This window comes from Chiloscyllium punctatum, chromosome 17 (assembly GCF_047496795.1).
Source record: "Chiloscyllium punctatum isolate Juve2018m chromosome 17, sChiPun1.3, whole genome shotgun sequence".
Lineage (NCBI taxonomy): Eukaryota > Metazoa > Chordata > Chondrichthyes > Orectolobiformes > Hemiscylliidae > Chiloscyllium > Chiloscyllium punctatum.
Genome location: NC_092755.1, coordinates 7,040,118 through 7,112,206, shown reverse-complemented (window position 1 = coordinate 7,112,206; position 72,089 = coordinate 7,040,118). Strand labels below are relative to the sequence as shown.

At 41.7% G+C, this 72,089-nt stretch overlaps 1 long non-coding RNA gene and 2 gene segments (V, D, J or C); all 3 read right to left on the bottom strand.

The window, feature by feature from the left end:
• Positions 1–11,651: 11,651 nt before the first annotated feature.
• LOC140487724 (Ig heavy chain C region, membrane-bound form-like) lies at positions 11,652–32,358 on the bottom strand. The segment is given in 8 exon segments: positions 11,652–11,954; positions 12,094–12,221; positions 15,035–15,364; positions 15,819–16,127; positions 18,066–18,371; positions 20,199–20,504; positions 31,151–31,241; positions 32,340–32,358. Coding segments are annotated over 7 exon segments (1,407 nt in total).
• LOC140487725 (Ig heavy chain V region-like) lies at positions 32,346–32,975 on the bottom strand. The segment is given in 2 exon segments: positions 32,346–32,723; positions 32,852–32,975. Coding segments are annotated over 2 exon segments (426 nt in total).
• A 7,399-nt stretch (positions 32,976–40,374) lies between these two features.
• On the bottom strand, positions 40,375–71,478 carry LOC140487726 (uncharacterized). Of its 5 annotated transcripts, XR_011962902.1 has the most exons (5): positions 70,400–71,478; positions 56,530–56,651; positions 50,908–51,050; positions 44,342–44,386; positions 40,375–40,653 (listed from the first exon to the last, which is right to left on the bottom strand). It is a non-coding gene; the product is annotated as an uncharacterized lncRNA (long non-coding RNA). The 5 variants fall into 5 exon arrangements; XR_011962903.1 differs by lacking the exon at positions 50,908–51,050; XR_011962904.1 differs by lacking the exons at positions 50,908–51,050; positions 56,530–56,651.
• Between the last annotated feature and the right edge of the window lie 611 nt (positions 71,479–72,089).

Sequence of the window (72,089 nt, the reverse complement as noted above, 5' to 3'; positions counted from 1 at the left end):
AAGCCACTTATTATTTTGAACGAACGTGAGGAGATTATACTTGGTGTCCCGGCCAATATTTATTGCTCAATCCCGATGAGCAGATGATCCAGTCATCATCTCCTTCCTGGTTTTCTCATGGCACACAAATTAAATATCACTTTTCTGACATGTGACTACATGATCAAAAGTACTTCGGTTGTTGTATAGAATATCTCTGATTGAAAATTGATTTGTCAGAACCTGGATGTATTGTTACTCAACTTTGCTGTTCATTTTTTTATTCTCTTCACTCCATGCTGTAAGAAAAAACTCCTTTCCAACTTCCACCAAAGGAGAATGAGACAAAGCTCAGTGCTGTAATATTGCACTTTGTACTAACATCTGGATGAAACTAAAATACCATTCAATGGAAATATAAAACGAATTGAACCAGTTTTAAATGTTTAAAACAAATTATATATTTCACCAAAGGAGTGTATTGAAATATTTCAATAGTTCTCGTTGTGTCAAGTACCAGCAAACAGTGGAGTCTGTTCCAATCTATTTTATCTTGTCGAAAGAATAGGCTGAGGAAAAGAGCAGTGCATTATGGGCTCCTTCAATTTGAGAATGAGGAAAGGAGTACAGTGTGGATCAGTGATTAACAGCAGGAACAGTACTCTCCAGGTTAGAATAGATGTGCAGTGGAATATACTAAAATGATAGAATGAGAGAAGCTGAAGTGGGATATTGTCAGCTGAATGTTTTATAAGTCTGTTCAAATCGGGTCAGTCAGGATCTTATTAAATGGTGGAGCAGGCTCGAAGGGCCAAGTGACCTATCCTCGTTCATTGTTCATACCTCGAAACAATAATGTTAGTTACTCAAGTGGAAGTATTAAACACACATTTTAAACTGTTACATGGACACGTGCTGATATTTCCAACTATGACTCCCTGGGTTTGATAACATGTAGTTGACAGTGGCCCCAGGGGTTCTGCATTTGTTTCAGAGATCTGGAAAGAGATGTTTAGGATAGTCTGAGATTGCATTAAGATGTTATATAAATGCACAACTTTTCTACTTGTCTTCCTGCGAGGGTAGAGAGGGTTTTGCTCTTCATCAAACCTGTGCATCATTTGGCTTCAATCTGCTTTTCTTTTTTGCATTATTGTGTGGAGTTTATTCTCTGAAGTCAATAGCCTGGGTTTTGCCCAAAGTTTAAGAGGATTTTACTCATATTGGTGAGTTTCTGTATCCCATGAGGTAGATTCATTGCAATCAGTAATGGGAAATATAGCAGATCAAATAAAATGTTGTTAACTGTAATTAGGTCATTTAACAGGGATAACTATGTGCTGTTCTATGCCCCTCAGGATTTAGAAGCCTTTTCAATGGGGCCACTACTGATTTACCCAAGGCACTATACTAGTGAACTCACTAAGACTGAAACCTTTATAATCTGGGACAATGATGAAATACACACTGACTGGAACTGCAACTTATCAGAAAGACGAGGGAACAGGGAGAGATTGGGGCCGAAGCTCAGAACACAGAGTCACTGTAAACCCAAGCACCCATTGACACAACTTCTCGAGATGAGTTATGATGTGGTTCTGCACTATTCCGGTCTGATCTCTGATCAGAACCAATGCTTCTCTGTCAAAGTTATGTGGTTTGTGGAAACAAATAATGTCTGCTAGGAGGCAACTACAAAGCTCTCCTGCAATAATGTGACACACAATCAAGTGAAATTTGGAGTATCCCCTTTTGGGGCTTCTTGCATCCTTTCAAGTGGCAGCTGAATTTGTTGATCAGGTATCAGTTACCATCGAATTGGATGAAATCTTGTTAGTGGTTCATTTATTTACATTTCCCTATCTCTGAGGTTTGCCCCATTTCTTTATTAAAGAGCCAATGGGTGTGAGATCTCTTTAGTGCTGTCCATAGGAGAGCCGTGCTCCTGCCACTGTGCAACTTCATATTGATATCTGCCTTTAAAAACAATCTGAATCTATGGTCACATACTGGTGTCGGAACTGAATAGGGCTCATAATAGAATGACCAACTCGACAACTGCTACAAACCAATGTGGGCTAGATTTTCCAACTGTCATTATCACAAGGGTGCTTTTGGTGCCACATTCACTATTCAGAATAGCAATTGGTTTTTCTGCTCGTGCAGAATTTCTCTCTATTACTTTAAGTAATATTGTAATGATTGTGGTTTGTTTCTATTTATTTCTGTTCCTCAATGACTTTGAAATTCTTACTGTAAAAAGATCAAAGGCAAAGTAATGCCATTCTTCTCTCTCCAGAAGTACATTGTTGCTGGTTTTCCTCTGAGGCCAGTGCAGAACTCTACCAGTTCATTGTAGGCCTGATACATTATAGTTAAGTTTCACCTCTGCCAGCTGGTACAACATGGAAATTTGAGTATTGATGAAAATAAAGATTTTTTTTAATTTAAGTCTTTATTATTGTACTTATCAGGACACGCTCAAGAATACCAATGGGAAGGGAGAAGAAATTTAATCTGTCTGGGTAATGAGTGCTGATTGGTAAAGGCCTGGAGAATGGACCAGCTGATGATTGGCAGTTTACTGCCAATGCTTGTTGTGATTCGACTAAATTGGTGATGGCCATTCTCTGATTCATTTGGCAGGGCAATACCTTAACCACTCAGGCAACCTGCCAATTGAAAACTGAACAAAGTTTAGCTGTTAACTGTCCGTCACCATCTGACCCGCCCATTTCCATTGGGGACATCTCAATCAATCATTGTGCACTTTCCAAAGCTGCAGATCTCTTTTCCTGTTCAGTGTAAACTGTTGTTTCCCTTTACATCAAAATCCTTGCAGCTATGCTGATGCATGCAAGACAACAAAAAAATAGTATGTCCTATTTTACAGCAATACCCAATTTCTGTATTTGCAAACAACTGTTTGAAAATGGGAACCTTTTGCTAATGGAGGATCCAACATCCAGCTGATATGATTAAAATGGAGGAGAAAGTGAGGACTGCAGATGCTGGAAATCAGAGCTGAAAATGTGTTGCTGGAAAAGCGCAGCAGGTCAGGCAGCATCCAAGGAACAGGAGAATCGACGTTTCGGGCATAAGCCCTTCTGAAGAAGGGCTTATGCCCGAAACGTCGATTCCCATGATTAAAATGGAATCTAGTTTTCGAATTTGAAATAATTTAACCCCCTGACAAGCCCACTTTGTACATGCAGATCCTCTTTGAATATTGTATCAGTCTGGCTGTTGAAAGACAGCTTTGGAAAGTTGTTTGATTATGTTAACTTCATTTAATGAATTGCTGAACCGGTGGAAAATACATTCGATTGCATTTACAAAACTAAGATATCTTGTGAAATCAGGAGATGTGCACAATGCAAATGAACATCCCATTTACTGCTGGCCTGGACAAGACTGGTAAATTTAAACTGGCGCTTATAGAGAAAAGACTGAGAACTTAACTGGCTCATTATCATCTAATGTATTGAGTTTAAACTTATGTCTGTCTGTAAATTCTTCAAGGCCTTGATCCACGCTGCCTCTTGTACCCCTAATATACACACTCTGTTCTTTTGGTTCTCTGATTGCTTTATATCTTTTTGTCCACGAGTATGGTCAAGTCCCCTTAATTAGCTGGACTTTACTGATAAACTTCCTCAGATGCCCCCTTTACTCATTCTCTCTTTGAAAGCTTACTTAAAAGGCAGTTTCATGTTTCTGGTCATTGGTCCAAACTCTACTGATACATGCCAACAACCTTCTCCTGTTTGGCTTTCGGTGCATCCTTTTCCAGTTTGGAAGGTCGAACTCAAATGCTGAATATAGGGTTAAAGACAGGATTCTTGGCAGGGTGGATGAACAGAGGGATCTGGGTGTGCAAGTACATAGATCCCTCAAAGTTGCCACGCAAATGGATAGGTTTGTTAAGAAAGCATATGATGTTTAGACTTTCATTTACAGGGAAATTGAGTTTGAGATCCGCGAGGTTTTGCTACAGCTCTACATGTCCCTGGTGAGACCACGATTGGAATATTGTGTCCAGTTCTGGTCACCCTCCTATAAGAAGTATATAGAGGCTTTGGAGAGATTGCAAAGAAGGCTTACCAGGATGCTGCCTGGACTGGAGGGCTTGCCTTATGAAGAAAGGTTGAATAAGCTCAGACTTTTCTCTCTGGAGAGAAGGAGGAAGTGAGGAGACCTGATTGAGGTGTCCAAAATAATGAGAGGAATAGATAAAATCAAAGCTAGAGAGTTTTCCGCATGGCAGGATTGACAGGTACGAGGGGATCATAGTTTTAAGATATTAGGAGAAAGGTGTAGAGGAGACGTTAGAGTAGGTTCTTTACACAGAGAGGTGTGAATGCATGGAATACATTGCCAGCGGTGGTGGCGGAAGCAGAGTCATTAGGGACATTTAAGTGACTGCTGGACATGCACATGGTTAGCAGGGAGTTGAGGGATGTGTAGGTTGTTATTATATTTTACATTAGGATTAAAACTCGGCACACTGTCGTGGGTCTGAGGGCCTGTTCTGCGCTGTACTTTTCTATGGTCTACGTGAAAGCATCTCATAAATGTGAGTAATAATGTCCACTTTTGGCAGATTTAATTGATTCTAATTGGAATGTATCTGCCAAACCTTTAGCAAAACTGAATCAGCAAACAGCTTCAAACTGTGCGCACATCCATCACATCACATTGCTGTTCCTCATTAACTCTTCAAATACACTGCTCCATTCCAAATAGCGGACCATCCCGTTCCCATTCAGAGAAATTTGTTTCTGATGGATGGAAGCGGTTGCTTCTGTACTTCTGCCATTTTTATTGAACTCATCTCAAGCTACACTTTAGAATTTGACAGTCAGGCCAAGACTGTTTGTGTTAAGCTTTATCAATTTTGACCAGTTTTCCAGCTCTTCATGTTCTTGAATATTGGAATGGGACTGGGGTCTATCAGGCCTCAAGGGACAGGCAGCAAGGTCATTAGGTGGATAGTAGGGTGGAAGATGACAAGGGAAGGAAGGAGTTTCTGTGGCTCTCATATTTCCACCTCCGTAGTGTTTTATTGATCCCAAATTCGGGAAAGGATGGCTACTCAGGTGGTCAATGTAGAGTCTGTTCCCGCCAGTGCTGGCAGTTTATTAGCAGTAGGTGGGTCCTCCATTGCGTGGGAGACCTCCTCCTGCATCCTAGAGACACGCCTGCAGGATGTCCCTCCTAATGAAGTACCTCATGGCTCACAACAGGGTATCCAATCTGCATACTGGAACAGTCTCCTGTCCATGGTAGCGATTATTACGGGAACTGGAAATCAGAGTATGTGAGTGAAAGAAGCCATGAGGGCTAGAGTGTTCACAACATTCCCAGGACCAGGTTGGCAGGTCCTACTGAAGCCATTAATAAGTCATTAAGATCCCCCAATTGGTGCATGGACAATGGGTTACTCCTACTCCTAGTAAGAGTATTGTGATTAATGCTTTTTAGTGCTATTAAGCAAATAGTGAAGTGTGGCCATGTGATAAAATCATTTACATTCACTGCTGAATACTCGGGACTTTTTGTGAGAAACTTTATAATTTTTCTAGCTGTTCTGAATACACTTTTTATTTCATACAATGGTGATTTTCTACATAGGGTTACAGAGGAAAAACAGACCATTTGGCACAATCAGTCCATGCCAGTGCTTCTGTTCCACTCAAGGTGTTTCACACCTTTCCTCATCTAAATCGCCCATTGTAATTCTCTATTCCCAACCCTTCCAAGTGCTCGCCTAGTTTCCTTGAAATACATCTAAACTATTGATTTCAACTATTCCGTCTGGTCACACATTCCCCATTCTCATCATTCTTTCAGTGAAGAGGTTTCTTTTGAATTCCCTTTTGGATTTCTTGAGGTACCGCCTTATATTGACAGCCTCTAGTTATGTTCTACCCCAAAGTGAAATGTTTTCTCTGTACCTTCTCTTTTCAAAACCTTTTATGATTTTAGAACTGTCAGCCTTCTTTTCAAGAGAGAAGTGAACAGCACAACAATTCTTCCTTGATATGCACAGCCAGAAAGTTGTGTAGCATTTTTATAAATCTTCTCTTCACTCTTTCTCATACATTCTATAATATGTCAACTCGACCTGCAAGCAATACTCTTAATTATAGTCAACCAAATTTTTACAGGGACCCTACTTTCAAATCTATCCCTTTCGGGATAAAGCTTAGAGCTTTGTTTGCATTTTTATGGCCTTTGGTACCTGTGGTGAAATTGTTGATGACTGATGTAATTGTCTGAAATCCCTTTGTTTATCTCCCTCACTTAGACGTGCATCTTTGAATAAGTGACCTGCACATTATTCCGACCAAGATGGAACACCTTACGTTTCTCTGTGTGGATCTTCATTTGCTAATTTTTTGAACATACCCTAAATTAATTAATGATCGCTTGCAACTTCTTGTAGTCTTCAGAATTGGCTACATTTCAACATTCCTTTCCAATTTGGTGTCATTGAATTGCTCATTTTTTTTGTTGTCGTAATTAGATACAATATTTAATTTGCAGTTTTACTTTATTTTGTTTTGAATTTTTAGAGAGGTGCAGTAATCCACACGGTAACTATAACAACTAAATGTAGAATGACAGATAGATGAAAATTATTACAAACACAGGGTTAATTAATAGACTCTATTAACTGCAAGGTCAAAACAGGGAATTATTTTTTACATGAATGATATGGTGAGATTATCCATAGTGGAATAACTTTTTGTCCATTTTTTTGTTGCAGTTTATTTCCTCAGGTCTTTCTGTGCTACTGGTACGAAATTGAAAAGGCACCCATCCTCCATTTTAAGCTAAATGATAATTTTTAAAAAAAGCATTTATATAAAATGTAACATGATTTATGAAGCCATCCCTCTAGGCTTATACATATTCACAGCCATGTAGAGTTATATAGGGAGAGGCTGAATAGGCTGGGGCTGATTTCTCTGGAGCGTTGGAGGCTGAGGCGTGACTTGAAAAGGTTTATAAAATCATCAGAGGCATGGATACGGTGAATAGACAAGGTCTTTTCCCTGAGTTGGGTGGAGTCTCACCTAAACCTATACTCGTGAGTATAGGTTTAGAGTGAGAGGGGAAAAAGTTGAAAGTACCTAAGGAGTAACATGTTCATGCAGAGGATGGTGTGTATAGAATGAACTGCCAGAGGAAGCGGTGGAGGCTGGTGCAATTTCAACATATAAAAGGCATCTGAGTGTGTATACAAATAGGAAGGGTTTAGAGGGAAATGGGCCAAGTACTAGGAAATGGGACTAGATTAGTTTAGAATATCTGGTCAGCATGGGCAAGTGAGAATGAAAGGCCTGTTTCCAAGTTGTAAATCTCTATGACTCTATGGTCTACCCCTTTGCTCTTAATGTACTAGTCGAATCTCTTTGGATTATCTTGAACATTATCTCCCAAGACTATCTCATTTTCCTTTCTTGCCCTCCTCCTTTCCCTCTTTAGAATGTCCCTGCACCTCTTGGACTCTTCGAGATTCACTTGATCCCATTTATCTATATCTAATATATGATTCATTCTTAATCTGAACCAGAGCCTCAATATCTTTATTCCTCCAGTGTTCCCTCCTCTTACCAGCCTTATCTTCACACTAACAGGAACATCACGCCTCCGAACTCTCGTTATCTCATTTCTGAAAGCTTCACTCTTGCCGGCCGTCCCTTGAGCTGTAAACAGTCTACTCCAATCAACCCTTGAAAGTTTTTGTCTCATACTATCAAAATTTGCTCTCGTCCAATTAAGAACTTTAACTTATATATAATGCCAATCCTTTCTGTAGATATTTTACAACTAATCGAATTATGACCCCGGCCCCAAAAAGCTCCCCTACTAACCATTCAGTCCCTTGCCCTGCCTTGTATCACAAGAGTAGGTCAGGTTTGATCCTTCTGTGATAGTTACATCTGCATATTAATGAAGAAAATTGACTTTAGCACTTACCAAATTCCTCACCATCCAAGCTCTTAAGACCATGGCAGTCCCACTGTATGTTTGGAAGTTTAAAATCCTATTATTCTTCAATATAAGTAAGATCTTTCAACATATTTGTTACTCAATTTCCCTCTGACTACTGGGGGGACTATTACAATTGCATCAAAGTAATCATGCCCTTCTTATTTATGAGTTCCATCCACATAGCTTCACTGGACCATCCCTCAGAAATCCCTTGTGTTCGAACAGCACTTATATTTCACCACAAGAAAAATTGACTCCAATCTCCTTCTAGCTCTTCCTATTTCTGCCGAACCTTTGATGGTGGGATGGGCTTTGAACATAAATTATTCAGTTTACTGGTGATGGTTCGTAGTTGAAAATAAAGATACCATGGGTGACTTGGGTGATGGGAAATAAAAGGTTACATTGTGTGGAAGGAAAATTCTGGATATAAACAAGAATTTTACAAACCGATCTCCATTCTGTCTGCCCAGGTCTTGCCTACACCGCTGTACCTCCAGAGGACTTTCCTTTTATTTTGATGAGTTCAAGTTAATCTCAGCCGCTGTTTTGTACTTGTCAACTATTTGTTAACGGGGGTTTGCCGTTTCAGAATGTAGGTTACCTTATTGTGTACGTTCTCAGAGTTCAGTGTTTGGGGTCCTTGTTGGTTCACCCTGTGCTTTGGTATACAATGCAAAATTACAGAAAAATATTAATAGCAATTTAAGGTAAAATGTTAGGATATTGGAAGAACAGCTAAGAGCATCAAGTTTGACAGAGGGTTGTGGGACAGGACATGGAAAGCAGCAGGGTTTCCAAAACTTCTCATCTCTGCCTTCCCTGATCGAAATCAACCTGCGATTTATCATTTTTGAGGATTGTTATTCATTAACATCGGTGTGTCAGATAGGTCTCAGTCTTAGGGAGGTGTGACGTGCTTCTTTGTTTTGTGATGAACTCAGAGGAACATACAATAGTAAGGGTGTAAACCCAAAGGGGTGAAGGAGCAGAGGATCCTCTGTGTGTATGTGCACAAATTAGGGAATGTACCATGACACATGGACAGAAGAACAAATAATCCCTACTTCACCAGTAACGCTGTAGAGAACAAACACAAAGCAATTGTATTAAATTCAAATAAAACAGTCTCTTGTCTCACCTGGAATGTTGCATCTTGTTTCTGGTGCCACGTTTTTGAAAAGATGCGAAGTTATGAGATTGAGTGCGTGACTGATTCACAACACTATTCCCGGGATGATACACCTCACCAACTCTGAGAAATTGGGACTGTTCTCCTCTGCTGATAGTTTCCAGACTCTGTGAACAGTTGCTCTGATTGGTTCTCAATTCCGTCTTGCGTCACATAGATCCCAATTGCTGAATATTTCAAGTACTCATGAGCTCTGCCTGATCAACATCGACCTCTGATTTATTATTTGGGAGGGTTGCTGTTCAGTAATATCCCTGTCTCAGATAGATCTCAGTCTCATTCCCTGGGATTTGACAGGTGTGGTGTGTCAAATAGACCCCAGGAATTGTGCTCCATGAGATTTAGGTGTGAGAAAAACTCCAGTCCTGAGAATCCGCCCTTGGATTGTGCGCGTGTTGTGTCTGAATACCTGACTGAACGTTGACATTTTTGGCTGATGAATGTTTCGTTGGGCAAATAGGTGGCGATTTCTGCATTACTAACCCAGGCTGTCCCCACATTGGGAGTACTTTTAGTTTAGACAGTGTAGAGTAAAGTTTCAAACTCCTTTGCCTGCCTTTTACAGGCTTCTATAAAAAGCTCCTCATTTGTATCATTAGATGACCCGAGGTCGTGACCCTTTGTGCAGAAGAGGAAATGTTCTCTAATCATTCGGCCTCTGGAGTGTTCCATCAGGCATATGGTGTGATAGATGTATTTACATTAGTGGGCTGCATGGTAGCGCAGCATTAAACTAAATGACTGGATGAAACACAACCAAACAGAACAAGTGAAAGCATTTGGCTGGGAAAGGAGTAGGATGTGGGAAAATGTATTATTACTGACTGGTCTTGAAGAAAGAATTAAGTAAACACAAGGTTGGTGCATATTCATTCGAGATTTATTAACAATTTCAGAAAGTATTTTTATCCAAAAAGTTGATGTAAAAGCGAACAGAAGTGAATATAATGGCTGGATACCACATTGAGATGAGAACACATGCGCTGTGAGCTGGGAGTTTTCTGTACATCAGTAACAGTCACAAGAAAGGGAATACAAAGGCTCATCAGAAAGGGTTACATCAGTAACAGTCACAAGAAAGGGAATACAAAGGCTCATCAGAAAGGGTTACATCAGTAACAGTCACAAGAAAGGGAGTACAAAGGCTCATCAGAAAGGGTTACATCAGTAACAGTCACAAGAAAGGAAATACAAAGGCTCATCAGAAAGGGTTACATCAGTAACAGTCACAAGAAAGGGAGTACTAAGGCTCATCAGAAAGGGTTACATCAGTAACAGTCACAAGAAAGGGAGTACTAAGGCTCATCAGAAAGGGTTACATTAGTAACAGTCACAAGAAAGGGAATACAAAGGCTCATCAGAAAGGGTTACATCAGTAACAGTCACAAGAAAGGGAATACAAAGGCTCATCAGAAAGGGTTACATCAGTAACAGTCACAAGAAAGGGAGTACAAAGGCTCATCAGAAAGGGTTACATCAGTAACAGTCACAAGAATGGGAATACAAAGGCTCATCAGAAAGGGTTACATCAGTAACAGTCACAAGAAAGGGAGTACAAAGGCTCATCAGAAAGGGTTACATCAGTAACAGTCACAAGAAAGGGAGTACTAAGGCCCATCAGAAAGGGTTACATCAGTAACAGTCACAAGAAAGGGAGTACAAAGGCCCATCAGAAAGGGTTACATCAGTAACAGTCACAAGAAAGGGAGTACTAAGGCTCATCAGAAAGGGTTACATCAGTAACAGTCACAAGAAAGGGAATACAAAGGCCCATCAGAAAGGGTTACATCAGTAACAGTCACAAGAAAGGGAGTACTAAGGCTCATCAGAAAGGGTTACATCAGTAACAGTCACAAGAAAGGGAGTACAAAGGCCCATCAGAAAGGGTTACATCAGTAACAGTCACAAGAAAGGGAATACAAAGGCTCATCAGAAAGGGTTACATCAGTAACAGTCACAAGAAAGGGAGTACAAAGGCTCATCAGAAAGGGTTACATTCGTAACAGTCACAAGAAAGGGAGTACAAAGGCTCATCAGAAAGGGTTACATCAGTAACAGTCACAAGAAAGGGAGTACAAAGGCTCATCAGAAAGGGTTACATCAGTAACAGTCACAAGAAAGGGAGTACTAAGGCCCATCAGAAAGGGTTACATCAGTAACAGTCACAAGAAAGGGAATACAAAGGCCCATCAGAAAGGGTTACATCAGTAACAGTCACAAGAAAGGGAGTACTAAGGCTCATCAGAAAGGGTTACATCAGTAACAGTCACAAGAAAGGGAGTACTAAGGCTCATCAGAAAGGGTTACATCAGTAACAGTCACAAGAAAGGGAATACAAAGGCTCATCAGAAAGGGTTACATCAGTAACAGTCACAAGAAAGGAAATACAAAGGCCCATCAGAAAGGGTTACATCAGTAACAGTCACAAGAAAGGGAGTACAAAGGCTCATCAGAAAGGGTTACATCAGTAACAGTCACAAGAAAGGGAGTACAAAGGCTCATCAGAAAGGGTAGGTAACCATTCTGAGTAAGGAACTAATAAAAGCAAAACAAATGGGCTTCAAACAACTGGGAAGCTACGAATTCTTCCAACCACAACCATCTCAAAGATATCAAAGTAAAAAGGAAAATCCATCAATAATTGTCTCAGTTACACGCTGATAAACTGAAGTAATCTCACTGTTAGAGTCAGCAACAGGACAGATTGTAGATTGGGAATTCAGAGACCTTGATAAGCAGATCAGGAAAATCAAGGGGGTCCACAATTCATTCACTTAACCTGGAAAAGAGAGATAAAGCAATGACACAGATATTTATGATCAGGGACTTTCAGACTTAATGTTTATTCAATGGCACACTTAGAGATTTCACAAAACATATTGGGCTGCTTGGCGTGAGAAAGATGTGATTATTCTCACCTTCACCAGAGTGACGGCAGCGCTGTAGAAAATACTCAGGAAGAACAAGGTGATGAACGTGGAAGCAGTTGTCCAGATGTTGCTGTTATCGTCCTCATAGTCTTCAATCCAAGTGCGATCTATTGAATCTATGAATATAAAGCCGAGAGAACACATTTAGATTGTTTATTGATCCAGATCGATCTATCTGCATCCAATTCATGTAATTAGAGACCATTTCATCTTCATAAAGCAGTCAGGTATTTCTCAAATGTGACTCTTATCTGTATCTATTAGTGCATTATTGACTCTCAGCAAGAAATTACAAATACTAACTGCACATGTTCTTTCTTCATTGTCCATGTCAGAACGTTTTAAATTATTTTTCTTTCAATCTATTATTTAAGGATATTATTATTTGAGGAATGCTGATAACTAATGATTATTTTAATTGAATCATTATATTTTAAATATAGGCTGTGACAGCACTTTAGTTGAAAATTGTGGCCATCACTGAATAAAAGTTCAAATGTGATTCTCATCTTTATGTATTGGTGACCAATTGCTTGGCAAATCATGAATATAAGTGACATCACAGTCAGGACATTGCTTCATATTTTTGTTTGTAGGATCTGTACATTGAGGAATAAGTGTTTGTACATGTGTCCCTTAATTTATTTGATCTACTGCTTGGTGTGTTTGGTTTTCCTTCAATGTTTGTGTATGTGGTTATGAGAGTCTCTTACTTCACTCTTGCCCATGTTGGAGTCTGTGCGTGAATAAACATATTCCTGTTCTTTTACTGCTGGTGTGCTCATGTGTTTGTGTACCTAAATTTTGGTCTTTTCACATTGTGTCAGCATCATCATGCTAATATGCCACTTCGTTGCTGCCTATGCTTATCTTGTAATTTATTTGTGAGTGTTCACTTTTCATTAGTGCTATCTAAAATGTGTGGTTATGTGTCTGTTTCAGATCCTACCTACATTAGGTTATTTTCATGTTCATGCTTAATAAATGTTAGCATGCAATGTTATGTTTTGATGGATGTTTATCTTTATATGATGATGTTTGCTTGTGTGACAATCTTTCCCAAACCATCTCCTGAGAAGCTTGTTTGTGTTACTGTTTGTGGATGCTTGCTGATGCTTGTGCCCATTATCCTTATTTAATAAACACCCCTCTATTTGTTGATCTATGCACTTGTGTGTCTGCATGTGAGACTCTGAATTTGTGTGTACGTCTGATATTGTATCCATGCTGATCAATGTGGTTTAAAAATAACGAATTAAGCTGCCTCTGTCATTGTATGTTTGTGATTCTGAAAATGGGAAAATTATGATATTAATATTTATCTCTGTGCACTTATGTGCCTGTGTGAGTTGACAAGTGGGAGGACATTTTTTGGAATTTGTATCTGTGTTCATGCGTGTATGTCTGTACGCATTGTGCTGTATGAATGTAAATGTATTTGTGTGTTACCATGTGTCTATGTTTCTCATGGTTATGTGTGAGTACCCCTGTTCATTTGTGCAAATGATTTTCATTCGGTGTATGTGAGTTTTTGTATGAGCTTAGAGAGTGTTCAAGTGCCACTTGCATGTGTGGCTCTGTGTGAGTATGCATGTGTGACATCTTATCTATATGCACATTTGAGTGTGCACATAAATATGTGTCTTTAGGTGAGAGCTCGTATATGTGTCATTACGAGTGTATTTGTGATCATCTCTCTGTATCTGTTCTTATACCAGACTGCAATTTTTATTATTCTAATTTATTGTTCTAATTTTAATGGATTGCCCATAATTAGATCTGACCTTGGTGTTGTAGGAAACATTTCCCATCGTCATGGAGAGATAAGTGTTTTATGAGCAACACTTCTGTTGCAGTGATAGAATTTCTGTCTCTGAGAGAAAAGTCTTGAGTTCAAATCCCCACTGCCCCAGAGATAACATTTCTGAATATATTTATTAGAAAATGTCGACTTGTGTTCTGTATGTGAAACAAAATGATATCAGGTATTCGAATACCAGAATTGATCCCATGTGCTCCAGAAAACTGAGACAAACCTATGGAATTCAAACTGGGACGATGCAAACACCAGTTTTGGATTATGGGAATCAATGTTAATCATTTGTTAACAGAGCCAAGCATGTCCAACATGCTTCAAAGGTATTATTTTGGAGGGAAATGTTAAATCTTTGGACAGTAAGCAAGACGCTGACAGTTCCTGTTAGCAACTGGGTTACATTACAGAGGACATCTTCCATGAAAACTCTTCACAGGGAGCAAGAGGACAGACCATTCATCATTCCCCTCCCCTCTGCTTCACGACAACTTATCTGTTGATTCTCTTTGGTGTGAAAGTGAAGATACATTCTGTCAACTCATGCGCTGGTGCAAGTTCCCCAGAAACAAAGGTTACATTCAAACTGTTCTGCACTATTTACGATTGGTATGTTCCAATCAAATTTAATTTTTACGTGTCTTAAATTTACATTTCCAATTGGTGCAATGTGGCAGTTTAAAACTGACATGAATTTTGTAAGAGTGTCCAATCGGGGGAATCAAGAACACCAAGTTCAAAACTCGTGCTCTACCCTTGACATAAAATGGACATTGTCAGATTTTGTCACAAAGGGATTTAGGATGGATAAGGTATTTGGCGGAATCCTGCAATGAGTGAGCTTTACTCTGTCTCGAACCCAGGGTGTATCTGAGCAGAGAACATTAACTGCACAAGACACTTGTCCTAGACCTGTTAATAATCCACTTTAACTACACAGATGGAATGGAAGTCAGGGTGGGAAACAATTAATTCAGTATTTAACTCACAACTGGAGGGAAAAAAAAACACTTCTATTACTTCTGTTGAATTATTAAATGCAACTTTGAGATTTTTATTGACATGAATTAACAGTGTCCATCAGTGCAAGCGAAATGTTTACAAAACTTGGTTTACCGCTGGATTTATCGACTGTTCTGTTGATGATCTTCAGTGGAATCGCTTCATGTCCCACCACACAGGAGTAAGAAGCACCGCTGGCCCACTCCTCCGCTGTAATGGATAACAGGCTGTACATGAAGAAGGAGATGTTGTCACTCTCCGCCATCACCTCAGTGTTCTTGTAGTTACTGGGATTCACCGGCTTGTCATTGTTTGTCCACTTGACGAAGATCTCTCGGGGGGAGAAACCTCTCACTAAACAGGTGAGGGAGAGAAACCTCTGAGCGGAGATTTCTTCTGTTGGTGGCAGGAGGACCGACACTGATGGCTCCAGTGGATTAATCACTGCAAAATATTTGAGACAAATATAAATCAACCAAAAAATGCTGAACCAATATCACAATTTCACTAAATATTAAAATATGCCATGTTTAATTTGGGATTTATTCACTTCCGTTTACTAAAGGAGCAGAATGGTAGACATTCTGTCCAGTAAAAAAGGTCGAGTTTAATGTGAAAGTTGCCTCCATGTTTCCAGCCCACAACAAGGACATTCTGTCCAACTGTCATTGCTGATGGTGACGTCACAACCCAGGCTTCTTCCCACTTTATCTGACTGAATCAGAATACAATATCCTTTGGTCCATCTTTTTCTTAATCAGCTACCCAGCTATCCTGCCTTCAGATGCATCATTAATACTCCCAACGGTGTTTGTTCATTACCAATCACAGCCTGACATTGATGTAACTGGATCTGGATTACACATGGGATCCTTTGTGTTTTAATCTCACCGCTCACCTTTCTCCTTGTGGATGGAGTCTCTCAGCGGAGTCGGTAGATTCTGATGGTACACCACACATTCAAAAGTAACGCCACTCAGCCAGGCTTCAGTAGAAATGTCTAATTTGCTGATCACGCTGTCGGGATTCTGTCCAGGCTGGTCAGCAATCTCTGTTTTCAGAGGCTTCTTTTCTTGTTTCCAGGTCACGTTGACTCCAGAAGGAAAATTGGACACAACGCAGGTTAACGTCACCGTCGCCTCCAGTAAGACTTGTTCTACTGGCGGTGGGAGGATTTTAACGGTGTTAGGATGGCACTCGGTATCTTCTATGAAACAAAAATCAAAGTTAATGAAAAATGCCCCTTTATGATACAAACAGTCAATCTTCAGATTACTTCTTCACAGGGTGAAGACACCACCTTCAAAATGGCAACTCCAACTATTGCTGAAACGATGCTTACTGTTGTTGATGTATTTTGATTTGTGAAAGCATTTGTGATTACCTATAACATACCCTGTGTAAGTACTCCTAAAGAACACTGGCTTTGTAACAAGTGAAACCTGAAAAAAAATAAAATAATCGAAGATACCATCATGTAACCCATGGAATTACCTTTCTTTCAGAGTCTGTCTCTCACTTAACACCATCTATTGATACTTGTGACAAGAGTAATCTCAATATAATGAGTTCATTTCCATGTTCATAACCCTTAGGTGCAAATGCTGCTGGTCATGCTGACTGCCAAATCACATCCTACATTTTAGACAAATTATAATAAATAATAATTATTCTCTTTGCAGAGTTCTAAAGTGTTACAGGAGCGGTGAACAGCCATGGAAATTCTGTTCATTATATTTAACGTGATCAAAAATACTTTGCGTTATTGGTGTGATGTCATTCTCTACTTTATGTCATTGTTCCTCGTGAGCTGTGTTTGGAGTAGATCGGAAAACAAGACATTGAGTACAGTATTGGATATCGAGAAGGACACCCATCTCCTTAAGTCTTTCCCTCCATTCAGTTTGTTCGTAACTGGTCTGGACTTTCACTTTATTTACCAAGGTGCGTTTTTTAATTTCTTCATAGAGCAGGGGAGAAAAAAACAAACAAAAGCGTCTTAAATTAATCTACAAACGCGATGGAAATGTGCACTAGTTTTATAGACATCCACTACTCACTGTGTAAACATCACTACCCCAAACCAGGCTAAATCAGCCTGTCTCGAGTTCCTAGTTCATTCATCCCTATTGGACCGTTCTTACCAGAATTTATTCTCCTGCCTCATCCACTAATTACAGAGAGCATCTTAAAGAAGCTCATTGAGATCACGTTTATCCCAGTTGATGTGATACCCACTTGGTCTGGGGTCTGATCCCATAAGTGAAGTTAAGGAGTTCAGTACCAGATAAAAATCGATGTCGTACAATGTCCAAGACCAACAGGTCATTCCTGAGCAGGGAATGAAGCATTGAACGCATTTTGATTTATTTTCAAGTAAGGGTCACTGCATATTTTAACCACATCTTTTTGAGACCACAACATCATAAGATAGAGGATCAGAATAAGGCTGTACGGCCAATCCAGAGTTTAGATCAGAATGATGCTGGAAAAGCACAGCAGGTCAGGCAGCATCCGACGAGCAGGAAAATCGATGTTTCGGGCTACAGCCATTCTACTGTCTTCTCTAAACAAGAGCCGATCTATCTCTGGATTGAATACACACAATGGCCTGGCCTCCACAGCCCTCTGCAGCAACAAGTTCCACAGCCTCATCACCCTCTGGCTGAAGACATTTCTCCTCACATCTCAGTTCGAAACGGTGCCCCTTTGACCCTGAGATTGTGCCCTTGGGTCCTAGTCTGGCCTACCAGTCAAAACATCTATTCCACGTTCACTCGACCTCAGTCTCTCAGTATTTTCTATGTTTCAATCAGATATCTCTCCAATATCCCCCCTCCACCCCCAAGCTTATCCTTGAAGCGGCCCTCTGAACGCCTCTCCCAGCATGGTCAGGCAATAAACTATTTAACAAAGCTCACTGTCTATATATCTATCTTCAACAGAGAGGAAACATGCTTTTCTGACTTGCCAAAATGTTGAGTCATGAGCGATGCTAATGTAACACTCAAACTGAAATGCAATATGTGGCATGTTGGGAAATGAGAAGCTGTACCGTACTGTTTACTACGCCTGATAAATGAGCGTGTTTGATTCACATCAGAGTTCAGAATGATTTGTAGCTCTCTCAGTGTGTGTCTCTTACCCTGGAGTGCGGTGATGTTTTTACTTTGAATGTTCTCTCCATGAGTGACCTGGCAGGTATAGACTGCACTGTTGAACCATTCACCATAAGGGACCATCAGCCGACTCATCACTGAGAAGTTCCCGTTTGCCTCACACACAGGAGACGTGAAGAAGCCAGAATCCAAGGGTCGGCCATTTTTCAACCAACTCACGGAGATTGACTTCGGATGGAAATCGATGATTGAACAGACGACGGTTGCAAACTTGCTGCTTGTGATTTCTTCACTGGAGCTCACGGTTAGGAGAAGAGTTGGTGGGAGAATACCTAGATCAATAGGAAACACATCGCATAAATTATCTGACGAATTTCAGAACAAATACAATCAGTTCTCATATATCAAGGTTTCTTGTGGTTAATTGATACAAGAATCATAATTGTGCAGAGTGCTGGAGAAGCTGGGATCCACACAGAAAGATCAGCAGGACAATGTGAAAGGCTAAAATTATAGGGCACAGCAAGGGAGTCAAGGAGGCATAGAAACTATAGGCCGGTAACATCAAAAGGGAGATAGCAATGTTGGATGGTATTCATTTTAATGACAGAGTCTGATGAACAAGGCAGACAAATTACCGGCATAAATGAGGAAATGATGCGGTTGCTATCACGGAGACATATTGAGAGTCAGGCAGGAGTGGGCTATTCAATATTCCAGGATTTAGTGCCTTCAGGCGAGACAGGCAAAGATGGAAAAGGATGAGGGCTGGGGGTGTGCAATGCAGAATGTTGCTTCTGTCGCAATTCTGACAAGGGTATTTTAGGTTGTCAAGAGAAATGAAACCATGGATACCTCCTCGAACAAAGGCAAATGGACAGTACTTCAAAACCAAAATACAGCAAACATAACTACTGGGAGAGCACGATAGACCTTACTAGCGGTCCAAAAGAGCAAGTGAACATACATGGGCAAATTTCAGAGAAATGTAAATTAAATAGGGGAGTGAGAAAAGAGGTTTTTAACTTCCTCAGCTTAGGCTTGGATATTCATTTTGTCAAAAATTTAGAGGGAGCAGAATTCTGAAAATGCCCCCAGGAGAATATTTTAACAAAGTATGTGTTTAATATTGAGAATTTTAATCCAGACCTTGCAAGAGAGGGGTGAATCTGGACTTAACTTTAGGGAATGAAGTCGACCCAGTGGGTAAAACCTCAATGGTGGAGCACTGTGCAGACAGTGATCGTAAATCAGTTGGATTTCAGATTGTACTGTAAAGGAATAGAAATTGGCCCAAAGTTCTGAAAAAGGGAAGGACAATTTTAGTAAGATCAGGTAATGACTTGACCAGAGTGGACGAGAAGCTGACACTTATTGGTAAATCTGAGTCAGAGCAGTGTGACACATTTAAGAGAGAGATAAGAAAATCACAGGGAGGACATTTCCCAGGAAGCCACTGAGTGGGGCCAAGAATGCAGTGGGCTCGAGACATTGACAATGAAGAGTAGGGAGATGATACTGGAACTTAATAGAACACTGGTTAGGCCATACTGAAGCGTTGTATGCATGTTATCAAAGGAATGTGATTACACTGAAGGCAGTATTGATGAGATTTGCCAGGATCTTGCCTGGGTTGGAGGGTTTCAGTTATGAAACTAGTTTAGATACACAGGGGTTTTCCTGGGAGCAGAGGAGAATTAGGGAGAAGATTATCATGATGTCTCGAATTATTTTAGGCATAGACAGGGTCAACTGGATGAAACCTTTCCCCTTGATGGAGAGATCAATGCCTCAGGGGCACAGGGTGAAGGTAAGGCCAGGAGCTTCCAAGTGGATCTCAGGGGAAAACAAAATCAAACAGAGGGTGGTGTTAGCCTGGAGCTCAGCACCTATAAGTCATGTAGAGACTGAGCCCCTCATAATAAGTATGAAGTATTGCGATGCATCCTTGCAAGGGCAAGTCACACAAGGCAATGGATCAGCTGCTGGCACATGAGACTGGAATAGTTAGGTGGCTGTTATTGATAGGCGTGAACTGGATGGATCAAAGGGCCTTTTTCCTGTGCTGTATAAGGTGATTCTGTGAAAACGGTTATAAATAATGCCTTGTTCATATTAATCCCAGATGCTCTGTTTATCTCAGTTCCCACAACACGTACCTGAACATGGCATTTCTTTGCTCTTGTGTGACCCGCTGTGTTGAACCTCACAGTAGATTTTGCTGGGGCAATCTGCCGCTGACCCGGGCAGGGTTAACTGGCTGCTCAGGGTGTAGGTTCCCTTCTTGTTTCTCACTGATGGGTAAGTCTTAAATCCATTCGTGATTAACTCCCCACCTTTCTTCCAGGTTACCTTGGTGACGTCAGGGGAATAGTCCATCGCCAAACAACCAAAGGTCGCAGAACCAGTGTCGTGCTCCTGACAGGAGGAGACCAGGCCATAAAGCGTGGGGGGAGATGGTGTCTCTACAATAGAATGACCAATTGAGCAAGTTAGTTTCTGTTCATTTGACCTTATCAGTTACTCAAATGTATCCTCAGCTGTAAACGTTTGCCAGTCTGCTCCCACTGAGTCTACAGCATAACGGGAGTTTATTTTTGTTTCCTACCAGTTACTGATCACGATCATTTGTTCCTTCTTTAGAAACATGCCCTCGACCTTGACCATTGCCATATAATTTAGGAAGAAGAACATTCTGATCCCACCCCAGTAACTTTGAAGATCTCACCAACTGACACTTTCACTGGATTGCTGTGAAGAGCAAAGACATTTCACAAAATACAAACCAAGGAAATGCAGATTCATCGAAATTCTACAGTGTGTGCAAACAGGCCATTTGGCCCAACAAGTCCACACCCACCCTCTGAAAAGTAACCCATCCAGACCTATTCCCCTACCCTATTATGCTACAGTTAACCCTGACTCATGCACCTAACCTCCCAATCACTGAACACAACATTTGCAATTCCCCCAGCTTGCACATCTTTGGACTGTGGGAGGAAACGCACACAGACATGGGGAGAAAGTGCCAACTCCACACAGACAGTCACCCAAGGCTGGAATGGACCCCGAGTCCCTGGCACTGTGAGGCAGCAGCGCTAACCACGGAACCAGCGTGCTGTCCCACGAGATACCGTGCTGCTGGAAATACCCAACCGCTGGCAGTACCCCCGGAGAGAAATCAGAGTGAATCATAGAACATAGAACATTACAGTGCAATACAGGCCCTTTGGCCCTCGATGTTGCGCCACCCTGTCATACTAATCTGAAGCCCATCCCACCTACGTCTGTATGCCTAGGTAAAAACAATGACTACAGATGCTGGAAATCCGATTCTGGATTAGTGGTGCTGGAAGAGCACAGCAGTTCAGGCAGCATCCAAGCCTGTCCAATGATGACTTAATCTTGGCGAATCTACTACCATTGCAGGCAAAGCATTCCATTCCCTTACTACTCAATGAGTAAAGAAACTACCTCTGACATCTGTCTTATACCTATCTCCCCTCACTTTAAAGTTGTGTCCCCTCGTGTTTGCTGGAAATCAGGTCCAGTGAGCCTTCCTCACTTATCAATGCAAGGCAGAATGTTCTCTCTGGGAGGAAGGTCACTGCAGCAGCAGCACAGGCAGGAGCTGAGCACTGGGACAGGGAGGAGGGCTGTCACGGCTGAACTCCTGCCAATTGTCTGGAAGTTGAAACATCTAATTTACAATTATCTGAATTCTGGAGGCCTCTGAAAAATGGAGGACCGTTAAGGTTCAGAGACTTTGGAGTGTTACAGCTGAGTATTTACGTAAATATGATTTGAGAAATGAACTGGTAATCTTTAACTTTAATAACTATCAAATTGACACACAGTTCACCACCAAACCTCATCTTTCAGACTAACCACTGCACTTACTCTGTCTAGACCTAAATGTCCACTCACATTGACAAACCCTACCCATTCATGCCCGGAACACACAACCCCTATCACACAAAACACATCCAAGGCAATCCATATTGGTAGTGTAGCTGAGAAGAGAGATCTCGGTGTCTATGTACATAGATCCCTAAAAGTTGCCAGCCAGTTTGATAAGAGTTATTTAGAAGGCATACTTTATGTTGGCTTTCATCAATAGAGGGACTGAGTTTCAGAATCACGAGGTTAGGCTGCAGCTGTACAAAACTCTGGTGTGGCAGCACTTGGGAGTATTGTGTACTATTCTGGTCACCACATTATAGAGAGAATGTGGAAGCTTTGGAAGAGATCAGAGGAGGTTTACCAGGATGTTGTCTGGTATGGACGGAAGGTTTAATGAGGAAAGGATGAGGGTCTTGAGACTGTTTTTGTTTGAGAGAAGAAGATTGAGAGGTGACTTAATTGAGACATAAAAGATAAACAGAGGGTGGACAGTGAAAGTCTTTTTCCTTGAATAGTGATGGCTAGCAGGAGAGGACATAGATGATAGATGTCAGAGGTTGTTTCTTTACTCAGAGAGGAGTAGGGGCATGGAGCGCACTGCCTGCAACAATAGTACACTCGCCAACTTTAAGGGCATTTAAAGGTCATTGGATAAATATATGGATGAAAATGGAATAGTATAGGACAGATAGGCTTCAGATTAGTTCCACAGGTCAGCGCAACCTTGAGGGCTGAAGGGCCTGTATTGCACTGTAATGTTCAATATTCTATATTCCAGAAGGACATATGATCTCAATTCCTTTCACTCATTTACACTCCTGCCGCCCTGCACCTGGCCCATGGTGAATCTGGCCCTGACTGGACCTGGCACCATCATTTTCACAACCTCTGACAAAAGCCCACTACCCAAGACATGACCTCAGCCCTTGATCACTGACCTCTCATCTTACCCAAGTCAACCTGTGCACATTGCATCCTCGCTCCTTTCGCATCTGTGCTTTACAACCTACCATTTTGCCAGACTCCGAGCTTTGCATTTTGACAACACGTCCACCTGTCACTTCATTACAGTGACCTTCCACCCTGAAACATCCTGGCACTCTGCCCACCTCTACACTAACCAGCCTGGCATCCTTCCCACCTCTCTATAAACCTGTCTGGCAAAGACAGACCTCCTGCATTTCAGCTCAAACTACCCCTCACCTACCAAGCACAATTCAAACAAATTATCCTGTGACCATTACCATTTACCTTGATGCCACCTTGCCTGACAGAGTGCATGCAAGCTTACCCAGCAGCCAGCCAACACCTCACAGCCTACCAGCCCAAACTCTCCCACATGCCCAATCTAGCCCCTCACTTGCTCACCACCTTCCAACTTTGAGCCTGCTCCAACATAAAGTCAGAGAGTCATAAAGTCGTACAGCACAGAAACAGTTCCTTTGGTCCAGCTCATCCATGCTGACCAGAGTTCCCAAATTAAACTCATTCCACTTGCCTGCCTTTGACCCATATCCATCCAGACATATCCTGTTCCTTTAGCTGTTCAAATGTCTTCTAAATGTTGGACCTATCTCTGCATTTACCACTTCCTCTGGCAGTTCATTCCAATGTTTTGGACAGTTACAACACGAAGCCCTAACTCCTGCACTCAGTGCCCTGACCAATGAAGGTACATATGCAAAACACCTTCAACACACTAGGTACTTGAGACAACGCTTTCAAGAATCTATGAGTCTGAACCCTCAGGTTCCTCAGTGTTCAACATCACTGTCCAATGCCCTACCATTAACCCTGTAAGACTCTATGAGTCTGGACCCTCAGGGCCCTGTGTTTAAACATCACTATCCAATGCCCTACCATTAACCCTGTAAGACTCTATGAGTCTGGACCCTCAGGGCCCTGTGTTTAAACATCACTATCCAGTGCCCTACCATTAACCCTGTAAGACTCTATGAGTCTGGACCCTCAAGGCCCTGTGTTTAAACATCACTATCCAATGCCCTACCATTAACCCTGTAAGTTGTGACCTGATTTATCTTCTCAAAAAGCAACACGTCGTATTCATTTAAATTAAACTCCATCTGCCACTCCTCAGCCCATTGGCCCAGCTGATCAAGATCTCATTGTACGTTTAGATAACTTTCACTGCCAATTATACCACCAATGTTGGCATTACATGCAAACTTACAAACCTACAAACCATGTCCCATTCAATGTTTTCATGGCTTTCAACCAATATTGTAGCCTGTTTCCCTTTCTCCCACATATCTGTAGCACTTTTTTAAAGATTGAAGGAATCTATCTCCTTATTGAAATCATTTAATGTTTTATCCTCAATCAATTTCTGTGGTGGAGAATTCCAAAGGTTCACCATTCTTTTGCTGAATAGTAAACAATCAGGTTCAATGTTATCGAGTGTTGGAAAGATTGGTGAGCAGCAAGATTAATGATGATCCCATGAATGGAATAGCCTTCTAGAGGGGCCAAGGTGCCTTCTTCAGCTTCCATTTTGCATGCTGTCATGTCTCTTCGGCAGCATGTTCCAAAATTGTGACCCTTGAGGATAAGGGCGCACATGTATGTAAATGCTTCTCCTGAAAGCTTTCCTCCAAATCAGACTTCAACTTGACTCTCAACTATTTCCCTGCCCGATTCCTCTTCCTCAATCACAGCCATGGGACTCACTTCCTAACAGCGCTGTGAATGTGCTAGTACCACACCAACTTCAGCAATTCAAATAGACTGATGACAACTGGTTTCTCAAGGCAATATAAAAAGTCTGACACTTCCACACCGGTCTAGAGATTCAAACAACCACTGGAAGAATTGTAAATAATTTGAGGCACTTGTGTGTCTACACAAGATGACATGGTTTCCTTTTGTGTGATTTGACTGTGTTTTCACTAAAGGAACAGAGCTATTTCTTAATCATATAATAGGAATCAAGCATCCCTCATTTTTAGCAAGGCAATCACACATTATATTTCTTTATTCCAGGGAAGTATAGTGTTAACTGAATGAAATATGATGATTGGGATGTTTCAATTGGAAATAGTCAGAGATTTAAAGTTTACTTTCATGAGCAATTAATTCCAGCCTCATTGTTTCACAGTACTTTGTTTACTGAATCAGTAAATCTGGGATAGTTTTTGCTTGTTAATCAAAGGTGTTAAAGAGTTTTAGCCAAAGGGAGACCTGCGGATTTAGCTCACAGATGCTCCATGATCTAAGTAAGTGGTGGAACAGCTCGAGGGGCTGAGTGCCCTCCTCTTGCTCCTACCTTCCTATCATTGTGTCATTCATTAAACTAGCACTGGTGGTGAACACTTTTTATTAAAATATTTCAACAAATTAATTATTTCACTCATGCTTTAAAAATAATTCTGTTGAGTATTTGGAACGAGATCATTGACATTCTCTATTTGAGTGATCAAAATAACTTCCACCCAATTACAGCAGCCACTGCACCCTGGAATGGGTTGTTACTTCATAATAGTTTCTTGTGAAACTCCAGCTCGAGATCAGGGTGCTCAAATTCAATGATTCTCTGATCTTTCATATCTCTGAACATTCGCAATTTGTTCAAATGCATCTGTTCTCTGAAGAACGTGTTTAATCGAACAGAACTTTTTTCAATGAAACAACAAACTTTAAATGCTAGAAAACCAAAATAAAAGACAGAAATTTCTGAAGAAACTCAGCAGGTCTAGCAGCTCCTGTGGAGAGAAGGCAAGGTTAACCTTTCACATCCAGAGACCCCCTCTTCACCAAATTGTTTTCATGTTTTTGACACAAGAGCTCACACCTGTTGAGATAAACAGCGATTACGTTGGCTTGACTCCTGCTGGAGAAAGGATTCTTAGCAGAGGGACTGGATGGTCGGAGATAGCAATTGAAGACCATCTGAAAAGCTATCTCCATCTGCTGCAAGTATTGGATTCAGCGGAACTCCCACCGTACTGAACAATCAAATTCAGCTACAGCACTGGTTTAATATAAAGTAAAAACAGCCGAAGGATCATCTCATCAAATGTGCTTCGAAAATGATTCAATCTGGATTAGTTATAAATTATATTGTTAGAACAGCAAGTCAAAAGCTGGGATTTCTTTGAGCACTTACTCCATTAACACCATCTAGCGATGCCCAAAGGCTTGTGAACAAATATTGATCTGGAAAAAGCTGCTAACTGCCAAAATTCTGTTTAATATCTAAGAGACACAAGTCAGGACAGCGATCGAATAGATTTCACTGGCCTCTGTGAGTGGAATTCCAACAAACACCCAAACATCTCAATCTGCTTTCTTGCACTGAAGTAACCTGATAAGAGATGGTGTTACATACCTCTCTAACAGGTTGTAAGTGAACACAGGCCACCTGGCACAGAATCAGGAACACTACTACAACATCACAACAGACCTGAACACAATGAGCTCGACACTATCACAGAGAACACAGCCCACCTGTTTGACAGTACATAAACCATGTTAGTTATTAACACCTTCCAACAACCAGGAATTGTTCCAGAATGTTTGTACAATGAAAGTAACATTTCAACATTTATCCAAGAATACTTTGATAGCAGCTCCAAATTGTTCAAACTCTATGGGAACTACAGAGGAATAAAACTAGGAATTGTATTGCCATCAATTCACTGTCACTGGATTCCAACCTCGAACCCCCTTCCTCTTTCCCCTGTGAATGTTGCTGCACCAGCTGGTCTACTTAGTCCGAAAAAGATTAAAATGTTTTGAAGTGTAATATGACCGTTGCCAGTGACATTAAAAGCTGATAACAGGTTTTCAAATAATAAGATGCAAAAATTCTGATTCTACATTGTGCCACGAAACATGTCCTGCATAACTGAGGCACAAAGAAAGTATACAGCATATTTCCATCTGCCTCGCTCAATCAAATATCTCTTGTTGCCAACAACCAATTTCAAAACTCTTGCTATCTGCCTTTTGTTCCTGAAACGTTCGTTCTGATTGGAACAACTTAGTCAGGGCTCTCAATTCTGAGGTACCTAATCGAATATTGTATTTCTGGCTGATAAAAATGGTTTTGAAGCGCGAGATGAAATTGAACTGTCTGAGATTCAGGGATCCGAATTGGACAATTTACAAATGGTCAGGACCGTTGACAAGTTAGTCAGAGATAGCACTGAAACAAACTGTACAACAGACTTAATCCTAGAGGATACATTGCTCAACTCCTCACGTCAAATATATTCACTGTACTTGAACATTCATCAGAGGAACTAACCAGTGGATTAATGTGAACGAGAATGTGTTCACAATGAACATAAATAACCACTGAGTTAATAAACTTAATAAGTCATTGTATTTAATAAAATGATTGAGGTGGGAAATATCGCCAATTAAAGCACAGATCCGGAGGCAATGGATTATTCTCTAAATTATTTTTACATTTTTTTTCAGATTAGATTACTTACAGTGTGGAAACAGGCCCTTCGGCCCAACAAGTCCACACCGCCCCGCCGAAGCGTAACCCACCCATACCCCTACATCTACATCTACCCCTTACCTAACACTACGGGCAATTTAGCATGGCCAATTCACCTGACCTGCACATCTTTGGACTGTGGGAGGAAACCGGAGCACCCGGAGGAAACCCACGCAGACACGGGGAGAATGTGCAAACTCCACACAGTCAGTCGCCTGAGGCGGGAATTGAACCCGGGTCTCCGGCGCTGCGAGGCAGCAGTGCTAACCACTGTGCCACCGTGCCGCCCAAAACGTTCCTTGAACTGGGGAGATTTTGCATGCACTGCATAAAGTCAATACTGCATTTCAGTGTGGAAAGCATTTCTGTTGAAGGAATCAGGGCAAGGTCATTTTCTTGTTTACTGCTTTTAATGAACGAAAATGTTTAAAAAGGTATGAATTGAAAACATGCTTCTGTCTGCAGTTGCCCGCTTTAACAGATGTCTAAGTAAATGTGGGCACTGCTGCCTCACAGATCCAGGTACCCAGGCTCGGTTCCAGCCTTGGGTGACTGCCGATGTGGAGTTTACACAATCTCCCCTGTGTCTGTCTGGGTTTCCTCCCACAATCCAAAGATGTGCAGGTCAGGTGAACTGGTCATGCTATATTGTCCATAGTGTTAGGTGCATTAGTCAGGGGTAAATATAGGGTAGGGGGAATGGGTCTGGGTGGGTTACTCTTCAGACGGTCGGTGTGGACTTGTTGGGCCAAATGGCCCGATACATACTGCAGGAAATCTAATCTAAACGATTGTAACACTTAACAAATGTGAGCAGATTCCTTTGGATCGCTACATTGCAATAAATCAGTCAAGTATATTAATTAAAATAAATATTACTCTATTTTCAGTGTCTGAATAAACAATGTGCTCCGTTATCCTCTAGTTCATGTCTTCTGCAAATTTGTGAACTCTGCATACGTCTGAACACATCGATATAAAATGAATTCTCTGTGTTTGCAGCAAGTACTCCCATGGTTTTAAGAGTAGAGTTCCTACAGTATGGAAACAGGCCATTTGGCCCAACAATTCCACACTGACCCTCTGAACAGTAAGTAGCCCAACCAGACCCATTCCCCCTAATTTATATTTACCCCTGACTAATGCACTCTAACCTAGTCATCCCTGAACACTATGGCTGTGCTAAATTGCACAAATCACCTGACCTGCGCATCTTTTGGACTGTGGTAGGAAACCAGAGCGCCCGAAGGAAACCCACGCAGACACAGGGAGAATGTGCAAACTCTACACAGGCAGTCACCAGAGGGTGGAATCGAATTTGGGATCCTGACGCTGTGAGGCAGCAGTGCCAACCACTGAGCCACCATGCTGCCCTGCGAGTTCATGGGTGAATTATTTTAATTAATCCAAAATTTGTCCTTGGTCACATAATTCACTATAGCAGTTGTTTCCGAAAGAATGACTCTTCAGTTGATATTTTTTTGTAAAATGTAACTATTTAATTAAAATGCACAGATTGGGAACACATAAAGCACTGTGCAGATTAAATAATTCAGTTAATGTTTTATTTTTATTCTGCAAATCCAGTTTAAATCAGGGACATAACAATGAATTAACTCAAGTTACGTATGAAACTGATCAAAGCAGTGAAACTGATCTGTTCTTCATAGAATTGTGCAGAATTTCCAAATGATCTTTGCCAATGATCTTTTCCAGTCAGAAAAATATGTATGTAGTGTACAGCGGAATTGAAAGGTGTTTCTTGATCAATTATAACACTGTCATGGCATTTTTGCTCAAGAGCAAGAACTATTAGAACATTAGATTTTTGAAATGCTATTTATATTTCTCTATGACTTGTAAACTGTTTAAAGACAGACCTTGTGATTGAACTAGATAGTGGAGTTCTGAATTTGGATTGGAAAGCATGGATTAGATTAATCCTTAATTATTACTTTTAAGTAAAAATGGCGCCTGTAGGTATCTGTTTTCCCTTCATTTCTAAAACCTTTGCGATTTGCCTTTCACTTAATAATAGGCTTTATGAAATTTCAACTCGCATGCTGATTGCATTGAATGAGGAACCTGGAGCGGTTCACTGTCACCAACCGTGTTAACATTGCAAAAACAATGTTGAAACCAGAAACGGTTTCCCAAATATAACACATTTAATGTTACCCAAGCACAGTCCTTCCTCAACAGATGAACGATCACCAGATCACAACATGGTGTGTTTGCAGCAGAACTGGCTCTGCAAACATTTTCAACAGAACCAAGAACATGATGTAACCTCACACAAAAAAACAAACTGAAGTCTAACAAAGCTGCTCAGAATCAAGCAAACTAATGATTAAATTGAATAGAAATAACAAGTCATAACAGCAACCTTGTTTGTGAGGGGACTTAACACTTAAAGCTGTAACATTTCTGGCAACAGTTCAATTTATTTCCAACCTGCACACCCTTCTTGATCATGACAATCCTGTGCAGCACACAGTAGAGCGGTTGAAGGCATATATTGATTAATCACTTCATGGTCAAAACAAAATTACTGAATGGACAAATATTATCGCATTATAATTTTAAGTTAGTTTCAATTACATAATCTGTTCAATTCTGCAGTTTCAGATTTTAGTCCCAAATTTTATTTTGAATGAGGCTACTCAAAACAAAATTCAGTTAGCTTCCAATTAGAACTGAGTTCTTTTTTTAAAAATTCAATGCATTAAAAACTTATTTTTTTCATTTCTCACACTTCTGGGTTTCTGCCTTAAGTTGGTTTTCAGACGGTTACAAATGGATGTAATGTTTTCAATCAAGCAGAGAAAAATGTGTCATATAAGTTGAACAAATGCAGAAATGATTCATGAGAAACAATAGAACTTCACAAATATTGGTAATGAACAGTAATCCAGAGAGACAATCTCCTCACCAGAAAGAAAACACCAATTACAGAAAGCATGAAAACGCTGATCAATTCCACAAATTGAATAAGAATTCAATCAACTCAATTCAACAGAATCAAGGAAAATAAAATCAGAATCCAATCAACTCAAAACAACAGATTTGAATGAAACATAATCAGAATCCAACCAATTCACTTCAACAGAATCAAATAAAACAATTTCAAATACCAATCAACACACTTCAACAAAACCAAGTAAAAACAAAGCCAAAATCCAATCAACTCAATTCAACAGAATCAAGTAAAACAACTCAGAATCTAATCAACAAATTGCAATATAGCACCGCAAGAAAATTTTATGACAGTTTCTAACCTGCTTGTCATCAACAAAATAAATGAGAAAATATAATCATGGTAAGAACATATATTCAAGAAATGAATAATGATATTTTAGCATATTTTAATCATGTTTGGTAATGTCTCAAACATCTTTGAATTCTTAGCGTTTGTTGTTGACAATAAAACTCACAGTCAGTGTGTCACTGACATTAAACATTATTTATAGTTGACTGTTTAAGAGACAATAGTGCTTCAAGTAACCCAACCACATAGAATGCCCATCTGATCAAAAAAAAAGAGATACACGGAGCAACTGACGCCATCATCACCATTTTAGCTGTTTGCTGAGCCTTAACTGAAGTCTATAATCAGTCTGAACAAAAATCAATCCGAACCAAACCAAACTCAGCACAGAATCTGAGTTTCATTTAATTCAGAAATTAGTCACATGAATAGAAAGTTTTTAAAAAGTTACGAAGAAAGTTCATAGTTCTTACCTGAAGTCACTGTCACCATGGTCCCTTGGCCCCAGTAATCAAGATAGTCACAGTGTTACATTCTCTGGACTGGGTCACACAATAACTAGCTCTGCATAAAACAAATCAAAAATTTACCATCATTTTAAATTTTCAGAACCACAGGCAAAAATAAAGTCACAATAAATCTTCATCACATAATTGCGCTAGTGAATTCTGATCATTCTTGATAAATTTTAATACTGTTTTATACTTCACAGAGTAACACATGAGCTGATTCTCAAAATCCCCAAATGGTGTATCGATAATTACCCAACACTTTTACAAATTAAATAGTGATACTGGCATTAAACCCCACAGAATTAATACTGCACTGCAAGTTAAGACGATTTGAAGAAGTAATCACTGACTAGTTTCAAACAATGGAGGCTGAATAGGTTTTTGTATTGATCATAATTGCAGTGTCACTCCAGTTATATCACTGTGAGACATGTTGTGTCAAATACTATGACAGACTGTAAACTGTAAAATGCAGATAATTTCTTCACTTCCTGGAAAGCAGTGATTCAGACTCCTCTAAGAATGATTTGGTGCATTATTTCTGCTTTTACTCTTCATTGTATTTTGAAAACTTGGAATACTTTTCCAGGTTTGGTCTGCATTTAACTTGACAATCAACACGAAGAAGGTAGAAAAAAATTATACATTTGTACAAACTAGCACGACTGGATTGTGTTTAAATTGCATCTCACATTATTTCTCGCTCCTGCTATGGTAGAAATCACCAATTTGAGATAATCACTTGTCAGTGGTTATTGTATGAGGATGTCGCTGTGCACAACACTGTGACCCACTGTAGTATCACAATGATGTAGACCAGTACACTCATTCTCTGTTCTTTACTCTAGGTCTCAATTTTCATTTGAAAGAGCCATTTCGTACTGATCATGTTTAGAATTAATGGCATTGTTGACATCACAATTAGCAGTGATTTCCTGAGCTGTTAGATATATTAAAACTAACATTTTGTCCGAGCATTTAATTGATGGAAGTGTTAGCAGTACATACGACATGCCCAAAACATTGTCCCATTGTGTCACCAGTTTGCTAATTTAAATGGTACATTTCCTCTTTGATAGTTTTGTAAGAGGCAGCCTGAGGTCTGCTTCAGATCGCAGTTGGTATAATTGCATTTAAAACTCGTACTGACCGTCAGTTTATGATGGAATTGACAAAATGTTCCGTCGAGCTGTTTTTGAACGGGTCCAGCCCTGGTTCCTCTCGCTGTGGTCTCCTGCACAGTAATAGATGGCGGTGTCTTCGATCTTCAGGTTCCCCATGTCCAACGCGAAAATGTTGTTTGAATTGTCTTTGGACGCAGTAAATCGATTCTTAATCGCTGGTGCATAGTTACTGTTGGATGAACTATCGTACCAAAGCAGCCACTCCAGACCCTGTCCGGGAACCTGTCGGACCCAGCTCATGGAGCTGCTGCTAAGATCGAAGCCGCTGGTTTTACAGGTCAGTTTCAGGCTGCCTCCGGGACGGCCAGTCTCTGCCTCTGGCTGGGTCAAAACAATCTCCGACTGGACACCTTCAAAAAAGAAAACAAATAAACCATGAGCATTAATACAGATTAAATGATGGCTGAGTCTTTTACATTCCTGCGGTAGACTAACATTGAGACAGTGACAAAGACAGACTTCAACAAAAAACACTCACATGATAAGAAAGTAAGGAATAAACTGAGAAAAATTGTCGACACAATCATTCTGATAACTTGTGGGAAGCGGTTCTGTCAAGATCGTTCTAAACAGAGCCGACCCAGGAGTGTTGAATTACGGTCTAGTGCCCAGGATTTATATGGCCATCGGAAAGGGGCAGGATCACAGCTTCCGCCTGTTGGTTTCCTGCTGGAGGCTCAGACTGGATCCTGGTCTCAGCTTGTACAGCCCGAACACATGGGATCATTTATTTACGAGGTTACGCTGAAACATGGACATATACACATCTTGGGATATTTATTTTGCTGAATAGCTTCTTTGGGAGTGTTTTTATTTAAATGGTGGAAGTAAAATTGAGTAGCTTCAGGTGTGTTTCACATGATAGTTGCAAGTATTTTGTTTAAAAAAAACAAATTCATTCGGATGTTAGCTCCCTTTATTTCTACATTAATTCACAAGCAGATAAAACTAAAATCAAAGTTCAAACATATTACCAGCTAGTAAAACAATTGAGCTTGTTTTCCCAGGACACTGCCAGTCTCTGTCCCACTACAAAATAACATGTAATTCATACTAAACATTTCAAAATTCAATTTAGACAACTGAACTTAGAGCTTGTCCAAAGTGATTATATTTAGAATATTCAATTAGAAGTTAACTCCCTTTAATTCTACATTCCACCACAAGCAGATAAAGCTAAAAAGAACTTCAATAATATATTAACCAACAAAATTAGTGACTTTATTTTTGCTGTCAAAGTCGCTCTCACTTTACAAAATAACATACCATTTCTAATCTGCGTTTCTAAATTCAGTTTAGGCAACCTAATATGGAGCATGTCTAAAGTGATTATGTTCAGAATGTGAGTGTGTGTCACTAAACAGTTTGGACTCGGAGATTAAAAGCACCTCCTTACATTGCAGAATGTCTCTCCCTGCATCTTTTTTTTCAAATTGCTCCGACCCTAAAATGCATAGTAAAGGAAAGCTGTGTGCCTGAGAAACAAAAAAATGAGTTGGCAGTGATACATAACACCTAGGTAAACTTTTGAAAGAGCATCTAATGAACTAGAACAGGACAGTCCATACGTCCATATCTAACAGTCTGGGTGCATCAGGAATGTTTGATTAAATTAGAGAGTATTACAATAATCATTACCACGGATGGAGGTTATAAACAGTACATGTCTCTGCTCACTGATAGCTCTGACAGGGGCAGATAACTCATAAAAATCAGTAAAAATTCGCTGTTACACTCAGTTTTAATGAGATGCATGAATCCGAGAATGGTGTAACAAGTGATGTGAGTTTGAACCAATTCAAGTTTGCTAATTTACTTTGAGATGATAACAAATGTTACTGCAATGTGGGATTTTGGATCCATTAACTTCATATTCAGGAGCTTTAAAGATACTCAATAAACAGGCTGAACTAACCAGAACGTCACTGCATTCAATGTCCTGTTTTCTGACAGTCATACAGTGAATGCTGTATTCAGTGACTTTCCTTTTTAAAGAAGAAATGCCAAGTGAAATGTATCCATTGTAAGTAAATGGGAAAATATCGTTTGTTTGGTAGGATTTTACTTTAGTTTATTCATTTTCCCTTTAATCAGCCAGATACAATAGTTGGCAGCAATTAAACTGACTGCCGAAGGGGTCCTTGAGTTTCCAGTTTCATTTACTGGAAACAGGTGGAGTTTCTGCAGTGGATCAAAGTTTTTTGTCTCACTGTTGACCAGTTGGTGGAAAGCAAACTGCAAACCATAACCACCGCCTCCTCAGAAACAAATCGACTCAGCAACAATGCTGGAGGAAAGTTTATTTTTCAGTTATGTAACTTGGAGAACTAGTCACTCCTCTCATTGAAAGAAATATTCACAGAGTCTCAGACACAACCTTAACATCAACAGTTCATTCGAGGATCACTACAGCACTGTTTAATATTGAGAAAAATTGATAAATAGTCAGAGTCATGTTGTGATACAGCATGGTTCCAGACCCTTCGGTCCAACCAGTCCATGCCAGTCATAATCCCAAACTAAACTAATCCCACCTGTGTGTACTTGGCCCATATCCTTCCAAACATTTGATATTCATTTACTTATCCAAATGTCTTCTCAAGGTTGTAAGATCATCCCACACAAAAACCATTCTCATTGTAAAAAGTTGTCTCTGATATGTTTTTTAAAATTTTTCTCCTCTCATTGTAAAAACATGTTCCCTATTGTTGAAATCCCACACCATAGGGAAAATTCACCAATGTCTTAGTCAAAAATTGAAAACAATCCCAGCTCCAAACACTTTCAAAATATCACTATGGATCTTCCTCGAGTCCAAAATAAGATTGTCCCCTTTGATCAATGATTTGTAAAATTTACTCGTGTATCTACTGTGATAGACGTTTTCAAATAACTTCTTAAATGCAAATGGTTCACATCAATCGGATTAAAGTAACATTTCGTGCACTACCCCACACAAAAAAAAGAACTAGTTTGTTAACATGATTTGCTCTGAGGAAGTCTACGATGGATTCTTTTATCAAACAAAATCATTTCCACTGTTGTGAGCGCTCGTCTATCTTCTGTGCAATGGTCTGAATTTTAAGTTGTGTCTGACTGCAGATGAAACTGGCTGATCTGGGTAAAAGTACAGTTTGTGCCTTTCACATTGTTAATGTATATTGCTGACTTTAGGTGTTGTCCCAGGCATCGTCTGGCACCATTAATTAGACCATTAATTTCCACATCACTAGCCAGATTATCAGGTGGAGTTTATTGATATGGAATATTTTTGAAACGAAAGCTTCGTACATTTCCAGTATGAATCATGTCAATTAGAGCCATTCACCTTTCCACTCATGGCTTGATAAACTTATATGAGGTCGCCCCCCCGAACTCTCACCCTCCAGTGATAAAGGTTCCAGTCTATCTGGATTTCCAATGGTGGTTCTGTTCCCTCACATTCTGCTGTTTAAGATCCTCCTGCCACCCCAGGTCCACAGACAGTGTCCCTTGATACCAATTCAAAGAAATGAAAGGAACTTGTCCCACCATATTTTTCAATTTTCTTTGGCTTCAAACACCATCAAAAATAAATGTTTGTGTCATTGCTGATTTATGGGAGAATGCCGTGTACACAATATCTGCTGAAATACCTGCCATACCATCCTGAATCTGGTTCGCAGGTTCATCTGTTGCTCACAGACGCAACCAGACATCAGGGAACAATGAACATCGCCCACACCCAACTCTCCACCATTCCCCTCTGTAGTTTGCACTTTGTGAAATCCGTGTTGTCAATAATAATTTAAAAGAAAGTTTCTTTTTTAAACTTTCTTAATTCATGTTGCTGATCTTGGCTGAATAAAGGTATGTTGCTGTCAGCATTTCTGGGGAACATGTCTGCACTTTTTTCATGTCAGTTTATATTAAGACAAGAATTGTCAAAATGTCCTGAGAAACAACGTTTAGAAATGGGCCTATTAGCTCCTCAGGGCTGTACCAACTGTTTGAATATTGATACAGTTCTGCCCCTACTTTTTCCCCATAAGCCAGGATTTACAGCATTGGAGATCATATCTATGTTGATAATGGATTAGACCCTACACAATGTTCCCGAATGTTTACAGTGCTATCACCTGCAGGGTTATGGACAACATGCTATAAATTGGGTCTTGGCTGGAAGGCTCTGTCTTCACGTGATACAGGTGCGATGGGCGAAGTGATCTCTCTCTGTCGTGAAAACTTCCTACTACTCTAAATTCATCTTTCCTACTTTGTCTCGTTCAGAGGCTCTTCATACCAGAAATATTCCAAGCATTCGTTTCAATGAGATCAATACATTCCACCTGATAGTCTGGCTTGTGATGTGGAAATTAATGGTCTAATTAATGGTGCCAGACAACATCACTTTATTCAACTAAAGTCAGCAATATACATTCACAATGTGAAAGGCACAAACTGTACTTATACCCAGATCAGCCAGTGTCATCTGCAGTCAGACACAAAATTCAGACCATTGCACAGAAGATAGACGAGTCCTCACAACATTGGAAATGATTTTGTTTGATAAAACAGTCCATCATAGACTTGCTTAGAGCAACTCGTGAATATTGCTTGATATCTTTTTGTGTGGGGTAACACATGAAATGTTACTGTATTCCGACTGATGGGAACCATTTGCACTTCAAGTTATTTGAAAACGTCCTTCAAAACAGATATGTGAGTAAAAGTTAGAAATCATTGATCAAAGGGACAATTTTTTTGGATTCAAGGAAGATCCATAGTGAGATTTTGTAAATGTTTGGAGCTGTGATTGCTTATATTTTTAACTAAGACATTGACATACAGTGGACAACTTCACAGTTTGCTGTAACATGAAATTCGCAACCTGTGAACCTGGAAGGTAATGGTTCAGAATTTAACAAGGACCTAACAAGGTTCGTGAATGGACCAACGAATGAATCATGAAATTTAACAAAGGCATTTCTGAAATGATTAATTTAGCTAGGATGAATGTAGAGACACAAATTCACATCTCTGTTTGCATTTCAATATGCTATAAATCACTTTTCTATTATATCCTAAAATACTTGCTTCTTCGTTCATATTTAATACACTCTATCTTGTTCCAGTGTGAAGATAGTTTCTTTATTTATTTCACTCAAGACTGTAAGCTGTATTTTTGCCTCAGTATTGACCAAACTCGGTTTGGTGCAGATAATATCACTTGATCTGCTTTTTCAGGAAGTGAATCTCTCCACCTGTTATGTCAAAATAATCTGTTCATGCTTAGTTCGAAATGAATCCTGTTAATATCATCCCAAATTCAGACTCGGTTATTTTGTATTTATTCATTGGAAATGAACAGAATATGACTGATCTGTTCTTGGTGGAGTGGGAGAGGGAGTTAAAGTGTTCAGCCACGGGGCCGTGGGGTTGGTTGGCACGGGTGTCCCACAGATGTTCTCTGAAATGATCAGCAAGTTAGTGTCCTGTCTCCCTGATGTAGAGGAGTCCACATCAGGTGAAACAGACACAGCAGATGACATTTGTGGAAGTATAGATAAATTTCTCTGGATCATTTGGGGCCTTGTCGGAGGTGAGGTGGAGGTGTGGGCACAGATTTTGCACTTCCTGTGGTGGCAAAGGAAGGTGATAGGGGTGAGGAGTGGGCTGGTGGAGGGGCATGGACCTGACGAGGGAGTCGCGGAGGGAATGGTGCCACCGGAATGCAGATAGGGGTAGGGAGCGAAATATACCCGAGTGATGGGGTCTGTTTACAGGCGGTGGAAGCAGCGGAGGATGATATGATGTCTGCAAGGTCGGTGCATTGGAAGTTGAGGACCAGGAGGGCTCCCTGTTGAAATTGGAGGAATGGGGTTCAAGGGCATCGTTGACCACGTGGGAGGGGAAATTGCAATTTTTGAAAAAGGAGGTTATCTGGGATGTTTTATGGTGGAACTGGTCCTCCTGGGAGTAGGTGCGGTGCAGGCAGAGGAATTGACAATAAAGGGATGGCATTTTTACAGGAGGTCAGGTGGGAGGAGTGTAGTCCAGGTAGCTGTGGGAGTCAGAAGACTTGTAGTAAATGTTTAGTTGGTCACTGGAGATAGAGGTGGAGAGGTCTAGGAAAGGGAGGGAGGTGTCCGAGATGGTCCCTCTGAAGTTTAGGACAGGGTGGAAGGTCTTATTAAAGTTGATGAACTGTTCAACCTCCTAGTGGTAGCATGAGGTGGCATTGATACAGTTATCAATGTAGCGGTGGTAAAGGTGCGCAATGGTATCAGTGTAGCTGTGGAAGATTGACTGTTCCACATATCTGACAAAGAGGCAGGCATAGCTGGGGTCCATACAGGTGTCCATGGCTCCCCCTTTGGTTTGGAGGAAGTGGAAGGATTGAAAGGAAATGTAGTTGAGGTTGAGCATGTACTGCTTGGGTTGGCGTGACAGGAAGAAACGGAGATCTTCGAGGCCTACATCATGGTGTTTGGATGTGTACAGGGCCTGGACATTCTGTTCATTCTGGGGCTTATCAATTGCTTGCAGTTATGATGGAACTGCAAGGACAATGGCTGGGAACTCGGAGAAACCAATGATTAGGTCTTCTGCTTGAAGCAAATTTAGATCAGAACATTTAAACACCACAAAGCTCACTGTAGGAAATGACAGTGGTGCAACTTTTAATAATATTTGAAACTTTGTTAAAAATAGGGATTTTTAGTCATAGTTTCTGAAATAATCAAGAAAATAATTAACCGTTAGAACAAGCTCTTTCGAAGAGAGAGGATTTGCAAAGTTTGAAACCATACAGTGCTGTGGTTTATTTGAATTCAATGTCGGTCAGAGTTAGATACAGACAAGGTGATCTCTCCATATATTGATTCTGTTAATCTGACAGACCGACATACCTGTCTGTACAAAACTATATTATTTGTTTAGTTGATCAAAACTTAGGAAACAGATCAAACAGAATGTATTCGGCTGGGAAGGTGATGGATACAGAAGGCAGAATCAAAAACTGGGAACATTAAATCTGAGAGAGTTACAAGGAGTACAAGATCAAAGACATGATAAGGTGCATGTCAATATGTTCCAGACGTTAGTGAATCGATTGAGTTTGTTCGATGGTCGAGAGACTCGTGCAATGACGTCCTGGAATCAGACCATGAAACAGAGATCGAAAGGTCGATTTGCAAATGTCACTTCGATGTGATCGCTTCACACTCTGTGTCCTGATATAGGCCACATTGGCAGATGTTTCCGCTAGATTGCATCCCCTGGGTTTATTTTCTGATCAGAAGTGAGATGTGTGGCTTGTTGCTGGCACATAGAAACAGGAAGTTGCGCGCCAGCTGAGAATGATCCATCAGGCGCTACTTTCCGTATTATCAGCACAAACAGTCTTCCTACCTCTGAGGGTGAACACACACTGACAGGGTCAAGAACAAACAGACAGATTGCTGTAGGTCTCAACATTGTATTCAATTCCATTCCCATTTCCCAGAATGAAACAGAAGAGACACAAGGTTATTTCAGCTAGAGTAAATTATCTAGCTAGAGTAAATTATCTGTCAGAGAGATAAGAAGAGTTACCATCGGGTGAAAGGAGCTAAATGACAATATGTAGTTTCGCTCATAAACCTATGTTTAAAAGTAGAAAGCTTGAGGGAAGTTAATAAGTAAATCTAAGAGACAGCATTCATTAAAAGTTGGAAAAGTAAAGTTTAAGCAATAAAATTCAGCATGGTAACTCTTCTTATCTCTCTGACAGATAATTTACTCTAGCTGAAATAATCTTGTGTCTCTTCTGTTTCATTCTGGAAAATGGGAATGGAATTAAATACAATGTTGAGACCTACAGCAATCTGTCCGTTTGTTCTTGACACTGTGGAAGTGATATCATATCGGAAGTGGTTGATTCTGTTTTCCGGAGAGGCAATGAGATGTGACATCGGGTGTAAAAAGTGGATGTAATGCTTCTTGACTTCAATCAGGTTTTTGACCAGATCTTGCATCTTCAATAAGGTAAGGGTTCATGGGATCTGGTGCAGTTTGGCAAATGCATCGAAGGTTTATTTGTTGGCAGAAGGTGATGTTTGAAGGTAGTCATTGTGAAGACATCTTGTGTCCAGTGGCTTATTATATGACTTGGTGCTGGATCCTTTGATGTTTGCAGAGTATATGAAAGGTCTAGTCAAGAATGGAGCAATTTTGATCAGTAAGTTCAAAGATGAGGTGAAAAACATTTGGTTTTGCAATTAGTGAGGAGGAAAGCCAGTATGACATCGATGACCTTGCCTGTCGGAGAGAAGAATTGAAAACAGAACATTATATCCTAAAGTCTGTGAAGTAAAGCATTTTCAAGACTAACAATTTAAGTGAATATATGATGTATTGTTAGAATCTACAAAATACAAAGGATAAGCGATCTTCAGGAATCCTGAAGAAGGGCTCATACCCGAAACGTCAATTCTCCTGTTCCTTGGATGCTCCCTGACCTGCTGCACTTTTCCAGCAACACATTTTCAGCTCTGATCTCCAGCATCTGCAGTCCTCACTTTCTCCTCGATATTGTGGCTAGACCATTAATTCAGGAAGCTGGGGTCTGAGCCCACAGTGCTGCCACATCAAGACGTGAATTAAGGTTGATAATTAAACAACTCATTGAAGGAATAAGCTCCACAGATATTCCCTTGCTCTGCTTTGGAAAGAACAACACATCAGCGCAAAAGTTAAGGCTGAAGCGTTCACAGCAACCTTCAGCCAGATGTGCCAATTGTCTGATCCATCTCAGCATCTTCCATAGATCACCAATATTACAGATACCTGTCAGCAGGGAATTCGCTTCGCTCCACGTGAAATCAAGACACTGTTGGGCGAGTGGCACTGGTTACTGCAAACGCTATGGAGCCTGACAAAATTCTGGCAATAATACTGATGACTTGTGCTAGCCAAGCACTCCCGGTACAGCTGCAACACTGGCATGGACAATGTGGAAAATAGGCCAGGCATGTCCTGGGCACAGAAAACAGGTCAAACCACCCCGGTGAATTACTGCCCCATCAATCCATGCTCAATCATGAGTTAGGTGTAGGAAAGTGCTTTCCACAGTGCTATCAAGCAGCACTAGCTCAGCAATAACCTGCGTAAATGTGGGTCATGCAAGGCCTACTCAGCTCATGACTGAATTACAGACTTGATTGAAACATGGACAAAGAACTGAATTCCAGAAATGAGGGGAGAGTGACAGCCCTTCACACTAAAGTCACATTCGACAGAGTGTGATATTATGGAGTCCTAGCAAAACTAGATTCAATGGGTATCAGTTGACAACCTCCCTGCTGCCTGCAGTCAGACCTCCCACATTGGAAGATGGCTCTGCTTGTTAGAGGTCAGTCATCTCAGCCAAAGCAAATCTCTGTTGGAGTTCCTAAAGGAAGTGTTCTTGGCCCAATCATGTTCAGCTGCTTCAGCAATGACCTTCCCTCCATCAGAAGGTCAGAAGTGAAATCTGCATTGATCTAGCACTTTTTCTGTGACTCCTCAGTCCACATTCAAACGCAACAAAATCTGGACAATATCCTGACTTGAGCTGACAAGTGACAAATAGCATTCACACCACAAAACTGCGAGACAAAGACCATTGACAATAGGAGTGAATCTAACCAAAACCCCTTGATATTCAATAGTGTTACCTTCACTGAATCCCTCACCATCGACATCCTGGGTTTTATTGTTCATTAGAAATTGAGCTGGACACTCCATATAAATACAATGGTTGTAACAACAGGACAGAGGCGAGGAATACTGCAGCGAGTAACTCACCCTTCTGACTTGCAAAGCCAATTGACTATTTAAGAGACAGAAGTCAGGAGAGTAATAGCACAGCTCACCCCTTGACTGGATAGGAGCACCTTCAACTGCACTCAAGAAGTTAGGCATTGTCCAGGACAAACATCCCACTTGATCAGCAGCACATCCACAAGTGCCCATTGCCTCCATATCTGATGCTTAGTACCAGCCGTATGCTGAAAAATGAGTTGCTGGAAAAGCGCAGCAGGTTAGGCAGCATCCAAGGAGCAGGAGAATCAACGTTTCGGGCCTAAGCCTTTCTTCAGGCATACCTGCCATATGCACTATCTAAAATACTGCACTGCAGAAACTTAGCCACTTCCTTAGACAGTATCTTCCCACTACCACTTGCATCTCAATGGACAAGAATAGCAGATACTTGGGAACAGCACCACTGTAAGCTCCTCTCTAAACCACTCCTGACATGGAAATATATCATCGATCCTTGACTGTAACTGGGTCAAAATCTGGAACTCCCTTCCTCAGGCCATTTTGGAACATGTTATTTCAGAAAGGCAGCTTACTGCCATCGTCTGAAGGACACCTACAGACAACTGAAAGCAACCACCGTGTTCCATGAGTCAATAAAAAAAATCATTCAAGCTAACATGACAGTTTGCGAAAGTGGTTGAGGAGGCACTATGGGTATGTAATAAGCAATCAAAAGGTTTGGAGCAAAGTTCCAGAATCAATCTCTACCATGGGAGCTTCAATTAATGAAAGAGTATGAAATGAAAATGCTGGGGTAATGAATGATAATCACATACCTACCAAAGTTTTGAAACATGTGAAATGGTTCAGTATTGTCCTTCAGAGGAGGATGTGTGACTTTCCTACCTGGCCTGCCTACCTGTTCAACAAAAAGGCGATGGTTCCTTTCCTGTGCCGAACCTGACTAAGAAAGTGAGGACTGCAGGTGCTGGAGACCAGAGTTGAGAGTGTAGTGCTGGAAAAGCACAGCAGGTCAGGCAGCATCCAAGGAGCAGGAGAATCAACGTTCCAGGCATAACAACTTCATCAGGTATCTTAATGAAGGCCTCATGCCTGAAACGCCGATTCTCCTGTTCCGGATGCTGCCTGACCTGCTGTACTTTTCCAGCACTACAGTCTCGACTGAGAAGCCATTTGGTTGTAATAAAGCTTAAGAAAGATCAACCATAATTAGCCGAGCAAGATGGCAGACCTTCAAAAAGGTAGCTGATGACCACCTTCTTGGGATATGTGACTAACTTTTTCATAAGTCAGTGCAGAATTCAAAAATGCAAATTATGGTGAGTCAGGCTGTTCAGACAGAGCCCGGTACACATTTAAGATTGATGATTGGATGCAACGTCTCCTGTGGTGTTGCTGTGAACAGCAAAAGAGTTCTTGCCAGTATTGCACTCCAATATTTGTTCATGAAGTAAAGTGTCAGATTTATTGCATTTCTGTGCTTTCTGTGCATTTCCCACATTAGGATCACAGTGGTGATATCATGAGACCAGGATTCTCGAACTCCAGTTTAATGTTGAATGGCCAGGGTTTGGAATACCATCGTTTGCCCAGGGTGAAATTTGAATTTAAAGAAATCCTGGAATCGGAAAGAAAGCCAAATGGTGACCATGTAGCCCGAGTCAATGGAAAAATACAAAAACAGCTGCTGCACGAATGCCAAGGCATCTGTCACCTTTCCATGGTCTGGCCGACATGAGATTCCAGACCCACTGGGAAGTTAATTGACTGTGTTCTGAAGTGGCTTTAGCAAGTTATTCAATGGGCAATTGGGGATAGGGACTCATCGCTGACCCGAACCAGAAAGTAATACGTGTAACAAAACCTCACAACAACTATATCAATTAAATGTAATTGTTGCGGCAGTTCCTGATGACATTTCATGTATTTCATGTGAATTTTCTAACACACACTTTGAGTGATGTTGCACCGTCTAAACGGACTACAATATAAATCATTGGTCATTCAGAGTAGATCCAGTTCAACATTTAAGTTTAATAGCAGAATTTTCAGCACTGAATTTTTAACCTAAATAAAAGTTTTCAATAAATAAAATATGTTGCAATTCGTCTTCATTAATTTGTATTCACTTCTACAAATGGTCAATATTCTTAAAACATACTTGTTTCGATTTGAATCTTACCAACAAATCACTTTGTTCATCTGGCTTTGCTGTCATCATCACTTCCTTGAAGCCAATTAAGCATTTATGTAAATAAACACAGAAATAGAATTCTCAGAATAGATTACAGAACCACAAAACCCTAATTTATATTTCCCCACAAGCACCGCACACGAATTGTGGAAAAAATGCAAATAACTCAATGGATTCCAATACTAATTGATGTTAGGACTTTTTAATACATAAGTTGTATGATTGTTGAATGACAGAGGTATGAGTTGTCATGTTTAGTCAAAAATCTATAATTCAGAGATACATTGGCACAGCTAATATTTCTGTCTCTCTTTTTCTCTCTTCCCCTCCTGCCTTCTCCCCTTTTTTCTTTCTATCTGATGCCGTGTTTTGCCTCTCCACAATCGGACGATGTTTTCCTTAATAACCTGATCCAACACCTCCCCAACATATCCTCTCAGCCACATTCATCCATTTCATTCGAGAGATTTGAGTCAAGATTTTCTCAAAAATCTGTCTGAGTATTGAGTGATCTGGAAATACTTGATAGGAATGAGGCTGCAAGACTGGGATAGCGTTTTCATTGTATCTCAGCAGTATTATTCTTGGCTGAGGAATGTTTAATGGTTCAGGGCAATGCTTATTTAGACTATAATTAACCTTTACTGCACATCTCATGGAATGTTTAATATTGTAGAGGTCGATTTATTCTGTATCGACTCTGTGTCGTACCTACTCTGGGAGGGTTTTTTTTAAGGGAACCCTGGACGCAGCTCTACTCTATGTCTAAACCAAAATATATTTGACATGATTGCATTGGACAGTACAATATAGAGGGAGATTTACCCAGCACATTACATGAGCTGTACATTCACAGAAAACATTTGATGTAGCCGTGTAAAGGGGCTTGGACTCCTACCCACTGTCTTTGTGATTTTGAAATGCTTGATACCAGAATAAAAAGGGAACAACACTATGCACCGAAACTTTGTTATACAAGCAGATTATCATCTACAGGCACATACGCAAATCATCTATGAACAACCCTTGCAGTGTTTAATGGATGAGTGCTGAGAGAGCTTTAATATGCAATACGTGTCTATTCCATGCAACACATGCCGACAGTGTGTTTGATATGGTCGTTTAAATATATTTTTGATTTGTATTTAACCTTTTCTGTGAGTGTCGTGGTTGTGTTTGAGAAATATTCAACAGAACTGGAGGACTCTATGACTATAAATACAGTCACTGCATTCGAGGCAGAATGCAATGCCATCAAACAGGGAGAAAGATGATCCCTGTCTCTTTCATGATGAGGAGAGATTGAAGCAGCTGGGCTTCAAACACGAAATTTAAATGAGGCCCATATAATTCTGAAAAGAGTAACTTAGAGCAAAGGTCAATGATAGGGAACCAGAAGCAGCTTGTTCAGCCAATGGAGTTTGGTCTTCCAAACAATGACATCATGGCTGAACTGATAATCCTCACCTCCACTTCCCAGCGTTTTAAATGTAAGCATTGATTCAATTACCAAATCAAAATCTGTCCATTTCAGCCTTCGGAATACTGAATGACCCAACCTCGACAGTCTTCTGTGGAAATGAATTCCACAGATTCACAACATTCTGGGAGACAAAATTCTGTTCTGCCTGAAAATTGTGACCTCTAATTCAGAGATTCTCCTCCCTGGTCCGAAACTCTCCCACAAGGGGAAACAACATTTCTGCATTTACACCATCAAGTTTCCTGAAAATAATAGATGTTTCAGAATGTCACCACTGAGTCTTCTATGTTCCATTGAGTATAGGCCCAAACGACTCAATCTCTACTCTTAAGACAGTCCCTGCATCCTCAGGATCAGTCGACTAAACCTCGTGTGGATTGTCTCACATTCCAGTGTACCTTTTCTTTGGTATGAGTCCAAAGAACAATTCACAGTATTCCAGCTGTGGTGAGAATAGAGGTTTTTTTCAGTTTTAACAAAGATTATAGTCATACAGACATCCAACAAAGAAACAGACCCTTCGGTCCAACTGCACTGACCAGACATCCCAATCTGACTGAGTACCATTTGCCAATCATTTGGCCTACCTTCCTCTAAATGTTACCTGTTCATACACCCATCCAGGTGCCTTTTAAATGCAGTAATTGAACCCGCCTCCACCACTACCACTGGCAGCTTTAACCATACATACATGTGAAAAGGTTACCCCTCAGGTTCTTTTCAAACGTTTCTCCTCTCACCTTAATCCGCTGTCCTCTAGTTTTGGATTCTCCCACTCGAGGAAAAAGGCCTTGGCTATTCACCGTATCAATGCCCCCCATGATTTTCTAGGTCTTGTTCAGGCCACTCCTCAGCCTCCTTTCCTCTCACTGCAGGGAAAAGAAAAGCCCCAGCCTATTCAGCCTCACCTTATACCTTAAACACTCCAGTTCCAGCATCATTCTTGGAAATCTTTTCTACACCCTCTCAAGTTTCACAAAATCCTTCATAGAAATGGTCAGCCAGATTTGTCTGTAATAATTCTAAGTGTGGCCTCACAAACGTTCTGTAGAGCTGAGACATGACATCTCGACTCCTACACTTAATGTTATGACCAATGAAGGAAAGCATGCCAAACACCATCTTCCCCACCCTGTCTTCCTGCAACTCCACTTTCAAGGAATGATTCATCTGCACCCTTTGGTGTCTTTGCTCAGCAAAACTCCCCAAGGCCCAGCCATTAATTGTGTAAGTCCTGCCCTGGTTTGCCTTACAAAAATGCAACACCTACATTTATTTAATGAAGCATGGGTTCATGAAAGGCAAGTCAGCTTTAACTGATCTATTGGAATTCTTTGAGGTTATAACGAGCGTGGTAGACAATGGGGAACTGGTGAACGTGGTGTATCTGGATTTCCAAAAGGCATTCAGCAAGGTGCTGCACAAAAGGCTGTTGCATAAGATAAAGATGCACAGTGTTACGGGCAATGCATTAGCAAGGACAGGAGAATGGTTAACTAACAGAATGCAAAAATTGGGGATAAATGGGTGTTTTTCTGGTTGACAATCAGTGGCTAGTGATGTGTCTCAGGGATCAGTGTTGAGACAGCAATTATTTACAATTGTTGGGACTGCAATTGTTTACAATTCAGATAGATTGCTTCAAGTTAGAGACCCAAGTGTAGAGTGTTGTAATTCACAGAAGCCACTTAAATGAGTGATAGGGCAAAGTGTGCAGAAGGATATAGACAGGCTAAGTGAGTGGGCAAGAGTCTGGCAGATGGAGTACAATGTTAGTAAACGTGAGGTCATCCATTTTGGTAGGAACAATAACAAAGTGGGCTACTTTAAAATTGTGAAAAATTACAGAATGCTGCTGTGCAGCGGGACCTGGGTGTTCTTGTGCATGAAACACAAAAGTATGGTTTGCGAGTACAGCAGCTAATTAGGAAGACAAATGGAATAATGTCCTTCATTGCCAGTGGATAGAGTTTAAAATTAGGAGCTGCAGCTGTATAGGGCGCTGGTGTGGCCACACCTGGAGTACTCTGTACACTCTTCATCGCCTTACATGAGATGGCACTGGGGTGGGGTTTGCTGAGGAGGTTGACTGTGTTTTTTCTGGAAATGAGGGTGTGGGCTTACGAGGAGAGATTGAGCAGACTGGGATTATACTCATTGGAATTCAGAAGAATGGGGGACCGGGTTTGTAAAATCATAAATGGGATAGATAAGACAGATGCAGGGAGGCTCAAAGTTTGGGAGAAGATTTGTAGTTCGGGTGCTCGTTGTTGTGGTTCTGTTTGCCGAGCTGGGAATTTGTGTTGCAAACGTTTCATCCCCTGTCTAGGTGACATCCTCAGTGCTTGGGAGCCTCCTGTGAAGCGCTTCTGTGATGTTTCCTCCGGTATTTATATTGATTTGTATCTGCCGCTTCCGGTTGTCAGTTCCAGCTGTTCGTTGCAGTGGTCGGTACATTGTGTCCAGGTCGATGTGTTTGTTGATAGAATCTGTGGATGAGTGCCATGCCTCTAGGAATTCCCTGGCTGTTCTCTGTTTGGCTTGTCCTATAATAGTAGTGTTGTCCCAATCGAACTCATGTTGCTTGTCATCTGTGTGTGTGTGGCTACTAAGGATAGCTGGTTAAGCCAAAGTCTTCACCCAAAGGGTTGTGAATCTCTGGAATCCCCTGCCTAGTGAAGCAGCTGAGTCGAACCTGTTGAATATTTTAAGGTGAAGATAGATTTGTGAAGAGTAAAGGAATGAAGGGTTATAGTGAGGGGTGGGTAAGTGAAGTCTCAGTCCATTGAAAGATGATCCACGATATTATTGAAAGGCAGAGCTGACTCATGGAGTCAGATGGCCTCCTCCTGATTGTATTTCTTATGTTCGGATGTTGTTATGTTCTAACAGGCCTCCAATTCAAAATGTAATGCTCTCTAACTACTAAATAAAAACTGAAAGAACTGTGGATGCTGTGTATCAGAAACAAAAGCAGAAACTGCTGGAAATGCTCAGAAGGTCTGGCAGCATCTCTGGGGTGAAAGGCTCACCAGTTTATGGTTCCCTGGCTTTTCCATCCAACTTTCTTCAATAATGCTGTCCCATTAGTCACTCTCCAGTCTTCTGGCATCTCATCTATGATTATCAACAATACAAATATCTCAGCAAGGGGTCCAGGAATCTCTTCCCTAGCTTCCCACAAAGTTCTGGGAAACACCTAATCAGGTCTCTAGGATTTATTTCCATTTTTCTACTTTAGACCTCCAACATCTCCTTTTCTGCAAAATGAACTCATTTTATGATCACATTATTTATTTCCCTAGCTTCCATGCTCCTGTCTACTGTAAATATTGATGCAAAATATTTGTTTAGTGTTTCAGCCATCCCCTGTGGTTCCATGCATGGAAAGCCATGTTGATCTTTAAGGGCTGTATTCTCTCCTTAGATATTCTTTTAACCTTAAAATAATTTTAGAATCTTTTCGGATTCTCCTTCATTCTATTTGCCATAGCAATTTTATGTCCTCTTTTTTCCCTCATGATTTCCTGTTTAAGGATACTCCGTCTGCCCTTCTACCCTTCTCAGGATTCACTCAATCCCAGCTGTCTATATCGGATGAATGCCCCCTTCTTTTTCTGGACAGAGGTTGCAATTTCCCTCATCATTGAGCTTTCCCCATGCCTTGCCCTTCACACAAACAGAAACATACCATCACTGAACTCTCATTGTCTCATTCTTAAAGGCCTCCCACTTGTCAGCCGTCCATTTACCTGTAAATAACCTCCCCCAACCAACTTCTCAAAGTCTAATACCATCGAAACTGGCCACACTCGTATTTGAAACTTTCATTTTTAAATCAATTCTATCCTTTCTCATCATTATTATTAAACCAATAGAATTATGATCACTTTCCCTGAAGCATGCCCCTATGGACACCTCAGTCACTTGCCCTGTCTTGGTTCCCAACAGAAGGTCAAGTATTGTGAACTGTCTAGTAGGTGCATCCCCATATTGAATAACAACATTTTCTTGTGCACACTTAACCAATTTCTCCACCTTCCAAGATCTTAACACTACCCCAAACTCTGTTTGGAAAGTTAAAATTCACGATCATTATCCGTTTTTTCTTACAGATAGCATATTCGCTTGTAAATTTCTCATTAACTATTAGGAGGTCCATTTTACAATCCCAGCAAGGTCATCACCTCTTTCTTATTTTTATGTTTCATCCATATAACTTCACTGGGCAGTCTCCAAGAAATATCCTCTCTACATCCAGCTGTAATGTTCTTTCTAACCAAAACCACCACTCCATCTCCTCTCTTGCTCCTCTGTCTATACATTCTATAGCATCTATATCCTGGAACATTAAGCTGCCAGTCCTGTTCACCCCTGAGCCACATTTCTGTAATGGTAATGATATCCTTGTCCCACATTCCCATCTATGCCCTATGTTCATCTGTCTCACATGTTAGGCCTCTTGCATCAAAGTAAATGCAGTTGAGCAGCCTTACCTCGCTCTTGCCGAACTGTTATCTGCCTTGACCCCTAGAACTGCTCACCATATCTCACCTCAAACATTTCTCTTTTCTCACGATCTTGTTGGTTCCCACCATCCCCCTTACTGGTTTAAAACCTTCAGCATACGGCTAGCAAATCTCCCCACAAGAATATCGGTCCCCTTCCATTTCAGATCCCTCTTATACAGGTCATTTCTATCCCTGAAGAGATCCCAATGATTGAAAAATGGGAATCCGAACCCCTGCAGCAGCTCCTCAGCTACACATTAGCTGCTCGATCTGACTGTTCCTAATCTCAATATTCCATTAGTTTTTAAACAAATCCCAACATGACATTTGCCATCCTTATTGACAGTTGAAATTAAAAGCTAACTTTTTGTGGTTCGGAGATGCAGACTCCCTGTAGATTTCTGAATTCAATCTCTATCTTGCCTGTTAAAATGCATAACTTCACGGTTTATGTCTGTTCTCATTTATTTCATCCACATTACATTATTATGCAAAGCTCCTTGTTCACTCTCTTGTCCTATCTGTATGCCTCCACAAACTTCTTTTTGTGTCATACTCACCACTTGTCTCCGCTCCAACTTTTGAGTCATTCGCAAACTTGCCTACAATATATTCACTTTCCTCATCTAAGTCATCAAAATACTTTGTAATTTTTTTTGTTATCTCCAGAACAGACTTATGTGGTACTCCACAGGTTGACATCCTGTAAAATAAAACACTTAATCAAACTTTTCTGATTGGGATTTCAAAACTCCTCTCTCCATGTTAATACAGTCCCTCCAAAGCCAAGGCTCCTTTCTTATTCAGTAATCTTATCCATGGGTGCTATCAAACACCCTCAGAAAATCAAAACATATTACAATCACAGTTTCCTCCATTTTCTCCAAGAATTCCGATACTTTTATCAGGCAAGATTTCCATTTTGTAAAGCCATTCTCAGTTTTCTGCTATAACATTCCTTTTTAAAGACTCCACCATTTTTTTCAATAAATGATGTTCAACTAACTAGCCTCAGTCAATATTTGTGTGCCTTAACTTTTTATGAGTGAAAGGTGTTGGGTGAAGGATCTACTATCAGCCCTCACTTCCAACTGCTGGAGAAGCACTGTCATTGCATCTACTGTGAAAATCTCAACAAAATGTATCTATGTTCATTTACTAAGAAAGCAATTCCACAAATGTTCTAGCTCATCACCTTCTGCTGGCGGTCCCAGATTTTACGAAGCAACTCATTGAAAGTCAACAAGGCTAATTAGCATCAAACCAAGATCAATATTTGAGCAAAAATATCTCAATTCCTGGTCACGTATTTTTGTCCATCTCTTTTTCGGACATTAGCTTCGACAATGTGGAGACTGTGTGGGTGGAGCTGTGAAATACCAAGGGACAAAAAACATTAGTGGGTGTCATACAGAGACCCCCAGACAGCAGTGGTCATGTTGGAATAGTATTAAACAGGAAATTAGCCAAGCATGTGATATGGAGACATCGGTGATCATGGGTGATTTTAACCTGCATCTAGATTGGACAAATCAAATTAGCCACAATGTCTAACAGGCGGAATTCCTGGAGTACATATGGGATGGTTTTCTTAACCAACATGTGGATGAACCAACTAGAGAGCAGGCCATCTTAGACTGGGTACTGTGTAATGAGAAGGGAATCATTGCCAATCCAGCTGCGTGAGACTCCTTGGGGATGGGTGACCATGACATGATACAACTTTTTTATCAAGATGGAAAGTGAGCCGGCTGATTTGGAGACTAGGGTGCTGAATTTTAATAAAGGAAACTATGAAGATATATAAGGCATGAGTTGGGGTTGATAGATTAGTGGAAGGTGCTTAAAGGTGTGACAGTAGATAGGCATTGGCAAATATTCAAGGAAATCACGGGGGAGCTGCAACAACTATTTATTCCTGTCTGGTACAAAAGCAAAATGGGTAACAGGGCCAATCCATGGCTTATAAAGGAATTCAGATAGTATCCATTTGAAGGAAGAAGCATAAAGATTGGCCAAGAAAAATAATAGGTCTGATATTTGAGAACAGTTTCGAATTCAGCAAAGAAGGACCAAGGGATTGATGAAGATGGGAAAACAAAGTACAAAAGGAAGTAAGATTACAGGGAACATGGAGACTGAGACGACAAGGTTCCACAGTATGTGAAGAGAAAGAGATTGATGAAGACAAATGTGGGTCCCTACAGATGGAAATGGGGAAATGTATAACAAAGGACAACGAAACAGCTGAACAATTGTATACATCCTTTAGTTCTGTCTTCACAAAAAACGACAGTTGTACAGGAGGTTGGTGAGGCTGCAGTTGGAGCATATGTTCTGTTTTGGTCATCTTGCTCGAGGAAGGAAGTTATTAAACTGGAAAGAGTGCAGAAGAAATTTATACGGATTGCTCGCACTCAGTGGTCTGAGTTATAAGAAGAGGCTGAACAAGCTCGAACTTCTTTTCTTGGCAGTCCAGGAGACTGAGAGGGGACCTTGTACAAAATTATGAGAGGCATACACTCAGTCTTTTTTGCCAGGGTTGGGGAATCGAGGATTAGATGGCATTAGTTTAAGGTTAGAGGGGAAAAGTACAAATGGGAACCTGAGGGGCAATTTGATTACACAGTGGCTGGCACGCGTATGCAATGAGCTGCCAGCGGAAGTGGTTGAGGTGGGTACGTTAGCAAAATTTATCGGCATTTTGACAAATACATGGATAGGAAAGGGTTAGAAGGGTGTGGACTAAATGCAGGGAAATGGGGCTAGCATGGGTGGACATTTTGGTCAGTATGGACCAGTTTGGGCTAAACGACCTCTCTCTGTGCTGTAGGACTCTCTGACTCGAAGATAGAAATCAGGTACCAGAAATCCTGGAGAATGCAAGATTTATTGAGAGGGAAGAACTGAAGGAGGTCAATATTAATAGAGAAATGCTGCTGGGAAATTGAGGGGATTGAACCCGATAAATCCTCAGGGCCTGATAAATCTACATCCCAGAGCACTTAGGAAATGGTTCTAGAAATAGTGGATGCTTTGGTTGTCAGGATTCACTAGATTTTGGTACAGCCCTTGCAGATTGGAGGGCAGCTACTGCCACTCCAATACTCAGAAAGAGAGGTACAGAGAAACCAAGGAATTATAGACCAGTGAGCTTCAGATCAGTAGTGGGGAAAATTATCAAATCCTTTATCAAGTACTTTATGGCCAAGCATTGAGAAAGCTGTGGCAAGATCAAACAGAGTCAGCATGGATTTATGGAGGGGAAATCATGCTTGTCAAATCTATTGGAATTCTGTGAAGATGTAACTATCAGAGTCGACAAAGGGGCACTGGTCAATATGGTATATTTGGGCTTTAAGAAAGTTTTTGACAATGTCCCACTTAAGACATCACTGTACAGTATTAAAGCGCATGGGATTGGGGTAGGTGTACTGAGATCGATAGAAAACAGATCGGTCGAGAGGAAACTGAGTAGGGCTTAAGGGGTCCATTTCAAATTGGCAGCCAGTAGCTCGTGGGGCGCCACAGGGAGCCCAGCTATTAACAATTATTTTAATGATTTGGATGAGGGAATAAAATGCAATATCTCAAGGTTTGCAGATGATACCAAGTTGGGTGGGAGGGTGAACTGTGACGAGGATGCAGAGACCCAATGGCATGGTCTGGACAGATTGGGTGAGCAGGCAAAACAATGGCAGATGCAGTTATTTTGGATAAATGTCAGGTTATTCACTTTGGAGACAAAAGTAAGGTGGTGGATTACTACCTGACTGGCTGTAAATTGGGAGAGGAGAGTGTGCTGCAGGGCCTACATGTCCTTGTGCACCAGTCACTGAAGGTAAGCTTGCGAGTGCAGCAGGCAGTAAAGAAGGCAAATGCTATATTGGTCTTCATTGTGAGATGCTTCAAGTACAGGAGCAGGGATGTGTTGTTACAGTTAGTTATACAGAGCCTTGGTGAGGCCACACCTCAAACACTGTGTGCAGTTTTGGTCTCATTTTCTGAGGAAGGGTGTCCTTGCTTGGAAATAAAATACGAGGATACATTGTCCAGCTTAGGATTGTATTCACTGGAGTTTAAACGAATGGGAGGGGATCTCATTCTAACAGGACGAGACAGGGTAGATACAGGGAGGATGCTCCTGATGGTGGGTGTGTCTAGAATCAGGGGACACAGACTGAAGATTTGGGGTGGATCATTTAGGACAGAGATGAGGGAGACATTTCTTCACCCAAAGAGTGATGAGCCCGTGGAATTCATTATCACAGGAATTAGTTGATGCCAAGACATTAAATGTATTGAAGAGCGGCTCAATATAGCACTTAAGGCAAATAGTTCAAAGGGGGAGTAAACAGGATGAGGTTGTTGAGTTGGACAATAAGCCATGATCATGATAATGTCAGAGCAGGCTCAAAGGGCTGAATGGCCTCCTCCTGCTCCTATCTTCTATGTTGAAGAGGATATTGCCCTGAGAAAACCATGGACAGTATTAGTGCTTCCCCATTTAACTCAAAATATCACTCATCATCCCACCCGAAAAATAATATGGAGACATAACCACTCAAATTTCAATGACACATCACCTCCCAAGTGTCAAGATGTGATGACTGAAGTGCAGCTTTGCTCAGTCTTAACACAAGATGTCATTTTGTTCTGTGATTGTGTGTGTGTCTGCAATTCTATGTGCGCATGTGTCTGTGTGCGTGTATCTGTGTATGTATGTGTCTGTGTCTGTATGGTTGTATGTGTGTGTGTGTGTGTGTGTGAGTGTCTGTGTGTGTCTCTGTGTGGGGATGTGTGCATAACTGTGTCTGTTTGTGTCTCTGTGTAGGTGCATGTCTGTGTGTGTGCGTGTGTATGTGTGCATGTACATTTCTGTATCTGTAGCCATGTGAAGCACATCATATTTCCTTGAAACTACTTTCTTTGTCAGAGGCCACCAGCATGCTCCAGTTGCTGGAAGGTGCTCTGATGTATTTCAGATTGTGTGCCTCCATGTAATGTAACTTTACTGCTTGATGAAAAGACTGATTCATAAGAGACAACTTCTATCACCAATTTCTCACTAACAATTACAGAGTGTCATGATGAGTTATTATCTTTAGTTTTAGCATTTAAGGTCACCCTGACAGCACATGTCAAACCAATGGAAATCTTCCCATTCATTTCTCTCAGCCAATAGGGACTCTCTCCATGTATAGTCGATGTTCAAGACTGTCATACCATTCTTCAGCGTTCCTAAAGCGGACCCTTTGGTCCATCACTAGCTGCCTGGCTGTAGGAATCTCACCATGCAGGAAGTAAGTTCACATGTCACATGCTTCTATTCTGTCAACATGCCCAAGATACACTTGTTGGATGATTTAGGGACTCTCCATTTGAGAGGACACAGAATTCAAGAATTTGTCATGTCACCTCCAAATCTTAGCATTCTAACTGGGATACCTTCACCCACATCTCAATTCAACCCAACAAACGCTGCATGTCTCCATACCTTTTCACTCCTCCCTCTGTATGTTCCAGGAACACAAAACTCCTTGCAAGGGCATCCGTACCTCTCAGACTATTCCAGACCAGACAACCAAGGGAAAGGGAGTAAGAAAGGACTGCAGCTCAGAGTCAAAAAGCGTGGCGCTGAAAAAGCACAGCGGGTCAGACAGTATATCTAAGGAGAAGAGTCAACTTTTGGGGCATAGGCTTTTCATGGAGTGTCCTGCCCGAAACATTGACTTTTCGGTCAGAAGTGAAGACTATTGTTGGGACAAGGTCTGCTGTTAGAATTGGGCAGTGAAAAGTTAGTTGTCACTCTAATAGAATGCCATAATACAACATTCTTGTGGATGGATTATCTCATGCTCCAAATAAAATACAATGAACATCATTGTTATGTGAATCATGAAAAAATTGGAGAACATTAACAGACTGATAACAAAGTCACAAAGCCACCAGTTGACACAGGAGAAGAAAACAAAGAATACAGATAAGCAAGTTCAAGCAGAATTATCAGAGACCATATTTGATTGAATGACTGAGACAAAACAAGTACAGATGATGAACAAATGGATATTTTCAGTTCAGAGAAATTAACTGAGCTACAGCGGAAAGATGAAACACTGAAGCAATATATTGAAAGGCACACACAGAAGTAGAATCGGAAAGCATTCCCAAATGTTACTAACCTAAAAATGATGTCTTGATGAGGAAATGGAGGCGATCACATATTCAGGCAGATGGGAAAGTGGCACAAATTCATTACCAGGGGCTTTTCGAAAGGAGGTGTGGCATGGAGCACCTGAGCTACCTGTAGGTCATTGTGGGAGTGATAAAACTCATCAAAATACAAGAACATTTTTACTGGCCTAGAATGCATTAAATGGAGTTTACAGTTGATAGAAATGTCAAACATGTCATGCACCTGGAAAACCTCAGGCAGGAATAAAACCAGCACCTTAATACCCATCCCTGAATTTGAGGAACCTTTTACAATTCTTTGAAGAGGTGACAAGTAGGTTAGACCAGGGAAACCCAGTGAATGTGGTCTACCTAGACTTCCAAAAGGCCTTTGATAAGGTGCCACACGGGAGGCTGCTGAGCAAGGTGAGGGCCCATGGTGTTCGAGGTGAGCTACTGGTATGCATTGAGGATTGGCTGTCTGACAGAAGGCAGAGAGTTGGAATTAAAGGTTCTTTTTTGGAATGGCAGCCGATGACAAGCGGTGTCCCGGAGGGTTCAGTGTTGGGGCCGCAGCTGCTCACATTATATATTAATGATCTGGATGAAGGGACTGGGGGCATTCTAGCGAGGTTTGCCGATGATACAAAGTTAGGTGGACAGGCAGGTAGTACTGAGGAAGTGGGGAGGCTGCAGAAGGATCTAGACAGTTTGGAAGAGTGGTCCAGGAAATGGCTGATGGAATTCAATGTGAACAAATGCGAGGTCTTGCACTTTGGAAAAAAGAATACAAGCATGGACTACTTTCTAAATGGTGAGAAAATTCGTAAAGCCAAAGTACAGAGGGATCTGGGAGTGCTAGTTGAGGATTCTCTAAAGCTAACCATGCAGGTTGAGTCCGTGATTAAGAAAGCGAAAGCAATGTTGTCAATTATCTCAAGAGGGTTGGAATATAAAAGCACCGTTGTGCTGCTGAGACTTTATAAGGCTCTGGTTAGGCCTCATTTGGAGTACTGTGTCCAGTTTTGGGCCCCACACCTCAGGAAGGAGATACTGGCACTGGAGCATGTCCAGTGGAGATTCACACGGATGATCCCTGGAATGATAGGTCTAACATATGAGGAATGGCTGAGGATCCTGGGATTATATTCATTGGAGTTTAGAAGATTAAGGGGAGATCTAATAGAAACTTACAAGATAATACATAGCTTGAAGAGGGTGGACGCGAGGAAATTGTTTCCGTTAGGTGCGGAGACTAGGACCCGTGGACACAGCCTTAAAATTAGAGGGGGTAAATTCAGAACAGAAATGCGCAGACATTTCTTCAGCCAGAGAATGGTGGGCCTGTGGAATTCATTGCCGTAGAGTGCAGTGGAGGCTGGGACGCTAAATGTCTTCAAAGCAGAAATTGATAAATTCTTGACGTCACGAGGAATTAAAGGCTACAGGGAGAATGCGGGTAAGTGGAGTTGAAATGCCCATCAGCCATGATTGAATGGCGGAGTGGACTCGATGGGCCGAATGGCCTTACTTCTGCTCCTATGTCTTATGGTCTTACGGTCTTACAAGGTTCTTAACTGATTCAGTAGGTCCCCTACATAAAACAAAAAGTGGGAGTCAGTATTTGTTAACAATAATAGATGAGTCCATTAGATTTGCAGAGGCTATTCCATCTGTGCAATATCACTGCTCGAAGGATTGTAGAAGAGTTACCCCAGTGTTTAACTCAATAAAGACTACCCACAGAGATACAACCAGATCAAGGATCAAATTTTACATCAAATTTATAGCAGGGAGTGTTAGAAAGGTGGCATCAAACTTCAAAGACCATTAACAAATTTAGGGAAGACCATATTGTGGGCTTATATTCAAGATAATCCAACCAACTGGATAAAGGAATTCCATTTGCACATCTTGCCAATAGGGATGTACTAAATGAATCTGCCTCATTCAGTCCATTTGAATGAGTGTTGGGGCATGAGCTGAGAGGACCACTGAAATTAAATAAGGAGAAATTAGTGAGTCAGAGTTCAGCAACATATTTGAACTGTGTATCAAATTTTAGGGAATGATTAAATTGAGCGGGGAGTTGGCTAGATGGCATTGAAAAGTAGCACAGCACGTGATGAAGCAGGAAGCAGACAAGAGATCGAAAATTTGGAATTTTTTGAACATGGATAAAGTGTTAGTGTTACTTCCACTTGAACAAATAAAAGCAAGATTTAGTGGAACTTATCAAAGTGAAAGAAAATTGAGTGAGGTGAATTATTTGATAAGGACTGCAGATAGAAAGCAATCTCAGAGTGTCATGTGAATATGCTCAAATGATAATTTGATCCTGTGACAAAGCTGTTACTTTAACAAGGTTAGGTTGTCATTCGGTCTTTTTTCTTCTGGAGGTCATAAAAACTCAGGTTCAGAAAAAGTCTGAGTTTGGAAGGGTTCTAGGGCCAATTTGACAATAGCTAACAGATACTGCCGCAGGGAGAATGCTTTCAAGTTTAAAAAACAAACACTTGTATATTGAAAGGGAGCGGCCAGTTCTCCCAGCTCAGCTTTTCTCTGGTTTAGTTTTTTTTAGCAGTCGTGTGAAGAAAGACTGCTGGACCCAAAGAAGCAGGTCCAGGCTGGTAATCTCTCTCAGGTGTCTATCCTGTGATAACTTGTGTTTGATATGACCATTTGTGCCAAGGGGTGCTTGTGGGGATGTTGCAAGTACCTTGGAACAGATACACTGTTAGGTTTTAGGATAGGATAAGTTATTCGGTATTCTGTTTCTGTTCTTTGTGTTTCATTCAGTAATCTTTTAAATAAATCCTGTTTGGTTTACAATGAGGTGGTTTAACCAGCTGATTCTCTCCTTGAATATCCACTGTACACCTTCTCAAAACAACTAACAAAGATAGGGTCTGGGCTACCTTCTTGAAATGTTTTAAGGGGTTTGGTCTGGTCCATAACAATCGAGAAGGAAAGTCAAAGGAGAGTGTGTGACTGGAATCAACTCGCGTGACAAAGTGAGTTCACAGGATTCTGAATTGGACTTTCCTCAAATTAAAATGGACAATGAGGACGTTCTCAAAATTTGGTATAAATTATTGAGGTACCTTCCACCGGAAATCAAAGTGACCTGAAAGAGTTATTTCTATTACATGGGTGAGATATGTGGGAATAAGCTGGGAAGTACTAATTTAATTATGCATGATATAGATATAGGAAATGCTGTTCCAATTAAGCAATATCCTTATAGATGTACGCCAAAGAAAGTTGGTATCGGTTCAAAGACAACTTGAACGCATGTTCCAAAACAACAGCATCAAAGTGAGTTGCAGGAATTGGAGCTCAGTCATAGTAATGGTGCCACAACCAGATGATTGTGTGCAGCCTATTGCAAAGTTAATGCACTTGCAGCGTCTGATTCATATCCAATTCGACATTGAGAAAACTGTATTGAAAAGGTAGAACAAAGCAACTTATATTTGTAATTTGGACTTGCTCAGAGGATACTGGCAGGTACCTTTATCCAAAGGAGAGAAGACAATTTCGGCTTTTGTAACAATGAATGGATGTTACCAACTTAAAGTCATAGAGTCATAGAGATGTACAGCATGGAAACTGACCTTTCGGTCCAATCCGTCCATGCCGACCAGATATCTCAACCCAAACTGGTCCCAGCTGCCAGCGCCGGCCCATATCCCTCAGTAATCTTTTAAATAAGGTGGCTTACAATGAGGTGGCTTAACCAGCTGATTCTCTCCTTGAATATCATATATCAATCCAGATGCCTTTGAAATGTTGCAATTGTACCAGCCTCCACCACTTCCTCTGGCAGCTCATTCCATACACGTACCACACTCTGTGTGAAAACGTTGCCCCTTAGGTATCTTTTATATCTTTCCTCTCTCACCCTATACCTATGCCCTCTAGTTCTGGACTCCCTAACCCCAGGGAAAATACTTTGTCTATTTATCCTATCAATGCCCCTCATAATTTTGTAAAATTCTATAAGGTCACCCCTCAGCCTCCGATGTTCCAGGGAAAACAGCCCCAGCGTATTCAGCCGCTCCCTGTGGCTCAAATCCTCCAACCCTGGCAACATCCTTGTAAATCTTTTCTGAACATTTTCAAGGTTCACAACATCTTTCCGATAGGAAGTAGACCAGAATTGCACACAATATTCCAACAGTGGTCTAACCATTGTCCTGTACAGCCGCAACATGACCTCTCAACTCCTGTACTCAATACTCTGACCAATAAAGAAAAGCATACCAAACACCACCTTCACTATCCTACCTATCTGCGATTCCATTTTCAAGGAGCTATGATCCTGCACTCCAAGGTCTCTTTGTTCAGTAACACTCCCTCGGACCTTACCATTTAGTGTACAAGTCCTGCTAAGATTTGCTTTCCCAAAATGCAGGACCTCACATTTATCTGAATTAAACTGCATCTGCCACTCCTCAGCACATTGGCCCATATCCTGTTGTAATCTGAGGTAACCCTCTTCGCTGTCCACGACACCTCAAATTTTGGTGTCATCTGCAAACTTACTAACTGTACCTCTTATGCTCGCATCCAATTCATTTAAGTCATGCAATTTGGTTTAGAAAATGTGCCAGCCACATTTGAAAGGCTAGGTAATAAAGTAATTTCTGGGTTATCCAATTGTATGGTGTACATCGACAACCTTGTGATCTTTTAGTCACACACGGAAGGAACATTTGCAGCATTTATTGGAAGTATTCAATTGACTTTGGGATGCAGGCTGGTGATAAACCTGTCTAAGTGTGAATTCTCCAAAGTCCGAGTCATGTCCCTCGGCCATGTTGTCAGGCATGGACAGGTGGCCCCGACAATGCCATTGACAACGACAGCAGGACGATGGTTCCTGGGAATGAAAAGGTTTACCAGAAGTTTGTACCAAACTATAGTAGTGTGGTTGCTCCACTAATTGACTAATTGAAGAAGTGCAGGAAATTTCAGTGGACAGTAGAATGTCAGAAAGCATTTGCCAACCTGAAAGCTGTGTTAGCCACTGCCCCAGTGTTAGCGATGCCGAATTGCACAAAGCTCCTCAAGATGGCTTCTGATGTGATTGATATGAGTGTTGGTGTTGTATTCTTACAAGATGACAATGAGAAGATAGAAAGCCCCATTGGGTATTTCTTCAGGAAATTGAATATTCATCAGAAATATTCCACAATTGAGAAGGAGAACCTTGAGCTTGGTGTTCCAACATTTCAACATTTGTATTGTCAGTAATGGGCCTTGGTCAATTGTCTGGACTGATCATAACCCATTAAAGCTTTTGGAGAAATGTAAGGGCTGCACTTCCAGATGGTTTACATGGAGCTTATTACTGCAGCCATTCAATTTGAAAATGATACACGTGGCAGGACGAGAAAATGCATTTGCTGATGACTTGTCACAACTTGGATAATGTAAGATGGAGGGATTTGGTGACAGGAGTAAATAGACAGAAACAGAATGCTGTAGTGAATACTTGCATGGTTCCAGGTGATGCAAGGTGTATGTATTGTCATGTAATAATAGATTAAGACTAAGGTTTTTAAAATGAAATCATCTTTGTCTCTTATTAATGTTGCAGTACAACTACAATACTGGTACCAAACCAACAATGTGGAAACTTGCCCAGGATGTCCTGTACATTAAAAAAAGGACAAATTCCAGCCAATTAACGCCCCCATCAGTCTATTCTTGATCATCAGTAAAGTGATGGAAAGTGTCATTAACAGTACTATAAAGCAGCACTTGCTCAGCAATAAGCTGCTCAACATCCTGGGCATTATTATTGACCAGAAACTCAACTGTACTTGCCACAAACACAGTAGCTACAACAGCAGGTCAGAAGCTAGGAATACTGCAGCAAGGAATACTGCAGCCTGTCCCCCATCTACAATGTACAAGTTGGAAGTGTGATGGAATTACCCCAACTTGCCTGGATGGCTGCAGCCCCATCAACACTCAAGACGTTTGGCACCATCCAGGAAAAGCAGCCCACGTGATTGGCACCACATCCACAAGAGTCAACTCCCTCCACCACACATGCTCAGTACACACTGCTGCTGCTACTATCTCCAAGATTCACTGCAGAAATTCACCGAGGATCCTCAGACAGCACCATCCAAACCCACAACCACTTCCATCTAGAAGAACAAGGGCAGCAGATGTGTGGGAACTCCACTATCTTCAGTTCCCCTCCAAGTCATGCATCATCCTGACTTGAAAATATAACGCCGTTCCATCACTGTCACTGGGTCAAAGTCCTGGAATTCCCTCCCTAATTACATTGGGGGTTAACCCACAGCAGTTCAAGAAATCAGCTCACCCCCACCTTCTCAAGGACAACTTAGGTCAGGCATAAAATGCTGGCCAGCCAGCGACACCCACACCCCATAAAATAAATAAAAGATAATAGTTCATTGTGTGTGTGTGTGTGTGAGAGAGAGAGAGTGAGTGAGTAAGACCATACCTCTGTATGTGTGTGTGTGTGCGCGTGTGTCTCTGTGTATGTGTGTATGTGTATTTGTGTATGTGCGTGTCTGTGTGTGTGTGAGAGAGAAAGACCATACCTCTGTGTGTGTGTGTCTCTGTGTGTGTAAGAGAGAGAGAAAAACACTGTGCCTGAGCATGTGTAAGAGAGTGAGTCAGAGAGAGAGAGAGACCATGCCTCTGTGTGTGTGTATGAGAGAGAGAGATAGCAAAAGACTGTGTGTGTGTGTGTGTGTGTGTGTGTGTGTGTGTGTGTCTGTCGGGGGCAAGCGGACTGAGGGGTGTGGTGATATGAGGATGCTGTTATCATAAAAATGTTATTTTTGTCCTGTGTTTTTTTGAAGAGAGATTGTAAGGGCAGAGGTGCTGAAGAGTCCAGATTGTTTGCAGCTTTTTCTTTAAAAAAGTTTAACAATGGAAAAGGAGTGGCCAGTTCAGGTTCTTCTAGTTTTGGTCGAGCTGCAGCATTCCCAAGATGTTTTGAGTATCAGAAGGTTGCAAGCTTCAGTAAATGATTCCTAACTGAGCACTCGGACATTGTTCCCTCCTGCCTGTAAGAATACGAATTTGAATTTACCTTTTTGCCAAGGGGTGTGTTTATGAGATGTTGTAACATTGGATCAGGAAATTAGTAAGTTACTGTATCAAGTAGTCGGTTATGTTTTCCAATTGTTTAATGCCACTTTCTTTTGTTTGTGTTTCAACCGTAGTGTTTAAGTGAATTCTGTTTGGCTTAATGCAGAGTGGTTTAACCAGTTGCATCACATCTGGAACATCAATGTCACATTTGCCTTTAAACAAAGAAAACCTTATTTATCCCATCCATGCCTCAATGATTTTACAAACCTCTATTAGGTCACCCCTCAGCCACCGACACTCCAGGGAAAACAGCTGCAGCTTCTTCAGCCTTTCCTTGTCGCTCACACCCTCCAACCCTGACAACATCCTTGTATATCTTTTCTGAACCCTTTCAGGTTTCACAGCACCCTTCCTTTATGAGGGAAATTGCACGCAATATTCTAACAGTGGCCTAACCATTGCCCTGTATAGCCGCAACATGACCTCCCAACTCCTATACTGAATGCTCTGACCAACAAAGGGAAGCATACTCAATGCCTTCTTCACTATGCTGTCTTCCTGGGACTCCACTTCCACGGAACTCCAAGGTTTCTTTGATCACCAACATTCCATTGGACATTACCATGAAGTGTGTAAGCCCAGCCTTGATTTGCCTTTCCAAAATGCAGCACCTTGCATTTATCGAAATTAAACTCCATCTACCAACGTTTGCTCTATTGGCCCATCTGATCAAGATCCCGTTATAGTTTGAGGTAACCTTCTTCGCTGTCTATTACACCTACAATGTTGGTGTCCTCTGCAAACTTACTACATATACCTTCTATGTTCACATCCAAATCTTAAATGTAAGTGATGAAAAGCAGTGGATCCAGCATTGATCCTTGTGGCACATCACAGGTCACAGGCCTCCAGTCTGTAAATCAAACATCCACCACCATCCTCTGTCTTCTACCTTCAAGCCAGTTCTGTATCCAAGTGGCTAGTTCTCCCTGTATTCCATGAGATCTAACCTTGCTAGCCAGTCTCCCATGGGGAACCTTGTTGAACGCCTTACTGAGGTTCATATAAATCACACCTACTGCTCTGCCCTCATGAAATCTCTTTGCTCCTTATTCAAAAAACTCAATCAAGTTTGAGAGACATGATTTCCCATGCACAAAGCCATGGTGACTATCCCTAATCAGTCTTTGTCTTTCCAAATACATTCTGTCCCTCAGGATTCCCTTCAACTGCAATGCACCCCCCCCCCCCCAACCGCCCCCACTGATATCAGACTCACTGGGCTATAGCTCCCTGGCTTTCCATACCACCTTTCCTCAATAGTGGCACCATGTTAGCCAACCTGCTGCCTTCCAGCACCTCATCGTGACTATCGATGATAAAAATATCTCAGCAATGGGCCCAGCAATCACTTCTAGCTTCCCACAGAGTTCAAGCGTACACCTGATCAGGTCCTGGGGATTTACCCACATTTATGTGTTTTAAGACATCCAGCACCTTCTCCTCTGTAATGTGGACATTTTTCAAGATATCACTGTTTATTTCCCCACATTCTATTTCTTCCATGCCCTTCTCCACAGTAAGCACTGACACAAATACTCCTTTAATGTCCCCCTCCCATCTCTTGCAGTTTGATACATAGGCTGCTTTGCTGATCTTTGAAGTGCCCTATCCTCTCCCTAGTTACCCTTTTGTCCTTAATGCTTTTTTTGTAGAATCATTTTGGATTCTCCTTAACCCCGTTTGCCAAATGTACCTCATGCCCCCTTTTTGCCCTCCTGATTTCCCTCTTAAGTATACTCCTACTGCCCTTATACTTGAAGAAGTCACCCAATCTCTACTGTTTATACCTGACATATGCTTCCTTCTCTTTCTTGAGCAAACCCTCAATTTCTCGAGTCATCCTGCATTCCCCACACCTTGCCTTGCCTTCCCCTTGCCTTTCACCCCAATAGGAACATACTGTCTCATTATCTCATTTTTCAAGGCTACTCATTTTCCAACCATCCCTTTACCTGCAAAAATCTGCACATAATCACATTTTCAAAGTTCTTCCCTCATCCTGCCAAAATTGTCCTTTATCCAATTTCGAACTTTAACAGTTAGATCCTGTCTATCCTTTGCCAGTACTATTTTAAAACTAATCGAATTATGGTCACTGGCACCAAAGTGCTCCCCCACTGACACCTGCCCTGCCTTATTTCCCAAGGGAAGGTCAAGCTTTGCACCTTCTCTAGTAGGTACATCCACATACTGAATCAGAAAATCTTCTTGTACAAACTTAACAAATTCCACTCCTTGGGTGCTCCGGTTTCCTCCCATAGTCCAAAGATGTGCAGGTTAGGTGAATTGGCAACGCGAAGTTGCCTGTAGTGTCAGGTGAAGGGGTAAATGTAAGGGAATGGGTCTGGGTGGGTTGCTCTTCGGAGGATCAGTGTGGACTCATTGGGCCAAATGTCCTGTATTCACAACGTAAGTAAATCTAATCTAATCAAACCTTATCTAATCCAATCTAAACCTTTAGCACTATGCCAGTTCCAGTCTACATTTAGAATGTTAAAATTCCCTACCATAACACACTATTATTCTTATAGATAACTGAGATCTCTTTACAAATTTGTTACTCAATTCCCTGCTGATTATGTGGAGCTCCAAGGTACAATCCCAAAAAGGTAATAGTCCCTTTCTTATTTCTCACTTCCACCCAAATGAATTCCCGGATGTATTCCCAGGAATATCCTCCGTAATTATAGTCATAATGTTATCCCTTATCAAAAATGACACTCCTCCTCCACACCTGCCTCCCTTTCTATCCTTCCTGTAGCATTTGTATCTTGGAACATGAAGCTGCCAGTCCTGCCCATCCTTGAGCGACGTTTCTGCAATTGCTCTGATATCCCAGACCCATGTTCCTAACCATGCCCTGAGTTCATCTGCCTTCCTTGCTAGGTCTCTTGCATTGATGAAAATGCAGTTTGATGTATCAGTCCTACGTTGTTCTCTGCTTTGTTCCTGCCTGCCCTGACTGTTTGACTTGCTCCTTTTCCCAACTGTACCAGTGTCAGATTGATCTCTTTCCTCACTATCGCCCTGGGTCCCATCCCCTTGCCCACCTTATTAATTTAATTCCTCCCAAGCAGTTGCAGCAATCTCCCTGCCAGTATATTAGTCCCTTTTGAATTCAGGTGCAATTCATCCCTCTTATATGGGTCACTTCAGCCCTAGAAGAGCTTCCAATGATCTAAAATGTGAATCTTTCTCCCACACACAAGCTCCTTGGCTACACATTAATCTCGGACACCACCTTCCCTCTCCTTCCTAGACCGCTCCATCTCCATCAACAGTGTCCGACTCAACACTGACATCTTCTACAAACCCACCGGCTCCCACAGCTAAACAAGGACAGAATCTCCCTGATCTTCACGTTCCACCCCACCAACCTCCGGATACATTTCGTCATCCTCCGCCACCTACAAATGGACCCCAGCACCACAGAGATATTTCCCTCCACACACTTATTTGTATTCTGTAAAGACCATTCCCTTGTCAAGTCCACACCCCACACCCCACCAACCCACCCTCCCCTCCTGGCACCTTCCTCTGTCACCACAGGAATTGCAAAACCTGTGCCCCGATCTCCCTCTCACTTCCCAAATGCCCCAAAGCAGCCTTCCACATCCAACAGAGCTTTCGCTGCACTTCCGCACACGTCATTTACTGTATCCGTTGCTCCCGATGCAGTCTCCTTTACATTGGGGATACAGGTCGCCTACTTGCTGAGTGCTTCAGAGAACATCTCCAGGACACCCGCACCAACCAACCCCACCACTGTGGCTGAAAACCTCTCAACTCCTCCCCCTCCTCCTCCTCCTCCTCCTCCTCCCACCCCCCCCCCCTCCCCGCCCCCGACTCCCACTCCGCTGAGGACATGCAGTTCCTGGTCCTCCTCTATCACTAAACCCTAACCACTTGTCTCGTGGAGAAAGAATGCCTCACATTCTACCTTGGGACATTGCAACCACACACTATCAATGTAGATTTCACCAGTTTCCTCATTTCTCCTCCCCCTCACCATCCCCCCAATCCCAGCCCCAACCTTCCAAATCAGCACCACCATCATGACCTGTCCGATCTGTCAATCTTCCTTCCCACCTATCCACTCCACCCTCCCCCCGACCTTTCACCTTTACCCCCAACTCCATCCATCTAATGCACTCTCATCTACCTTTAACCAGGCCCACCCCCCCTCCCATTTATCTCTCCATCCCCTTGGCTCACAGCCTCATTCCTGATGAAGGGCCTTTTCCTAAAATGGTGATTCTCCTGCTGCTCAAATGCTGCCTGACCTGTTGTGCTTTTCCAGCACCACGTTCTCGACTCTGATCTCCAACATCTGCGGTCTTCACTTTTTCCTAGACGTTCATCTGCTTGATCCTCCTATTCCGAGCCTCACTAGCTCACAGCATCGGGAGTAATCCAGATATTACTACCCTCGAGGACCTCCTTTTAAAATTCCTGCCTAACTTTCTCTCTCCTCTCTTCAGCATATCATCCATTTTCCTTCCTGTGTCATTTGTTCCAGTGTGCACAGTGACCTGCTGCTGGTCCCACTGCCCTTTGAGAATATTCTGCCTTGATCCTGGAAACAGGGAGACAACACACCATTCTGATTTCTCACTGTCGGCCGCAGAAACATCTGTCTGTGCCTCTGACTAGAGAGTCCCCTCTCACAATCAATCGCTTGGTACCTGACATACCCCTTGTTACATTACAGCCTGTCTCGGTCCCAGAAACTTGGCTGTTCATGCTGCATTCTCCTGAAAGGCAATCACCCCCTACATTTTCCAAAACAACATACTTGTTTGAGATGGGGTTAACCACAGGAGACTCCTGCACGACCTGCCTCCCTCTCCTACTTTTCCTGGTTTTTCTCCCTTTCTTAAAACTACCATCCGTCAGATGCCCCTAGTTCCTGTAAATTCCTCCTTGCCTCAAACTGCCGCTCCAAATGATCGATGCAATCTGATAGGATTCACAACCAAACACACTGCTGACATAATCATCAGAATTAAGGAAACTGTCCCTAATCTCCAACAGCTGACAGGAAGAGCACATCACTCGACTCAAGGCCATCTTTGTACCTTAACAACCTACAGAAAATAGCATAGTCTTATGCACTAAAAAAAATAGTAATCCAGCCTAACTTAGTATGTATGTTTCATATTTTTAAATTTTAATCAAAGGACAGATCTCAAAAAAAACACTCACCATTAAAAATGACAGCAATATTACACTTAAAAACCAGGCACTTATCTGCTCCTGTGCTGTGTGCTCTCCAACATAGGTTCCTCGAATGTCAGCTGTGAATTTCGCTGTTTGTCAATTTTTCTTCAACACACTCCAATATCTGGAAACACTTGAACTCAAACAGCAAAGGCAGTAACTGTGCAGATTCACTGCTGTGTCAGTTAGCAGTGTAGGTTTCTTTCTCTCTGTCTCTGTCTCTCTCCCTCTCCGTTTCTCTCCCAGACCATGTGGTCACTACCTTTGTTCACTTCCTCCTTTTTAAAGAGCCATTGTTTTGATCTTTTCTCCCAAACTTCCAAAACAATGCAACAGCTTAAAAACAGTAATTACTGCTTGTGGAATTCGAGGAACTCACTTCCAACACGTAAAATACTCCAAAAGCGAGCAGTTTTTACAGCCAAAACTTTTCCCATCCTCCATCTTGGATTACCCAAATCCTGATAGCTTTTACTCCATCTCCATGTCAATCCTTATCACTCATTAATTGGTTCTCCCTGTTTCAGTTTGCTTACTTGTCTTCTAATCCTGACCACTGTAGGGCAGAAATGTTCAATTTTGGTTTTCTTTAAGCAACATTTTGGTTTTGTTCAGTTCTATAACAATAATTCACTATCTTCTTTTTAATGTCCTTTCCACTTCTCTAACGACTATATTTATTGCCTTCAGTTGTGAAGAATATTTGTCCCTATTCTCGTAGAAACTGAGCTCATCTTGTACCAAACTGGTTGAATGTCAGACAGATCGGGGAGTTAGGAATCATTCACCCCAGACTTACACTGACAAGGAAAGCCCAGACTTCAGTCAGGTTTTCTCTTGTTTCTCACCAGCTATTCCTTAAGATACTGAAACTTGACTGTCCTCCAGTCCATTTCTGGAGTTCTTCATCCATGAACCTTCAACCTTCAATAGGGCCAATGGTGAAATACCACAGTGGGGGTGATCCCTTCAAAAATGAACTAACTTGTGTCAGAGATGCTAAAATGGCTCAATATAGCTAATGCAAAACTAATTTATTTGACTTTTATCCAAAATATTAAACCTGTCTCACACAGGTTAATTAACCTGAGCATAAACAGACTCAGTGAACATGGCTTGGGCCTGGATGTGGTTAACAGCACAATCTCATTGCTGAAGTTCCTTATGAACACGTCGGTGTCTCAGCAGGTTGAATGAGCGAGCAAACCCTTCTTACACACAGAGCAGGTGAATGGCCTCTCCCTGGTGTGAACTCACTGATGTTTGATGTCAGATGATTGACTGAACCTGGTCCTGCAGTGAGAGCCCCAGAAAGGTTTCTCATCATTGTGAACATGTTGATGGAACATCAGTTTCCTGGAACCTTTAAAGCACTTCCCACAGTCTGGACATTTAAAAAGCCTAGTCTCAGTGTGAACTCACTGGCCTCCCAGTAGGGCAGAAGAGTGAGTAAATCCCTCCCTAAACACGTCACAATGAAATGGTCTCACGCTTGTGTGAACTCACCGGTGTTTTTGCACATAGGATATGGTACAGAATGCCTTCTCATTCGGCTCAGGGGAACAGTCTGAGTTTGCCGATATATCTGCAGCTGGATGACTGAATGAACGCCTTGCTGCAGTCAGAGCAGGTTCTCAGCCTCTACCCAGTGTGATCTCGCTGGTGTGTAGTGAGTTGAAATAATTGTCTGAACTTAATGCCGCAGTGAGAACTCCTGAATGGTCTCTCCTCTGTTCGAATACGTCAATCAGTTGCCCAGAATTTCTATGGCATTTTCCAAAGTCTTGTGATTTAACAAGTTCTTTTATCTGGGTGAACTCTATGGTCTGCCTGCAGTTGAGAAGACTGAGTGAATCCCTTCCCACACTTGGAGCAGATGAATGGCCTTTCCTCAGTGTGAGTGCATTGCTGAATTTCCAGTTGAGGTGGGGATTTGAATCCTCCTTCACTGTCCTCATATTCCCATCCTTTCTCCCCAGCTTGACTGTGATTATATTTTGACAGTTCAGATGATTTCATCCACACACAGGACAGGTGCACAGTTCCTCGTCACTTGGTGTTTTTTCCTTCCAAGTTCAGAATTGAACAATATTCCAAACATAAAATAAAAATCAATCTTTCCAATTCTAATATGATACCTGGTTCTGTTTCCTGACCACAGAGTGTCCCCTTCACATAATCTATGAAGCTAATTAAAGAGAAGCAAAGTGAGTGAGAAGACCACAATCTGACTGAATGGTCATCCCTGAGACCTGGCTGCAGGATGAAGTTCTAGGACATTCCTGAAGAGGGCGCGCGATATCTACCCCGCCCCCCAAAAGACACCGGTGCGCAGGCGCTGGATTGAGCACGTTGGAGCATGCGCAAATTGACTGAAGGCCCCTTTTTCAGTATCCAGGTTATGGCGGGGAGAGGGTGGTCCCGGAGGAATCATAGAGCCAGTGGTGGGAGAGGTGGTGCGATCTGTCTTCGTAATATCCAGTAAAGGTCCCGCGAACCGAATAAGAATGAGCGGGTCCCGCGGTTTCAGCCCTGAGTTTAATTTCCGGGACCTGGCCGTGGCCACCATTTTGTTTGGGGCCAGGCGCATGCGCCGTTATACTGGTGACGCAAAGGGGGTGGGCGGGGCCTACGGTCCCAGTGACGGAGACAATGGAGACAATGGAGATGGGGAGGGGCCTGTGGAGATGGGGAGGGGCCTGTGGGACTGACCCAGGAGGAGGGAGAGCCTGGGGGCGGGGACAGGCTTCACAGATCAGGGGGAGGGGGGGGACAGGCATTCACAGATCAAGGGGAGGGGGGGGGGACAGGGATTCACAGATCAGGGGGAGGGGGGGGGGACAGGGATTCACAGATCAGGGGGAGGGGGGGGACAGGGATTCACAGATCAGGGGGAGGGGGGGGACAGGCATTCACAGATCTGGGGGAGGGGGGGGGACAGGCATTCACAGATCAGGGGGAGGGGGGGACAGGCATTCACAGATCAGGGGGAGGGGGTGGGGGGCAGGCATTCACAGATCAGGGGGAGGGGGGGACAGGCATTCACAGATCAGGGGGAGGGGGGGGACAGGCATTCACAGATCAGGGGGAGGGGGGGGACAGGCATTCACAGATCAGGGGGAGGGGGTGGGGGACAGGCATTCACAGATCAGGGGGAGGGGGGGACAGGCATTCACAGATCAGGGGGAGGGGGGGG